A 67414-nucleotide genomic window follows, 5' to 3' on the forward strand; every position below is an offset into this window, starting at 1 on the left:
CTTAATGTTGTTGTGTTGTCCTTTTTGTATTCGTGTTTCCTTAATGTTGTTGTGTTGTCCTTTTTGTATTCGTGTTTTCTTAATGTTGTTGTGTTGTCCTTTTTGTATTCGTGTTTCCTTAATTTCGTTGTGTTGTCCTTTTTGTATTCGTGTTTCCTTAATGGTGTTGTGTTGTCCTTTTTGTATTCGTGTTTCCTTAATGTTGTTGTGTTGTCCTTTTTGTATTCGTGTTTCCTTAATGTTGTTGTGTTGTCCTTTTTGTATTCGTGTTTCTTTAATGTTGTTGTGTTGTCCTTTTTTGTATTCGCGTTTTTCCTTAATGTTGTTGTGTTGTCCTTTTTTATTCGCGTTTTTCCTTAATGTTGTTGTGTTGTCCTTTTTTATTCGCGTTTTTCCTTAATGTTGTTGTGTTGTCCTTTTTTATTCGCGTTTTTCCTTAATGTTGTTGTGTTGTCCTTTTTTGTATTCGCGTTTTTCCTTAATGTTGTTGTGTTGTCCTTTTTTATTTGCGTTTTTCCTTAATGTTGTTGTGTTGTCCTTTTTTGTATTCGCGTTTTTCCTTAATGTTGTTGTGTTGTCCTTTTTTATTCGCGTTTTTCCTTAATGTTGTTGTGTTGTCCTTTTTTATTCGCGTTTTTCCTTAATGTTGTTGTGTTGTCCTTTTTGTATTCGCGTTTTCCCTTAATGTTGTTGTGTTGTCAGCTTTTGTTTGTTGTGTAAATGTTATTGTGTTTTGACTCAGCGGGCCACCGTAGCATCCAGTTAGAAGAGCATTACAATAATCTAACCGAGAAGTTATAAACGCATGGATCAGTTTTTCAGCGTCATTAACAGATAGTATATTTCTTATTTTAGAAATATTATGCAAATTATAGAAAGCCACTCTAGTAATATTATTAACGTGTGTATCAAAGGAAAGATCTGAATCTATTGTGACACCCAAGTTTTTTTACATCTGGGCTGGGAGTAACAGAGAAAGTGTTTAGGTTTAGCACCAGGTTAGGCAACTTGTCTCTTGCAGCTTTAGAGCCAACAAGTAAAAGCTCTGTTTTATCTGAGTTAAGTAAAAGAAAATCACCTGACATCCAGTTTTTTATGTTGTTTACACAATCTTCTATCTTACTGATTGTGTCAGTATCATTTGGTTTGGCTGATATATACAGCTGTGTGTCATTTGCATAGCAGTGAAAGTTTATGCCATGTTTATGAATAATTTCACCTAGTGGAAGCATATAGAGTGTAAATAATAGTGGTCCCAGTACCGACCCCTGTGGAACACCACACTTTACTTTTGTAGTTTCCAAGCATTTATTATTTACATAAACAAATTGAGAGCGGTCAGTCAAATATAATTTAAACCAAGAGAGTGCGAGTCCTTTAACACCTACTGTATTTTCTAACCTATCCTAAGACAAATTTCAGATCTCTGATCTGACAATAAAGTATTATCTATCTATCTATCTATCTATCTATCTATCTATCTATCTATCTATCTATCTATCTATCTATCTATCTACCTACCTGTCTGTCTGTCTGTCTGTCTGTCTGTCTGTCTGTCTGTCTGTCTGTCTGTCTCTCTGTCTATCTATCCATCTATCAAACAATTTGAGAAAATGCGTCGTCAGAAGATCTTGGACTTGGAAACCAAGCTTGCTATGCTTGAGAGATCCAATCAGTATTCTCTCTCAACTGATAAAATAGAAGAGATAGAATAGGATTGAGCTTAACAAACATTTAAGAGAAAAGGCAGAATTTCTTATGAAGAGAGTTAGGCAGAATTATTATTTTACCGGAAGTAGACCGAGTCATCTTTTAGCGTTAAAACTTTGCAGCAATGCAATGCAATTAGATCCCCTGATGGAACGGTTCTTACTAATCAGGAACAAATTAATCTTACTTTTCATCGTTTTTACTCAGAGCTATATAAATCAGACATTCATAGTACATCTACAGATTACTTGCCCTTCTTTTAAACCTTGGATTTACCATGACTCTCAGTTGAGGAGGTATCCCATTTAAACCAAGATATTACTCTTACAGAGCTGCAAGACGCACTCTGTAGCATGAAAAAAAGAAAATCACCAAGTTGGGATGGGATTCCAATGGAAGTTTATCAACATTTTTGGACTGAGCTTGGGCGCCTATTGTTAGACATGATTAACTTTGAGATAAGTAAAGGCGAATTCCATCGGGACGTTAACATGGCGATAATATCATTGTTACTTAAAAAGGACACAGACCCAACTTCCTGCAGCAACTAGCGCCCAATTTCACTTATAAATGTGGACATTAAAGTATTGGTGAAAGTGTTAGCTAGACAGCTAGAACTAATACTGCCAACAATCATTCACTGTGGCCAAACAGGTTTCATTAAATCACGATCAGCGGCTGATAAAATTAGACGGCTTCTACATATTATTCATTCAGCAGATACTTCCAAGTCCCATTGGGCTATACTGTCGCTAGATGCCATGAAAGCCTTTGATCGACTTCAGTGACATTACCTATGGGCCACTCTAGAACAATTTGGTTTTAGTGACCAATTTATTGATATGATAAAAATGCTGTATGCAAACTATGAAAAAATAGTTCACCCCTCACCTACTCCCCTTCCCGTCTCCTACAAACCCTTTAAATCCTGTCTCGTCATATTGAAATGAACCCTTCAGTTTGATCCTTTCATATTACCCCCACTCCCTGAATCCTACACACACACCCACACTACCCACACCTAATTGTGTCATTAAGCCCAAAGCCCTATTGTTCACCCTTGTCCTATATCTCCTGTATTACCCACCATTAAACCAACACCCTTCAAGTACCCCCCTCCCTGATCGCCCTTCTTCGATCCTTGTCTCCTGTATTACCTACAATAAAACCAACACCCTTCCAGTACCCCCCTCCCTGATTGCCCTTTTTTGATCCTTGTCTCCTGTATTACCCAAACCAACAACCTTACAGTAACCCCCCCCCCCCCCCCGATCACCCCTTTTTATCTTCTTTTTGATCCTTGTAAATCATTTCTAGCATATATGAAGTCTCCCCAGAATATGCCTAGTTGGATTCTGTTGGTCTTCCAAGCTGTGCCCATACGTCTGTATGTGTTAATAAACTACTCTACTCCTGAAGACTGAGGGTCTCCTGGCTCCTGAATATGCCGAATTTCTAACAAAACCCATCTGCAATTGTCCTCACTGGTAATAGATGTTCAGAGTCTTTTCCGGTAGGTCAAGGTACGTGCCAAGGCTGTCCTTTATCAGTTCTCCTGTTCGCTTTATCTTTAGAGCCCCTTGCCCAAGCTGTTCGCAAATTGACTCCTAACCTACCTATTAGAGTATTAGAGATGTAGGAGTCCCAACATCATATTTCTCTATACGCAGACAATATTCTGCTGTTTTTAGACAGCCCAGTAATTTTGGCGCCTCACCTGTTTAGTCTATTTGATAATTTTGGTACATTTTCTGGGTTATAAGATAAACTGGGATACATCTGCGTTTCTCCCACTAAGTTTTCAATCAGACCATGGCTCCCTTTTAATACCGGTACCGGTGGTTGGTCATTTTAAGTACCTTGGGGTAGAGATATAGCCATCATTAAATAATATAATCAACAAAACTTTAATACTATACTGAAGCAAATTAAGGATGATGCTCTTTACAAGCTAGGATTGCGGTTGTGAAAATGAATATTTTACCTCAAATTATTTTTTGAGGATTCCTTTACCTCCCCCAGTAGAATATTGGGCTACACTTTCTCAAACTCTGTCCTCATATATTTGGAATGGCAAACGTCCCCAGATAAAATTATCTACCCTACAAAGATGCAAGTCTGATGTCTCGCATTCCCAAATTTCAAGCTATATGCTCAAGCCTTTACTCTGTGAACCCTGTTAGTCTGGTTAAATCCAAATATATCAATCTCTTGGCGTTCAATGGAAGAATCTCTCATAGCTCCTCATAGGTTACAAGATCTTGTATTCTGTGATGTTTCTATTAGATACTGCAGACTGTACTTTGGACCTATAATATCACATCTCATATTAACATGGTGAGTGAGCACTGAGCAATCAGGGTTGAAGGTAAAGTGGCACTACAGTTACATCCAATGCTTAAAGTAGTGAACCCTAATAAGAAGTCGTGTTTAGTTTCTAACATCTACACCTTCTTACTTAAGGCTTTGTGCTCCCTGCTGGGAGTGAGCTTGGTCGGTCTAAAGATATTGTAGTGGAGGATCTGGAGATTTTTGTGGATAGTGCATGGGAAACCATCTACTTATCTTTAAGAAACCCAGATCACCAAGTAATACTATGAGAATTCCTGCATAGATTTTATTTTACACCAGTAAGAAGATTTCATATGTGTCTTACTCCGTCACTGAACTGCGATCTATGTTCTTCAGGGGAGCTAGGTACATTTTTACATTACTTTTGGTTCTGTCCTAAGGTCCTCAGTTTCTGGCGCTAAATTGCCACTGATCTCTCAGTCTTATGATGTTCCATGCTCGGTATCTGTTTTTCTTTTAAATGATTTTTACTCGATCAATCTCTCAGTCCTGCAGAAGTGACTGGTGCTCTGTACCTTGACAGCTTCTTCTTTGTTTCGTATGTGTTCTTGATTGCATGTACAGTACCAGTCAAAAGTTTGGACACACTTTCTCATTCCTGTAGTTTTTCTTGATTTTTTTTTTTTTAATTTTCTACATTGTAGATTAATACTAAAGACGTCCAAACTATGAAGGAACACATATGGAATTATGTAGTAAACAAAAAAGTGTTAAACAAACCAGAATATGTTTTATATTTTTATATTCTTTAAAGTAGCGTAGTAAAGTATCTTTTGCTTTGATGACAGCTTTGCACACTTTTTGGCATTTTCTCATCAACTTACCATCAACTTCATGAGGTAGCCACCTGGAATGGTTTTCAATTAATGTTTGTGCCTTGTCAAGAGTTAATTTCTGAAATTTCTTGCTTTTTTAATGTGTTTGAAACCATCAGTTGTGCTGTGCAGAGGTAGAGTTGGTAAAATATAAAACATATAAAACACAACGGTTCAGCGACAATAACCTGCTGTAGGTTTCGCCAATGGGCCGAATCGGTAAGGGGCCAGAGCACCTTAGACTGCCATAAACGAACATCATTAGTGCCAACGTGGATAACAATCTTAGAAAATGTACGATTAGCATTAGCCAGCACTTTCAGATTTGCTCTGATGTCAGGCGCCCTGGCCCCCAGAATACAAGTGACTATGGTTGCTGGTGTCTCTATGGGGGTTGCAATACGCACGTGTCAGAGCTGAGAATCTCCTATAACCAAAGCACTTTCTTTAACAGGCTTCTCAGTGGGTGGCTCACTGAGCGGGGAAAACCTGTTGGACACGTGCAACTGAGATGGTCGGTGCTTTGCCCTACGACTATGTCACCAAGACGTCACCCAGTCGCCCCGCTGTGAGGGCTCTAATGTCGGAGTCTGGGGTTCTATACCTGAACTGCTGGCATTTTGGACTGCTACAGTTAAATCTAAGCACTTGCTACTAGTATTCTGTTTCTAAAGCCCAAATGCACCCTTCTAATACTGATATCTTCTCTGTCAGGCTAACAACTAATCTACACAATTTAGGGCTAGAAATGAGGTAAAAAAAAAATGAAATAATGATGTGATTCCAAACAGGTGATTGTAATCATGGTTTGGTACAAAAGCAGCATCCAGAAAAGGCTGAGAGTCTCTGATGAGCAAAGATGATCAGAGGATCCAGTTTGTCCACAACACAAGCTTAAGCTGAATGCTCGTGATCTTCCATCCCTCAGATGTCATCAAGAACCTCCACTCAACAATAGCTGATGTAACCAGATGGCTCTACAATACAGTTACTGCACAAATGATACTTAAAAAAATTACTGTGCAAAAAAAGAAGCCTTATGTTAACCATGTCCAGAAGTGACGTAGACTTCTCTGGGCTCGGGGGCATCTAGGATGGACCATCACACAGTGGAAACGTGTATTGTGGTCAGCATTGCAGCTCTTTTTTTTTTTTTTTTAGAAAATATGGAAGCCATGTGCATGGTATGTGGGTGTGTCAGTACCAGGGTCTGTCATGGTGTGGGGGTGTGTCAGTGCCCTTGGTAAAGGTCATTTACACTTCTGTGATGCAGCATTAATGCAGAAAAGTACATTGAGATCTTACAGCAACATGTGCTGCATTCAAGACGTCGTCTTTTCCAGGGACGTTCAGCATTTTTCAACAAGATGATGCAAAACCACCTGCTGCACATATTACAAAGACGTGGCTGCAGAAGAAGAGGGTACGAGTACTGGACTGTCCTGCCTGCAGTCCTGATCTGTCCTCAGTAGAGAATATGTGGAGGATTTTAAAAGGAAAAATGCAACGACGACCCCCCGTACAGTTGCACATCTTAAGACGTGTTTGCAGTTAGAACAAGACAAAATAAAAGCTGAAACACTAAACCACTTGGTCTCCTTGGTGCCGAAACTTTCTTTAAGTGGTGAAAATGAATGACAACATTACCAAGTGGTAAATGCTTTACTGTTGCTTTTTTTTGGAATGTGTTGCAGACCTGAAATGCAGGAATGGATGTTTATTAAGAAATGAAATGAAGTTGAGCAGATAAATTATGAAATATATCAGCTTCATCCTGTCTGTAAATGTAAGAAACTCTGTGTTTTTTTATCATTTGCATCTTCCATGCAGTCGCAACTTTTTGTTGCCACACAAATTGGTCTGATTCTGATTTTTAATTAATTTTTAAAAACCTTAGAAGATGTTTTCACTTTGTGGTATTGAGTGATTAAGTGTACAATATGGGTACAAAGCAATTCTATCCATTCAAAATTAAATCCTCAACACAAAAAAGTCAAGAGGTCTAAATCTACTGTATGTGGGCATAAATATTGATAACACTATAAACATAAAGTCTTACGTCTTGTTATGATGTTTTGTTTATAAAGCAAAAGCTTTCCCATGGTGCACTTCCAATTTAGGTCAATACCTGCATTTTGACATTAACAGTAGTAAAAACTACCTGAAGATGCTGTGATAATCTGTTAGGGTTCTTGGAGATGTTTATAGCATTTTACGGTGTGCTCTTGGGTTACATTTGCTGGGATGGGAATAATATAAAACCAGAAGGTTTTTGGATTGTACCCGTTTTTAAACTTTTTACAGATGCTTTTATGATTGGGTTTAGTTAAGTTTAGTCATTAACCACAATTAACGGTAACCTTGACAAAAGGGGACAAAAGGATGGGCCAATGTTAGCAAAAAAACTGTGTCAGGGATCAGTCCAATAGTTTTAGTGCATACATCTGAGAAAGACTTGATGAATGTTACTCTCACAGTCCATAAAATTATTAGATTTGGAGAATTCAGAGTAATCACTATGTGTGATCTTCAATACCTCGGGACTGCATTAAAAACTGCAAAGCACATGCCAAACATCCTTCATTTTTAAATGATTACAAAACATTTTAATTAAAGGAAATACGCAATGATGCTTGCACTATAAAGGATTAAATAAAACTAAAAATAACTAAAAACTGCAGCTTGTTGTTGTAAACTGCTATGCTAATGCATATGTTAATCCATAATATGTGTATACTATCTTACAATTTGTATTGTTATTCTTTTAATTTTTTCAGTTTTACTCTTTTACTACTTTCTTATCTGCACAGTTTTTTGATTGATGTGAATAAATTCATCTTTCGACTTCATGTTAATGTTACATGAATTCCAGTCTGTCTTTTTCACTGCAGCTACATTTCTGCAATTCAGTTACAAGTTTTAGTGTGACATCAAAGTGGCCCGAACTAGAGTAAAAAAATTTATTTGAGTTGATTTTTGCTGGTCACACTATAATTACAAAAGACAAATGTGTGTTAAATGTAAAGGAAAAAGCTGATTGAAGTCACTTTTTCTTGCGGTGTAACACAACCTGAAAGCTTTTTTACTGTTGAGGATTATATAGCTTATTAAGTGAATATTGGCTCTGGTTTTGCTCTGGATCATTTCTTCTCCACTCACTTATGGTTTCCTCAAAGTAAGCTTGGATTCTTCGCTTTATCTCTGACTGATTAAATGCACCATTTATGATAATGGTCTGGTTTGACACTTTGCGTTCTGCATGGAGGAGTTTGCTTATTGCCTCTGTTTCAGCACAGTTACCTGGAAGATTTTTATATTTAGTATGACCAGGCAGTGAAAAAAGCTCGTGGCAGCGCAGACAAGGCTTCTTCAGAGCCTTCATCTTCAAACAAAAGGCCTTACAATTTGCTCGACATCGAATTTTTATGCTCTTTTTTTCTTCGTCTTGTTCTTTGTGTATTTATGCTTCCCATTACAACAAATGAGACATAACGATGCCAAACATGTGCACAGGACACAGCAGTCATAATTCTCCCTTCAGTTTTACTTCTGCAAGACAGAGACGTGCCACAGTATCAAGATCTACCAAACTTACAGATGCATATGACTGATGAAATAAGTGGTTTTCTCTTTTTATCTGAACAACATCTTCTATACACTTCATACAGTTTAGTCTTCACCCTCTCTTCATCAGGTGAAAAGCAAGTCCAGACCTGAAAAAATATAAATGGAAACAATAAAAAACAATACAAATATATCTAAAACGTCTGAAAAAAAAAAACAATATTACATCATTTACTTGATTTTTTGTGCAGCCAGCAAAAGTCATTAAAGTACACTGGAAATTTTCATCTATTCATTTTAGAACAATGCACCAGTGGGAGATAAAATGTAAAATTAAAAATTGGTTTTACTAACCAATTCCAGAAAGAAGGAGAACGGTGTCCTTTTAGGCAAATGTGTTTCGTAAGATTCAAATGGTCCAGGGAAAAGTTCTTTTGTGGCATCATGAAGCTGTGAATCTGAGAAGATGTCTTCTGGGTAGTATTTTGAGTGATGAATGTTGCCTATAAACAGGATGCTGTGGAGCATCTAAGGATTAAACAAAAGTTATTTATAGCATATTAAGTCTAAAACTGTGAATCATGACTGTGTTTAGTTTATAAATTGCTTAAAATTGAAGTTTTATGGTCAATTAGTATAAAACTAGTATTTTGTACTAAATTTAAAAAACATCAAATTAAAGTAATATAACCACCAGGGTCAGCCATTGTATGGCGCCCAAAACAAACGATGCTTGTATTAAAGCATCAGACCTTAGTAACTTCAGGTAAGTAACGAAAGTTGCAGAGAAATGTTAATCATAGACTTTTTAAAACTGTAATTACAAAGTGTTTGCAACAAAGAACCAACATTATTCATGATTTCTCAATCTTCCAAATCAGTGCATACACACAACACATGTCTAGTACAAAGTCAAAATAATTATGTTCACTGGAAATATATGAAATAAAAAAAAAATTCTCTTACTGTTTATCTTCACATTAATGTTTTGGTTTACATAGTGGAAAACAATAACAGTGTGGATGGATTAAAAAGTAATCCCAATTATATGACAACACAGGATTGGGTATTTCAAGTTTGCCTCAACACTGGATTAAAGCTTAATTAAATAATAATGAGGTGGTTTCCCGGACATGGTTTAACTTAAGCCAGGAGTAGCCCTTAGTGTGGAATAGTAAATCATGTCTTTAAAAAGGATTTTCTGAAACACAGATTAACTACTGATTACTAACACCTGGACTATGGAGTCCCAAACTAGCTTAATTTAAAACCACCTGTGCTAGTCCGAATTAGCAAAGCTGCCTACAAAACATGGAATGGATCCAGAAACGCTTAATATCGATTGAAGTGGAGAAGCAAATACAAGTATGACCACGGCAGCAGAGAAGAGACTGTGATCAAAAACTTCAGAAAAAGTTGGGACAGTATGGAAAATGCAAATAAAATAAAAACTTTAACTTACAACTTACATTTACTTTGACTTTTATTTAATTGCAGACAGTTTGAACTCAATTTCATGTTTTATCTGCTTAACTGCTTAACAACACATTCCAAAAATGTTGGGATGGGGGCAATTTAAGGCTAGTATTTTGTTTATTAGGATTGTAACATCATGTTTTACACTTTGGTTACATTCATGACAGGAACGGTAGTTACTCACCACACAAGATTCATCACTTCACAAGGTTATATCAAACAATTATGGACAATTTAGTGTCTCCAATTCACCTCACTTGCATGTCTTTGGACTGTGGGAGGAAACCGGAGCTCCCGGAGGAAACATGCAAACTCCACACAGAAAGGACCCGGACCGCGATCGAACCCAGGACCTTCTTGCTGTGAGGCGACAGTGCTGCCCACTTAGCCACCGTGCCGCTCTTTAGGGCTAGTAATGAGGTGAAAAAACGAAATAATGATGTGATTCCAAACAGGTGATGTAAACAGATGATTGCAGCATCCAGGAAAGGCTGAGAGTCTCTGATGAGTAAAGATGATCAGAGGATCCAGTTTGTCCACAAATGTGTGAGAAAATGATTGAAATGTTTAAAAACAATGAACCTCAAAGAAAGATTGTAAGGGATTTGCATGTTCTCCCTCTACAGTGCAGAATATCATTAAACCATTCAAGGAATCAGGAGGAATTTCATTGCGTAAAGGCCAAGGGTGCAAACTTAAGCTGAACGCTCGTGATCTTCCATCCCTCAGACCGAGCTGCATCAAGAACCAGCACTCAACACTAGCTGATATAACCCCATGGGTGAGGGATTAGTTTATCAAACCTTTGAGCTGCCGTGATCCCTCCGCCGTCCCAAAGCACGGGCGGTCAGTAGAACAGTCAGTGTTGCCAGATTGGGCAGTTTTCCCCAAAATGGATGGATTTTGTTGGAAATTGGCAGGGAAAAACACACTTTGGCAGGTAAACAAATCATTTTGGGGGCTTAAAAAGTAAATAAAAAAACTATTGTTTTCTAAAGCAAGTGGAATATAAATAGGTCTACCTTCTCCCACCACATCCAACCCGCTGTCAAAAGTTTGATTGACAGGTTATTCTTTTCAGTCCAAGACACTGTTGCCACGTCCATCAATACACTGATTTATATCAGAGCCGTAGATAGAGATCTCCTTGATCTCGCCGCTACGCGGTCACGTGGTTCATGTAACCCTCCAATAGCTCCAAACAAACCCGGCGCTGTCATGTTCTCATATGGGACAGGCAGCAGTGAATGAAATATTAAACGGCAAATAATAAACATTTGTACAATTTCTGGGTATTTTAAACTGCGTTTACATTTACTGCATCTGCTTTAATGTCAATCTGGTATATGAAGTGGAAGATTGATGTTTATAATGACTTGTTAATAGGTCGTTCTTGTTAACACACAGTACATTATATTAGCATACATTACATAATGTGATATCATTAAGTAGTAGAGACAATATACAGTACAGAGATTAAAGTTTTTTTATGTTTTGTTTTTTACATAAACTAATCTCCCTTCACTTTCCCGAGGATTCATAATAATAATCATTTTGGCTAAACACTAAGTCATGTGCTGGATTCATAAGGTTTACCTGCACTGAATGAACAGATTCATAAACACACTACCGTACCTTTAACATTATAGTGCAGGTACAGGAAATAGCATTCATTCATGTCTTTTTCATGAGTGATTAATAATTTATTCCTACATGTAATACATTAATGAATTCATTATAAATATGCACTAGTTCATTTTGTCTAATGTAAGTGGTGGACAAGGTACACAAACCATGTAGTTGAGTTAAAGTAGAGATATCCAAGGTAACATATTACTCCAGTAAATGTAGTAGTAAAAGTAAAAAATACTCTTTACCTCCACTAAAGTACTAAACTACATTTACCTTCAAATGTACTTAAGTATGAAAGTAAAAGTATAATGATTTATTGTGGTTCTAATGTTTTATGATCATTTCTGTAACAAGACTCTTGATTAATCAACTCAATTTAGGTGAAAAGACTCTAGTGTCATTAATTAAGCTTAACTGACTAAGCTAAATTCAGTTATACCTATTAATTAAGATAAACATGTAACATTTAGTGCTGAGCAAATGCTAAACAATAACAGTATTAAGTATATTAATGACATTAAATTCATTATTTTGTTAAAACAAAGCAACATAGAGCTGAAAATGCTTGATAAGTAGTGGAAATGAATGGGGCTCTATGGGATGTTTGGAACTAAACAAAGCTCCACAACCCGGAAGCTGCGCAGAAAAAATGTCCCGCCCCCTTTCCAACGGTTCCCTATGGGAGTGTCGCCACTCTGTTCTCTCTACCGCTCTGATTTATATGTTACACAAGTGATTTGAGTTGAATATGAAGGTAAGCAAGTCTCGTACATATTACCTCTCATATGTACGAGAGGTTAAACTTTCATTGCTTGCAAGTTTATTTTTATTTACTTGCAAAGGTTTGTGTGTCCTATCATCAATAACGCATCAATAAGCAAAAATAATTTGTTCTTTATAATGTATAATTGCTGATCTGTACATTTTAAGATATTAATTTGTACGTCATGATGGTTCAACAGGTTTATTATTTGTGAAATGCTAAACATCATCTGCTTATCCTGTGTTTTGGGCATTTTTTCATGCATTTTGGCTGAAAATTACTGGCGCAATCTGGCAACCCTGCCCCGAGTAGCTCAGTGTTGTCTTAAAAAACAAAAACAAACCACGAATCAACAGAAGAACCTTTATTTGTAGTTCTAAACATATTTAGGGTGTTGTTATAATATAAATTATTATTGGGTATTACAATATTGGTCTAAAACATTTTGGTATTCAAGGAATGTGATTGGAGTTGGGCCAAACCGCCACGTGGCATAAAACCGGTTAGAACTGGCTGAGCGAAAGCCTGGAACAAAAGGCATACCTTATATGGAGTAGTACTACACCTGGCCACTAGGGGGGGGTGGTAAACTATAAATAACAACTGCGCGCTCTACTCGTGGTCTGTTGCATTGTTCACTTAGACGGAGAGGCTTCAGAACGCAGCTGCTTGTGACCTGGAAGACGAACCAACCTTTTCTGAATAAAACTTTTAAAGAACGTCGCCTTGCCTCCTGATAAATTCGGATCGATTCTAACAAAAGATCCACAATCTAATAAATGGTAGCAGAGGATGGTTTAAAATCGATTAATTAATGTTCATTGGAGAAATCAGGAGGACTGCAGAGGTCGACAGGATCAGATTGGATCCAGGATCGAGAGAATTCGAAATCTGCCAGACTCAAAAGGGTACCCGACTAAAAAGGTAAGGGCGATTTAAGTCCTCATTTAGATGCAATCAAATATTTAGTTCTGAGTCTGGTATGTTGAGAATTCTCTCGTAGATAATTAGAAATAATTACTGATAAATGCTAAGGCGTGGTTCCTCTTTCACTAGCAAAGGTATGGTGGGCATGCCCTGACTCCAGGTGAGTCTAAAGGATCCGGTGTGGTTAGAGTCCATGCCCGTTTGGTTAGAGTCCAAACGCAAAGCCTGGTACCAGGTCAGTTGGTTCGAGTCCAACTGTGAAAGCCTGGATGGGTCCAGGTCGGTTGCTTAAAGTCCAACCGTTTGTGTGGTAAGCTTTTATCTGCTTTTATTGAATTAAAACAGCAACTGACCTTAGCCAGTGACCTACAACAACCGAAATACTCTGACCCTTTCTATTTAGATGTTTCTGAAAAGAATGGCATTATAAATGCAGTTCTTTTTCAGAAAAGGGGGAGTGGTGTCAGAGCTGTACTCTTGTACCATAGCTCAAGATTGGACCCTGTGGTAACAAGTCAATCAGGTTGTGTCAGATACCTAGCAGCATTGTCCACAGCAATTACCAAAAACAGCACATTTGGTCATGTGTCATCCTCTTATTGTCAATACAAGTCATGGTGTGACTGCATTTTTGATTTCCACAGCCTTTACCCTGTCAAGAGCGAGAAAAGACAGAATCAATAGTATTCTCACTCAACCTCATATCTCATACACTACAGGGAAAATGGTGAACATGACTGAAGGTCTGAATTCCGACCCTGATGCAGAACCACATTGCTGTGAGCAAATTACACAAAAACTGTTGAAGTGTAGGGAAGATTTGGAAGACACTCCTTTAGAGGACCCTGACTTGACTCTATTCTGTGATGGATGCTGTTACAAAGGGGACAAGGGACTTGTAGCCTCATATGCAGTAGTCAAGCAGACTAAAGAGGGTTTCATCCCTGTGGACTCAGGAATCATTGAACAACCAGCGTCTGCCCAATTGGCTGAGTTAGTAGCAATCACCAAAGCATTGGAGAAAGCTGCTGATCAAACAGTTAACATCTACACAGACTCAGCTTATGCCCATTCTACGTTGCATCTAGATGGGCCACAGTGGATAAGGAGAGGACTAGTGATTGCACAAGGGACACTCATCAAGCATGCAACACAGATTTTTCAGCTGTTGAAAGCAGTAAATAAACCAAAGAGAGTGGCTGTGATTAAGTGTAAGGGTCATTCAAAAGAGCCTGGACTAGTGACACTAGGTAATGATGCAGCAGATCAGGCAGCAAAGAAAGCGGGAGGATACATTAGCCAAATGGTGGTGTTGGCATCAGAAAACTTGCCTGAACTAAAAGAAGAGCAGGTAAGGGAAATGCAGGAAAAGGCAGGAGCATATGAGAAGAACAGCTGGTTAGATAAGGGAGCTAGTGTAGTGGAAGGACTGTGGAAGTAAGGAAGGATTGATTGTGGCACCATCACATTTGCTCACACTGTTGTTGAAAGAAGCACATGGTCCAACACATGTAGGTACGTCCAACATGCTTGACAGTCTGATGCAAAATTGGTGTCATCCACACATTAGGGATATGGTGAAGAGGTTCGTGGTTGACTGTGAGGTGTGTCAGAGCTACAATCCAAAACCAGGGTATAGAGTGACTGCAGGACGGTTTCCTGTCCCTGAAGGACCCTTTAAAGAAATTTGCATCGATTTCACTGATATGGGGGTGGAACACCGAGTGAATGGCTATCGTTACATCCTAGTCATGGTAGATAGATTCACTAGGTGGGTTGAAGCAATCCCAGCCAAAAAGGAAGACTCTAAAACGGTGGTGAAATGGTTCAAAACAGAACTAATACCCAGATATGGAGTTCCCACTTTGATTCGTTCAGATAATGGGGTTCATTTTAATAATGCCAAATTGCAGGAGGTGGAAAAAGCTTTGGGGATAACACACAGATTTGGAGCTGTGTACCATCCCCAGTCCCAAGGGCTGGTGGAAAGGGCCAATAACACCATCAAGACTAAACTGGCCAAAACTTGTCAAGGCTCCAAATTAAATTGGGTTGAGGCTTTGCCCCTGGTGTTGATGTCCATGAGAGCATCGCCCAGGAGTGACACTCACTTCTCCCCACACCAATTGTTAACTGGCAGACCCATGCCAGGGCCATCTAGAGACAGGGTGGTGAACAAGGCACTGGATTTGTGGGATGAAGAATTGGACAGCTACATGAAAGCCTTAACCAAGCTTATTTCCAGCATTAATCAACAGGTTAGGCCCAAGGACAAGAAGAAGGAGCCAGAACCAGAACCAAAGGTAAAGGTTGGACAGTTGGTAAGAACCAAGGTTCACAAAAGGAAGTGGGACAGCCCAAGGTGGACCGGTCCGTGGCAAGTGACAGAGGTCACCTCACATGCTGTGAAAGTCAAGGGTAAGAAAGGAAATCTGTGGCACCACAGCACACATTGTACCCCTGCAGATCCACCAAGCAGAACCTGTGAAGAGACCAGAGAAGACCTGAGCAAGAATCTGCCCCTTTTCTGGCACGAGACAGAATTACCAGAGAAACACTCAGGCTGGTGGGAAGAGAGATCAGGTAATGTAGTCACTGAAGGAGGTAAGTATGTTGCCCATTGTATTGGTACTGATCTTGTTCCAGAAGCCGAAGTTGCAAAACAGATAGGAGAGCAACTTGGAGTGAAGAACTTGACAACAGCTCCTGTGGGTAAATGCACAATACACAGTGAAAAGGGAGTGACAGTGTTTAATTTGGTGACAAAAACTCACTCAAAGGACAAACCAACATTGCAGAACTTCATCTTAGCTGTGCAACACCTGGCTGACTTACTTAAAACCTTAGAAGTACCTGAATTAGGCATTCCTAAATTGGGAGGTGACCTGGACGGACTTGATTGGCGTACAGTCCGACCAATTTTGCAGGCTTTACTAAAGGACACAGGCACTAAGGGTACTATTTTCTATAGAGAATAGAGAACTCACTGCCTGACTAACACAATGCCTTTTTATCCACTAACTGATCCGTTTAATCAGGCTTTGAAACTATCAGGATGTGGATGCATTACCATGACCATTTTGGCAATATTGACCATATTATTGGTGGGTTCCATATTCCCACTCAGTACAAAGGGGGATCAAGCACTAAAAGTCAGGAGAGTCAGGAGAGCCCGACAGGTACCACCCATAAGGCAAGATGGGAACAACAAGGTAGCAACCATTCCATATGGGAATTCCAGCACTGCAAATATACAGGTGAAAGATGATGGGGAAAAGGTAGTTGTGGTGGCAAGAGCAGAGTTGACTTGGAGGGACCAGCTGGCTATTGAAACAGGTTATGAAGAGACCAATACTTGGCTGGAGTGGATAAGGTACACAATAGGGGAACTGGGAGTGAAAAACTGTTTTGTATGTGCGGCAGCAAAACCCACATTAGCTACTCGCCCTGTTAAATCGGAGAACCTGACGTGTCTGACTTCTCTATTCACCGATGAGCCCAGGAATGACACAAATTGTAGAGAACAGGGTAAACTATTCTCAATCACGGAGCAACCAACTCGTAAAGGCGTAAAGGCATACAAAGGTGAGTATATTTGCTTTAAATCAGACAAAACTGGTGAAATAATTAACAGAGGCAATTTCCCTAGGGGTTGGTGCAATGAAACAATTCCCCTAGGGGATGACGGCATATATAATGATTACAAACTGTTCAATCAAACATCTGCAAGAGCTGACCTTTTGTGATTATGTGGGGACATGAAGGTCAAAAAAAGGCTGTCTGGTGTCTGGAGAGGGGAGTGCGCTTTGGTGTATTTGATTATGCCTTTCAGAATCTATCATCAAGAAGGCGTGGAGGACCCTGCAGATGTGATGAGACATCACTGCCAGACCAGAGAGGTGAAGCCTGGAGGATCTTTTGACAAAACTGTCTGGATAGATGGAATTGGAGTGCCGAGAGGAGTTCCTGATGAGTTCAAGGCTAGAGACCAGATTGCTGCAGGCTTTTGAAACACCTGTCATTTTAGTGTGGGAGGTTTCATGGCTAAATTGGACCAGTCTGGTGGCCAATCTTCATTAATTGCACATTGCACCAGTAAGAGCAGAGTGTGAAGGTTCAATTAGCAGGGTAAGAGCACAGTTTTGCTCAAAATATTGCAATGCACACAACATTATGGGTGACATACCAGAGTTCAAAAGAGGACAAATTGTTGGTGCACGTCTTGCTGGCGCATCTGTGACCAAGACAGCAAGTCTTTGTGATGTATCAAGAGCCACGGTATCCAGGGTAATGTCAGCATACCACCAAGAGGGACAAACCACATCACTTTTGTCAGCAAGAACATGTCTAGCTGGTGGTACTCGCTGATCTTCACTGACATAGTGCAAGTAATCCATTTGTTTTCTTTGACAAACAACATTAATCTGAAGTTAAACCTGCCTCATCTGAGGTTCTGAAGTTAAACCTGCCTCCTCTGAGGTTCTGTAATAGCTCTAATCTTCCTTAAAGAAATCAAATTAGATCATTCAGAATTAGGCTTAATCTAGGCCTATGTTAAGCCACAACTGAGAAAGAAGATTTTTGTTAATCTAAATTAAAAGGCTGTTTTAGTCTAGGACTAGGCTTAATCTCTGTCTGGGAAACCAGATGTAACATGTATTAAAACAGGAGAAGGTTTTACTTACCTGTTCAATGACCTGATACATTTTCTCAATTTGATCCTCATTGCCAAATTCTTTCACAAAATCAGAGGCTTCTATGTAGAGCCGATACACATTCGTTGGAAAATAATACTTGGACTTAAACTTGGCTGCACTGTTGAAAATACACATTAAACAATACAAGTTCATACAACTGTCTTCTCCATGACAAGGTACCTAACAACCTAGCCTATAAACACAGACACAGAAAATAAATAAATAAATAAATAAATAAAAGAAAAAATATGTATATATAAAATGTACCTTACATTTCTTTAGCCATCTCTACAAACAATGAGTGGTTGCTTCAGGAATTGAAACAGTTAAAAGATAGGAGTGTCTTGTTCAGTACATGCTTTTGCTCAGACAAAATGTAAATGTTCAGTATGACTGCTGCACTCAGTAGGTCTTAATTCTTCAAAAACCAATAAAAAGCCTTAAGAATTAGGTGAATTTCTCTGGACAATTGCTTTCTCTGTTATTGCATGTGATTTTGGTTTTTAAAACATGATATAAAGAGAATTAGCAGGCTTTAATACTTTTTTTTATTACATTAACAAATCCTAAATAAATTAAATATAGGATTCAATTCAGGGGATTGGTTTCGTCGTTCAGTGTCTCTTGTCAAGCGACAGTGCTTGCTATGACTTTGTAGCCCTTTTCATACAACTGTTGGTGAGAATTTTATGAAGGTCCTTCTTTACTCATCATCCACATTAATGTCTTTTTAATAATAACAGACACAAGTTATTTGTGTACTTCTTTGGGTGGGGGTGCGATCCAAAACCTGTATCCAACTCGGGGTGTCATCAAGGGGCTGGACGTAGATGTAGAGTTGGAAATTTTAAAAAAATGGAAGTGAATGGGGCCAAAAAAACGGAATAAAAGCGGACGTGGCAGGCAAACGGGTGGGCGGATCCAAAAGCTGTATAAGCCTTCCAATTCCTCAATGGGCTGGATGATTTCAATTTGGAACGGAGTCGATATCTCGTCAAGTCAAGTCAGGTCAACTTTATTTATATAGCACTTTTTACAATAGACATTGTCTCACAGCAACTTTACAGAATCCAGAACCAACAGATACAAAAACCCGTTGAGCAAGCCGAGGGCGACTGTGGCAAGGAAAAACTCCCTGAAAATTACAGGAAGAAACCTTGAGAGGAACCAGACTCAGCAGGGCCCATCCTTCTTGGGTGGTCTGGAGGAAACTTTAAATAAATAGGATTTACACAAATCATACAAACACAGAATTAAATGAACTAAAAGTTTAACTGGCAATAAATAAAGAATTAAATAAATAATAATAATAGCGTTATTATTCGGTCTAGTCTTTAATAAAGATTGTAGTTATTGTAATTCTTGTTGCAATTACTCCAGACTCGTCACATCCGGCAGGAGCAGCATCGTTGGCACTGCAGTCTTGACTTTAATCCTTAACCTAGGCGGGTAAACAGGTTTCCATCAGAATGCCCTTGGGGTAAAACAATAGAGAATGTAGTTAATAATGTACAATGCTAGTTGAGTAAAACAGTTTTACAGAGAGTCCGGCAGCCCTAATTATTACAGCATAACTAAAAGGGAGAGCGAGCAGGTAACAAGGTCATGAAGGCTTTCACAGGACATCAGCGCCCACCTCTCCTACCCAAACCTGAGTGATCGGACAAGAGAGGCAGAACGACAGAAACCCAACATCCCTGATCACCACAAGTTTCTATCACCTACAACCCCCAAGCTCTGCGCCTTTGTCTATACTAATCAAAAGCCTGAGAAAATAAATATGTTTTCAGTCTAGACTTAAACATTGAGACTGTGTCCGAATCCTGAACAGAGGCAGGAAGATTATTCCAAAGTTGTGGAGCTTTGTAAGAAAATGCTCTTCCACCAGCCGTGATCTTTTTAATTCTAGGAACTATAAGTAACCCTGCATCTTGTGAGTAAAGTGGACGCGTTGGGTTGTAGTGATCAATAAGCTCACTCAGATACTGTGGTACAGACCATTTAGCGCTTTATAGGTTAGTAAAAGTATTTTGTAATCAAAGCGGAATTTAACTGGCAGCCAGTGAAGAGATGATAGAACTGGACTAATATGATCACATTTTTTAGTTCTAGTTAGCACTCGAGCTGCTGCATTTTGAACTAACTGGAGTTTGTTTATGGATCTACCAGGTTTAGCACCAGGTTAGACAACTTGTCTCTTGCAGCTTTAGAGCCAACAAGTAGAACCTCTGTTTTATCTGAATTAAGTAAAGGAAAATTACCTGACATCCAGTTTTTTATGTCGTTTACACAATCTTCAATCTTACTGATTGTGCCAGTATCATTTGGTTTGGCTGATATATACAGCTGTGTGTCATCTGCATAGCAGTGAAAGTTTATGCCATGTTTATGAATAATTTCACCTAGTGGAAGCATATAGAGCGTAAATAATAGCGGTCCCAGTACCGACCACCGTGGAACACCACACTTTACTTTTGTAGTTTCCGAGCATTTATTATTTACATAAACAAATTGAGAGCAGTCAGTCAAATATGATTTGAACCGAGAGAGTGTGCGAGTCCTTTAACACCTACCGTATTTTCTAGCCTATCCTGTAAAATGTTATGATCGACCGTATCAAACGCTGCGCTAAGATCTAATAGAACAAGAAAAGAGACGCATCCATTATCAGAAGACATTAACAACTCGTTAACTACTCTAATTAATACGGTTTCGGTACTATGATTGGGTCTAAATCCAGATTGAAATTTTTCATGAATACAATTTTCATTTAAATAAGAGCATAGCTGTTTGGAAACTACTTTTTCTAATATATTAGAGACAAAAGGAAGGTTTGAAATGGGCCTATAATTAGATAAAACATGTGGATAAAGATTAGGTTTTTTAATCAGGGGTTTAATAACAGCGCTTTTAAACAATTTAGGTACGTACCCAAGATTAAGGGATGCATTGATTAATGTAAGCAGGGGCTCTACAATAGCTGGGAGTAAATCTTTAAGTATTGTGGTGGAAAAATAACCCTTTTAATAAATATCTTGAAGACTGGATTATGAGTAGAAAAAGAGGTTTAATCTTGTCTGCAGAGAAGGAACACACTGACAAGTCTCACATAGTAAACTGGGCAGTGTGCTCCGGAACAAAGGTACAGTATCTCTTATATACATGGTGACAAAAGGTTATGGTGTGCAGGAAAGATCAGATAAGACTTAGGTGGGGAGTAGTAACTGTTTGAAGTCAGCGGGAACAGGATTCGTAAACCTCTTGATTGCAGGCGACAGTCTTTTGTTGTGTATGGCAATTGGTGCAAGATAGGATCTGGGTGTGATCACAGGATAGCAAACCATGTACCTTTTGAAATGTATAAATTTACATTTATTAGTTCTTTTACAATCCCTCCTTTTTGTAATTTTATGACAATCAAATTAAATTAATAAGGTTGGCAAACACTAGCAGATAAAACTAAGTATTAACGTAACAATAAAAAGAAAAGTTACATTGAATACATCCGTAATAGTTTAAGGTTTAAGCTATTGCTTCATTAATATGTCATGTAACATCACAACTTGTTCACACCCATGTTGAAAAATGTCATCTTGCGTCTCTGGTTTCTAGTCGTGATCTTTCCAGGATGTTGTTGATGCAGTCGTCTGTAGGCCAGAGCACTAACAGTTTTTATGGATCTAAAAATGAACTCAAATTTCACTCAAGCTTGAAGCTGGATCTTAAATATCTTGATATTTGATGCGGGTTCTTTTGTCTGTGACTGTTGTTCATGTGGCACTGGAATTCTCCTACAGTGGCTAGCGTGTATCCACGTGTCTCTGCTCGTCACTTTCACCACTGTGTAGGTTGTCAGCTGTACTTGTGATGATCTGGTCCACCTCTGCTTATTCCATTACGTCCTTTCAAAGGTTCTAAGTGTTGCCGAGTCTCCTGGTTTTACGTCTTGTAGTGGCTCCGTTGCTGGTGTTGGAAAGGCTTCTTTTACCTGCCTATGGATCATATTTAGAGCAGAAGACAGATTTGCACAATAATCGAGCATTTTGACATTACACTGGGAAGTGTCTGATGGTGTGGGTTTACTTTATTTCTAGATTTGAAGGTCTCTCGTACAGAATTTTATATGGGCTTGATCTATGTTTTGATCTTCCCTCATTCCCATTTGCATGAGCATCAGGGGCAACACCATAGTCCAGGACAAGTTTGTTCCAGCACAGCACTTAGTGAGCTTGTTTATCTGGGTGCCATTTTCTCTTTTCACAGCTCCACTGCTGGCTAGAATCCCCCGTCAATAGATGATTTCCTTCACCAGTGTTTTTGCTTAAGTCCCTGAATATTGGCTGTTGATAATGGTTTAATCCATTTGGAGAACATGTCTAAATTCACCAAGCAGTATTTTGTCTTCACTGAGTGATAATTAAATGAAATTCATCTACAGGTGATTTGGAGCAGGGTATGCAGCCTGTCCCATCACTTGGCCTTTGACAGTGTTGTTACAAAACTGTAGACAAAATTTTTGTGCATAAGAAATAAAGGCTCTAGTGAACCCATGTTTTCTAAGAAATGCACTAATCCCCCCTTTTTTACACATGATGCTTTCCATGGGTCAATTTTAAACAAATATTTTGGGAGATACTGTTTACCATCAGCGCTAGACCACACACCACCAGAGACAACACCACCTGCTTTTCATCTCTCCGCTCCTCATCAGAAATAGCCCGTTATTGAATTTTAGGAACCTGAAAAATAGTTTGGTGTTAGAATCATGTACAACAGACAAAACATTCTTATGGTATTTTAGCAGCAGCTTTCACTTTTCCTCTACCCTGTGAAACAGAATCAAACATGTTAGTATAAGCTCCACACTCATGAACAGCAACCTGTTTTGGAAATAGATAGCATCACGCAACTGTGAAGCCAAAGAGTTGTGGGCAGTGTGGTTATCAGAACTAATAATAAATAAAACATTTGTGTCTCCAAATTCCCTACTGTCTATGTAAATGGTTAAGGTTTTGCCTTCCACAAAATTTACAAACTTCAATTAGAATAATATAATATTAAGGAACCACATCATGAATGTAACAACATCATGAACAATGTCCACTATAATGCCCACTTGTCTCTTGCCAGTTTCAGGGTTGTGAGAAGCTGATCCAGCAACAAACAATTCCAGTTCAGGATTAAGGGGTGAGGTTTCTAGTAGACCTGGCCTGGAGGAGGAAAGCTTGTTAGTTATTGTGACACAGTCATGTGGTTCATCATCCTCTTCTGTGTATAACCGAGTAGCTGGAGTCAAGACAGTGTACCAAGTTATGGTAATGTTAGGCATTTCATGCAAAACATTAATTGCAACAAAATAAAATAAAATAGTCCACAGGTCTTCGTCTGCCACCATACTTCTGGAGCAAATCTGAAACCATACAGTCATGTTTCCCGTCCACAGTCTGGGTAAAGGGTCTAAATTAGTCAAGCAGTCCAAGTGTAGTTGTAGCCTGCAAGCATAATTTAAAGTCAACAAAAGCTTGCTCAGTCCATCTTCTGTCCACTTGGCTTACTGTGTGCAGTGAGGCCTTGTCCATGAGCAATTTTCCTCAGTGGTGCCTCTAACATCTAATAATTGGGGATAAAGGTTCTACAGTATGAGCACATGCCCAAAAAGATAGCGCTTGCTTGTTAGTAACATGTTTAGGAATATGCATGTTTAGGAATCTTCTTAATGGTAGTAATGTGATCAGGTAAAATAGTCTTATCTGATGCTGAAATATCATGCCAATATCCCATGACCATTACCTGTTTTATTTTTTTTACTAATTCTAATTTAGACAAACTAGCTTTGTGGCCCTCTTTAACGAGGTGCTTCAGCTATACCACTTTGTCATGTTAGCACTTTTTTTTTTTAAGGGTCGCAAATCATGAGATATTCAACATACTGCAGTAAGGCTGACCCTGGTGTAAAATTTAATGAGCTCAAAGTATTCTTCTACACTTGATTGTAGATGGTTGGAGATTTACCAAAAACCCTGGCCTGGCCTGGAGGATGTGTAAGTGACACCGTGAATAGAAGATGCAAACCAGAATTGGCTGTCTTTATGCATCAGAATACTAAGAAATAAATTAGCCAGTACTAGCCTGTGGTACTTGACTCAAAATTGTGTATAGCTTTAGGTACCACTGCATTATTAACCGCCTAAAGGTTTAGGACAAATCTCCAGTCATCTGGTTGTGGCGGATGTCTCGCCTTTTCCACCAAAAAACTAAAAATAAATAGGGGTCCGGACCGATGAATTGAGACAAGGCACAATGACACTTGTCTATACAAGAAACTTAAACCTTGGCATTATCCCTTTGAATACTTTAGTCTTCAATAGGTACTGTATTTGAAAAGAACAATAATCAGGCTAATTCAGAGGTTTAATTCTCACAGCCTCCGCCCCCTATATCAATTCAACAACATTTTTCCCTTAGCCCACAAATGGCTTGGCACCTCTGCCAACCTTGGTTGTAGGTGTGTATACAACAGACCTAGCGAGGCGGTGCAAGTGAGAATCCCCACAGTCCTTAACTTAAATTGTTCTAATTGCATGCACAGTATTTAAAAGCCTTTTTCCCAACTCTTGTTGGATTTTTACCCACTCTGATTAATACATTTAAACAAATGTAGGATAAGTGGTTAATTCCCACTTGTTTGACTTGTTGGCCCTACAAAACTCATGGCCCAATTCTTGCCATTTACCATGCCCAGACCTTGCTAATTAAACATGCGATATGAAACCTAGTGTATCAAACAAATGACCAGGACAGAGCAAAAAACATTGGACAAGCTACATTAGTTTTAGATCAATAGATATTTTCTAGAAAGAAAAGAAATTCTGTTAAAACATTTCTTTTCTGTACCATATTGCCTCGAAATCTATATATGATCCATATGAATGTGCTTTAAAATGTAGCTCATCTGGTGATATGAAAGACTACTTCCTCACTCCTGACTTGTTCTTTAGCCAAACCTATAAGATATGCAGTGACCTTGGTTACTGCATCAGGGCTGATTTTCCATTTATCACATGAGAAATCAGACACAGATGCAGTAAGTGTCGTACTCTCAATATTATACATAGCCTATAAGCAATGTTCTATATTTCGGTCTATAAGTGAATGAAATAAAAAAAATAGAATATTAAACACACTTATGCGATAGTTTTAGGTGGTGTGTGTGTAGAACTCTACTCATCTGCTCAATCAGACGGCTGCTTCCCCAGACTCCACCCTCCAGTCTGCCTTTAGGACCTTCAGCTGGTTGGTCTCTTCATCACCGCTGGAACAGTTCTTGGCTGTGTGTCCCTTCTTCTCACAGTTATAGCATGTGACTGATATTATTTGGGCAGTTCTTTGAAAAGTGTCCAGTCTTCCCGCGTTGTAACACACTGTATCTAGACAGGCAGTGGATCCACTGTCAGTATGTCCACCATGACCCCATCCTAATCCATGGTAACGCCCACTAGCTGCATGCAGGTCTCTGCTCCTCTTTCTTTTCCTCTCTTCTCTCTTCTTCTTCTTTTTATTCATTTTTTTTAACACAGTCTTTTTAGCATAGACTGTATGTGCAAAATCCCAGGTAATGCAAGTGTTTTTACCGTGTTTCAAATCTCAGGTCTCAGTTCATTTTAGATGTGTCTTCTATTAGTGCAACTGTCTCTTGGTGTCAAGCTTGGGTGGAGTCATCGTTGTCTGGTGGCTTTGTCTGTTGACACCTCTTGTGTGAGCAGATGACATGAGGCCTTTTGGTTGCTGTGGCCAGTGGTGGAGGTGTTGGAAGATCTGGGTGTAGTCTTTGTGCACTGGAAGTGTCTGCCTCTCCTTTGTCTTTTGCTGCTCCTCCCTCTTTGATGTGGTTGTCTGAATCCATGTCTTGTACTTCCTGTTGCTGGTGATGCTGTTGAGCAAAACATCTCTGTTGCATGCGTGTTGGGGTGGAGTCCAGGTCAGCATTGGCCTGCATTTTGAGAGTTTTTTGACAAACTGAGAGACAGATTAATTTTTCCCTGCCTGCACTACCTTCTTTTCCTTTCCCTACCTGCAAATTCTCTTTCCCTACCTGCAAATTCTCTTTCCCTACCTGCAAATTCTCTTTCCCTACCTGCAAATTCTCTTTCCCTAAAATGCTTTTTAATTCAGCATTACTTTTTCTTTTTACATACAATTGTCACTTTAACATTTCTAACTTTCACCAAAACTTCCCTTGTTCAACCCAATAACTTATTTGTCTTACACTGTCTGATCAATATTTAACATGCATTAATTATATGTTAGGGTAATCATAAGTGTTATCACATAGAATGTTTTTGCTCATGTTCTGGCCCTTATTTTAGTGGAAAAGTGTCAAATTTCAACAAGAAAAATCTATAATTATTTAGTTTTTACATACCTACTTACATAGATACTACAGCTTTGTAGTAGTGGCTCAGACGTTTTAATGAGATTAAAACAAATGATAATATACCACTAGAAATAATGTACGAAATAATATATCCAAGAATGGCATATGGCAAGTCACAAAAGTTACAAAACACATACAGTACAACTACACAATACACGTAACAAGACACACATACAACATTTAAATCCTCAAATCTACTAAGAATCCAGTCTTTTAGTTTGTGCAAGTGCTGTGTATACGCCCCGAGCTAAAGCGCGCGCCTGCAGTCACAACACGTCACGAATACTACTTGCCAACCCGTTCACAAGTTGCAGGTCCCAGACCATGCATTCAATTAAACACCCGGTGTTTAACTTATTCGCCGTTGCCCTGCTAAGTTACATTCGTCAATGTAAATCCAAGTTTTATCGAAAAACTTTGGTCAAAAATCCCATTTAGTCGAGAGACGGGAGGTCTCGACCCCGAAAACCCAGGACAACGTATACACACAGTTCCACAAAACTAATTGAATCACTATTCCATTACAGAATTACTACTTAAAACAAAGAAGGGTTCTTTCTCACCTGTATGAGTACGGACAGTAGCGCAGGGCAGACCATTGACGATCAGAAAATACTTCCTTTTGTCTCTAAAAAACGAGGTAAAAAGGATGAAGTGTAAGATCTCCACGAGCGTCCTCAAGTATGTCTGTCCGTCAGGTCAAACCCAAACGAACTGGCCATCTGGGGTGCCAAATTGTGGTGGAAAAATAACCGTTTTAATAAATACCTTGAAGAGGGCGGCACGGTGGCTTAGTGGGTAGCACTGTCGCCTCACAACAAGAAGGTCCTGGGTTCGATCCCCAGGTGGGGCGGTCCGGGTCCTTTCTGTGCGGAGTTTGCATGTTCTCCCCGTGTCCGCGTGGGTTTCCCCCGGGTACTCCGGTTTCCTCCCACAGTCCAAAAACATGCCACCAGGTTAATTGGAAACACTGAATTGTCCTATAGATACCTAGATGCACTAGTGCATTGTAGTGCCGGTCCCAAGCCCAGATAAATTAGGGAGGCTTGTGTCAGGAAGGGCATCCGGCGTAAAAACTGTGCCAAATCAATGAGCGATCATGAGGATGACTCGCTGTGGCGACCCCTGAAAAAGGGAAAAAGCCGAAAGAAGAAGAAGAAGAAGAAATACCTTGAAGACTGGATTATGAGTAGAAAAAGAGGTTTAATCTTGTCTGCAGAGAAGGAACACACTGACAAGTCTCACATAGTAAACTGGGCAGTGTGCTCCGGAACAAAGGTACAGTATCTCTTATATACATGGTGACAAAAGGTTATGGTGTGCGGGAAAGATCAGATAAGCCTTAGGTGGGGAGTAGTAACTGTTTAAAGTCAGCGGGAACAGGATTCGTAAACCTCTTGATTGCAGGCGACAGTCTTTTGTTGTGTATGGCAATTGGTGCAAGATAGGATCTGGGTGTGATCACAGGATAGCAAACCATGTACCTTTTGAAATGTATAAATTTACATTTATTTGTTCTTTTACAGTATATGGATTAAAGGAATTCAGTTGGATTAACTCGTTTCTATTATCATCACTGTTCTCACCAATGCTGCTCAGAGAGTTCATACTTAACACTGGCAGGTGACACAATTTGACTCTGAAGTCATATTTTCTCTATCTTATCGTTAAAGAATTTTTAAAAAATCATCACTAGTACAGTCGGGTGGTATATTAGATTCAGTTTCATTGACGTTTTAGTTAGTTTGGACACTGTCTCGAAAAGGAATCTAGGATTTTTCTTATTTTTCTCTATTAGGGACGAATAAGAAGAAGATTTAGCTTTTATAAGGGCTTGTTTATAGTCAGTTAGAGCATCTTTCCAAGCAATCTTATACACTTCCAGTGTAGTGTGTAAGATTGTAGTGTAGGTGTGTAGGTGTAGGTTCTGATGCTGATATATTTGGTAATTCCGGTAGGGTTTATGAACGCTGCTGCAGTTGCAGAAGTAATAGTGCGCTTACATTTAGAACGATGCGGTTGCTGTATATTATTGGATAGAGACACTTCATAAATTAGTAAGGAGTGGTCAGAGATTACGTCATTCTGTGGTACGATTACCAGGTTGTGACACACGCTCAACACGCTCTGCTCTCCTTCTCCTCCTCTACTCACACACACATCCGCTCTCACTCACTCAAGCTCCTCCCTCTTCCATATTAAAACACTAATAATAACTTTACTTAATACAGTGGAACCTTGACTTACGAGTTTAATTCGTTCTGTGACCAAGCTAGTAACTCAATTTGCTCGTATATCAAATCAAATTTTCCCATTAAAATGAATTGAAACGCTATTAATCCGTTCCAGCCCCCCAAAAACCACACCATAATAAAAGAGAATGTAAAGAAATAAACTGCTTTTATTAAGTGTATTTACCTTAAAAATCAGACGAAGATGCTGGCAGAGGTGGAGATTGGCGGAGGAAGATGGGGGAGTGTTTATTTTCGTGCTCCATCACTTAACTTACTCGCTACACACTTAATGCTACAATATACAGTGGCACCTCGGTATACGTCTGCTTTGGTATGAGTCCAACTTGGTATACGTCCTGTTTGGATGTGAAAAATTTAGCTTGGTGTACGACCTTGATTTGGAATACGACTCGGATGCTAGAACTTGTATGGGTCAAAATCAGTCACGACACTGCATGCGACTCTTGTTTACCTATCGCGAGACCAAGCCACGAGCGTCATTACGCCAGTTGCTACCATTCAGTAAACAACCCGCGCTGTAACTATAGCTATAACGCGCCATATATTTTTTTTACTTCACTTAATCTTATTCTTCACTGACTTTTGGCTTTTTTGTCACACTTTCCTCGCTTTCACTTGCTTGTACGGCAAGATAAGCAGGTGAACTGAACTCAGCTGAGCTCGTAACTCAGATCTCGGCTCGTATCACAAAGCAAAAAATCGACCAAGTGACGGCTCGTATCTCAAAAAAATCGTAAGTTGGGTCACTCGTAAGTCAAGGTTCCACTGTAATTCTAGACTATACTAATAACTGTATATAAAATAACATTTTACATTCCATTAACAACCTTTAATTATTGCTCTTACAATACCATAAGTAAGTATTAAATCTAAGGTATGTTTACAGCGGTGAGTGGGTCCTGTTACATTTTGGGTGATGCCTAAAGATTCTAAAATAGAATCAAACGCAATTTTGAGTGGATTACACTTATCCTCATAATGAATATTAAAGTCACCAACAATTAAAGCTTTCTTAGTTGATAAAACTAATTTAGAAAGAAAATCGGCAAATTCGTTAAGAAATTCTGAGTAAGGACCAGGGGGTCGATAAACAGTAACCAGCTTAAACATACTAGTTTTATCAGATGAACCTCTATTGGTTATGTCAGAGATAAGAACCTCAAACGAGTTTGTTAAGGGAGATGATTTTACAGTAAGACCTATGTCTTTATCATAAATTGTGGCTATTCCTCCACCACAACCGCTAAGACGTGGCTTATGTTCATAACTGTAACCCGGAGGAGATGCTTCATTTAAACCTAGATACTCATCAGGTCTAGCCCAGGTCTCGGTTAAACAAAGTGCACTAAGACAATTATCTGTAATTATTTCATTTACAATTACTGTTTTGCATGCAAGTGACCTGATGTTTAGAAGTCCTAACTTTAGTTTAGCCTTACTAGTGTTTTCATGATGCTCATTTAGATTAATTTTAATTAAGTTATTAGAACATACTTTTTGATTTTGTTTTGGCTTATACCTGCCACGGTAAACAGACACAGTCTCAATGGTTTGTGACCTAAGGATTCTGGGTGACGTCCGATGGCGACTCGCAGACAGTTGGTTAGGCCTGTTTGTCTGCTGCCTGGTCTTGGCTCTGGATAGTCATTTACCACTATCTGCCGCTACACTAACGCGGTGGTAAAGCCTGTCGCCTATGCTGCAAGAAATGCGAGCAGCACCCTCCCACGAGGGGTGGACACCATCCCGCTTCAAAAGACCAGGCCTTCCCTCAAAAGTGGACCAGTTATCTACAAAATCAATGCAGTTTTCTGAGCACCATTTAGACATCCAGCGGTTCAGCGACAACAACCTGCTGTAGGTTTCGCCACTGGGTCGAATCGGTAAGGGGCCAGAGCACACTACTGCCTCAGACATCGACCTAGCTAACTCACACACCTCTTTAACATTACTCTTAGTAACCTCAGACTGCCGTAAACGAACATCATTAGTGCCGACGTGGATAACAATCTTCGAAAATCTACGATTAGCATTAGCCAGCACTTTTAGATTTGCTCTGATGTCAGGCGCCCTGGCCCCCGGAATACAGGTGACTATGGTTGCTGGTGTCTCTATGGGGGTTGCAATACGCACGTGTCGGAGCTGAGAATCTCCTATAACCAGAGCACTTTCTTTAACAGGCAACCTCATCTACCCCCAACTGTTGCAACAGTCTCAAACAGTGGTGGTAGGTGGGGTCTGGAACTGTCAATCAGCCGTCCAAAAGGCTGACTTCATCTCAGCTTTTGCACTTTCTCACAGCCTTGACTTCCTGGCACTGACTGAGACATGGATCACCACCGAGAACTCAGCAACACCAGCAGCCTTATCCTCTGCCTACACCTTCTCTCATACATCAAGAAGATCTGGTAGGGGTGGAGTGGTAGAGGTTTGCTCTTGACCAGGAAATGGCAATTCACTACTGTGAATGTTTCTCACCTTAACATTTCATCCTTTGAATTTCATGCTATTACTGTTACTTTTCCAATAACTCTTCATATCATTGTCATCAAACCTCTTTTGGAATTCAGGGGGCCCTTCTCAGCTCTTTTTATGACTCGGTGGTGGCATCAGCCATTTTCTATGGTGTTGTCTGCTGGGGCAGCAGCATGACAACAGCAGACAGGAAGAAACTGGACAAACTTATCAGAAAGGCGAGTTCTGTCCTGGGCTGCACCCTGGACTCGGTGGAGGCAGTGGGAGAGAGAAGGATGATGACCAAGCTGTCATCCTTAATGGAGAACACCGATCCCCCACTGCATGAAACTGTGGCTGCACTGCGCAGCTCCTTTAGCAACAGGCTTCTTCACCCACGTTGCTTAAAGGAGAGATACCACAGCTCCTTTCTTCCTTCTGCTGTCAGGTTATACAACCAGCACCGCCCCAAACGTAGACAATTACCATCACAATAATTCACTTGATTTTTAGAACTTCTCTGGGTAATTACTTTTAAATTATGTGCAATACCTGCTGTACTTTGTGCAATACTTTCTAATCACTGTGCAATATTTGGTTAACTCCTCTATAAATACTGTTTATATTTTTGTAATTTTTTACATTACTTTGTACTTTACTGCTGTAGTTTGTAATATTTTAATAACTGTGCAATTTTTGGTTAACTTCCTCTATTAATACTGTTTATATTTTTGTAATTTTTACATATTCTTACTTCTTAACATGTGTACATACACTGTACAATGTAAACACTTTGTCTTTTTCTATTTTTTGTATTCTTGAAAGCTGCTGTAACACTGCAAATTTCCCCCTGTGGGATAATAAAAGGCTATTTTATCTTATCATCTTATCTTATCTGATCTGATCTGATCTGATCTACAGACCACCTGGCTCACTGGGAGACTTCATAGAAGAGCTGGATGTTCTTCTGATTTTTTTTCCCTTCAGGTGGAACTCCTCTGACTCTTTTTGGTGACTTTAATCTCCCTACAGACAAACTTCAGTCCTCCTGCCTTCTTCCTTTTCTTTCATCTTTCGACCTTCTCTTTAATCACAGCCCTCCAACACACAAAGGAGGCAATCTTCTGGACCTGGTCTTCAGCCGTCCAGCTTCTGCTCTGGACCTCACCGTCACTTCTCAGACCATCACTTTGTGTCCTTCTCTCTCTATCTCCCAACTCTTTCTACCTCCAACCACACATACACCCTTAAAACACACCCTAATCTTCACTCTCTATCTTCCTCCTTGCTGATCTCCAACATTCTAACTTCACTACCTAACCATGACATGCTTGCTGCCCTTCCACTTAACTCCGCAACTAATACTCTACTCTCTTCTCTTTCAACATCCCTCGATCAGCTCTGTCCTCAGGACCTAGTCATTTCTCTTGATGACTCCCAGATCAGACCATCTGATAAGGTAAGAAGCCTTGGTGTCGTCCTGGATAACCAGCTGACCTTCTCTCTTCATATAGCCAACATGACAAGATCGTGCCAGTTTCTCCTCTACAACATCAGGAAGATTCGGCCATTTTTCTCCAGGGAAGCTACTCAGATTCTGGTCCAATCACTTGTAATCTCACGGTAGGACTACTGCAACTCCCTTCTGGCAGGAGCTCCCATGTCCACTATTAAACCCTTACAGCTCATTCAAAATGCAGCTGCCCATCTGGTTTTTAACCAGCTCAAACACTGCCACATCACCCCACTGCTGCCACATCACCCCACTGCTGCGTTCTCTTCACTGGCTTCCCGTAGCTGCACACATTCAGTTTAAAACACTGATGCTCGCCTACAAATCCAAAAATTGACCAGCCCCAAGCTACCTTCGTGGTCTAATCAAACCTCGCTCTGTAACACACAACCTCCGAGCCATTGGTCTCGCTTTGAGCCTCCAAAAAAAAAAAAAAAAAAAAAAACTTTGGTTGTAACAGGTTTCAGCAGATTTGTGTTCTTTGACTGTTGTTTACTAACACTTGAGAAATGAAATGTTTACTATGGAAGCACTTCTGTAAGTCGCTCTGGATAAGAGCGTCTGCTAAATGCAGAAAATGTAAATGTGATCCGCATTATTGATTTGGCACAGTTTTTACACTGGATGCCCTTCCTGACACAACCCTCCCTATTTATCCTCCCTATTTATCCAATGCACTGGTTTATGCATCCTAGTGTCTGGTACCTATAGAACAATTCAGTGTCTCCAATTAGCCTGGCTGCATGTTTTTGGACTGTGGGATGAAACCGGAGGTCCTTGGTTTGATTCCTAGGTGGAACGATCCGGGTCCTTTCTGTGTAGAGTTTGCATGTTCTCCCTGTGTCTGTGTGGGTTTCATAGGGGTGCTTCAGTTTCCTCCCACAGTCCAAAAACATGCAAGTGAGGTGAATTGGAGACACTAAATTGTCCATGGTGTGTTTGATATAAACTTGTGAACTGATGAATCTTGTGTAATGAGTAACTACCGTTCCTGTCATGAATGTAACCAAAGTGTAAAACATGACGTTAAAATCCTAATAAACAAACAAACAAAACAATATCCCACATCCATTTTTTATTTATATAGCACATAGATACACAAGGCCATTTAAGGTGCTTTACAGTAATAATAAAACATGAACAACAAATAATATAAACAGAACATATATTTATTACAACTAAAAACAAGTTTAAATGAAAAACAAATTCTCTAAACAATCTAAAACTCCTGAGCACAAGTGGATACATTTATTATGTAGTTTCAGTTTCTCATGCAGTTCTGAAGACTCATGGACAAACACATTCAACAGTTTTATTTTAAATGTGTTTATATGTTCAAACTATAATGAAGTTTTCACTGATCCTTGTATACTATAAATAAATACACAAATAAAATGTGTTGACTGCAACACACTATAAAAACAAATCAAATAAACTAACTAAACATACTCTAAACATTCTCTAAATAACATTGCATTTTCTAAGGCTACATACAACTGATTTCAGTAAGACAAATACAACATTTTTACTTTCCTTGACAATATTTTGTCTGATAATAGTTTTAAATAACATATAACAATAGTTGCTAATTGAATTAACAATAATGGTAGGTTCTGTAATTCAGAAGCATGTTTTTGTCTAAAATCTAAAGGTGTGAATTTATTTACCATTGAGCTGTCCACATGTGCCAATTCTTCTGTAATTTTTTTGTGAAGCATTTCATTTAGACTAGAATTTGTATCTCCAAATTTTAAAAACTGTGTAAATTGTTCTATTTAGAAATTTCACAAAATTTTCCTGTGGTTTTGCAAGTCTGTGTACAGCAGTAAAGAGCTCCTGCAGTACTGTGTTTAAAGTAACTTCACCAAATTACCACATTCATTCCTCAACTTGGTAGACATGTTGGATATGGAATATGTTCGTCAACTTTAATCAGGATAAACTCTTTCAATGCTATAATCGTCTTGGTTTCCCGTTCCCCTTTTTTCCATCACACTGTTTATACATTCATTAAAGTAACTTCTCATTCTTCGCCTATCACGTTTTGTGGTACTTATAAGCACAATCTTTTCATTCTTAAGTAAGTTGCTTATTGCTTCTGTCTCAGCACAGTTACCAGCACGATGAGGAACATCGTTAATTGGCAGATCAGAAACAAAAGGCAGAGAGTAAAGCTGATTGCAGCGCCAACAAGGCCCTTTTTTCTCATGTTCACTGCATAAGAAGTTTACTGCATAAGCCATACATGTCACAGAACGTGGAAGTCTCATACTACGAGGTTCTCCAGTGTCTTCAGGAAAGACAGAAGTTACAGCAGATGAAACACGGCAATGCCAAGCATGTACACAAGACACAGCAGTCATGATCTTTTTCCCCATTTCACTTCCACATGCCAAAGATGCTCCAAAGTAGCTTTTCTTAGAATTTTCATTAATGCAAATGCATATGGTTGTTGAAATCAGTGAGTTTTTCCTTAGATTCTTTAATGGTGGCTTTAATGTTTCAGACAGTATCATTTTCACATTAGTTTCACCACAGCATCTCCAAATCTAAAAATAAGTTTAAATATGATAAAAAAAAATTAAAACGGCATTTAATTATTAAATGAAACTTAAACTGTACTAACCAGTTCCAGAAAGTAGGAGAATGGTGTCCGTTTAGGTACATGTGTTCGATACTGGGCAAATGGTCCTGGGTATCTACTCTTACTATCAGCATATAACTCATCAGTGAGAATTTTTTCTGGGCTGTATTGTGACGGATGAATGTTTCCAAAAAAAAGGATGCTGTGGAGCATCTGTGAAGATAAAAAAAACTACTATATAAGACTAAGTTTTAATTTCCCAAAGAGAATCAACTGGCTGTATGGCTGTTTCATACCAAGCTGAAAATCTGTGTTTAGTAAAGCAATCAGCTACAAAATTATTAACATCCCCAAACAGAGATGGGTAAAATATATTTAAGGTGAATTGCTCAATCCTACAATAAAAAAGTTTTCAAATTAAAAATTTCAATTCCAAATATAAAAAAAAAACTGTACAATAAAATAAAAGATATTGAATGTTCCAACTAATTGACTACTGATTGTTGTATATATACATTTATCGTAAATATGATGGCTCCAACACAGTTTGAACGTTTTCCCTTCCCCTTCTGACATCCACGAATCGTGTGATTGTGTAGGCGCCCAGGTATGGCTGAACAGTCTGATCTGTTGTCGTATATTGTGTTTTACAATGGTTTAGATGTTTTCAATGAAAGACAGGTTTGGACTGCAGAAAGACCAGTGTAGCACATGCACTTTTACCATCAGTATTCTTGTACTAAAACAGTCTAAATAGCAGTATACATACTCTCAGCATTACCCGTGCTTTTACAGATGTGATCCCTATGCCATTAGCACTACCACACAATAGCAGGATGAACTTGGCCCAAAAAAGATGAAAAGATGTAATTTTTTTTTACAAAAACAATTTGAAAGGTGAACTTGTCAAACCACAACACATGGTTTCACTTTTCATCAGTCCATCTCACAGGAGCTCAAGCCCAGATACATTGGCAGCATTTCTAAGCGTTCTTAAAATGCAGTACAGTGAAAAAGTATTTGCACCCTTCCTAAAAGTTTATTCTACTTTTTTTTTTAAGTTGCCACACTTTGTTTCATATCATTCAACTATTTTCAACATTAGACAAAGATAAGAGAAGTACATACACACTGACTTTTAAATGATTATTTTATTTATTGATAGAAATATGCTGCCTAACCCTACATGAAAAAGTAAGTGCCCCCTTAATAACTAAATTAACCAGGTTAAGGTTTTGGAGTAGCTGAGTCAAATTCCTGATTTATAACCTTTTAAGATGCTGTAACAAGACCTTAAACCGGCAGTTCACACTGGAAAAAAACCTAATGTAGCTGAAATAAAATAACTTAGCAAAAAAGAGGAACACAATTCCTTCAAAGTGATGTAAAAGCAAGTATCACAAACATTTGATAGCAGTTACTGCCGAGTGTGGCACAACCAGTTTTTAGATTGGGGGGGGGGGGGGGGCAACTACTTTACTCATGCTGTATTTAGCTTATATTAAAGCTTGTTGTAAGATTTGAAACATTTTAATGTGACAAATTAGCCATTGGCTATTTCTTTTTCAGTTTTCATTTTCTCATCCAGTATCTTCTGCTTTGTGTCATAATGTTTATTATGTCACATGGTTTCATTAAAAGTGACTTAAACTTGGGACTATACAAGCAATTGAGTCTAAGTGACCTTGTAGCAGCAGCAGTATGAGAGGTTTCAGTTTACACCATTAATCTGGATTTTAAGTAACAGCTTAAGTTTCAGACTTCATCTGAATAACTGATTTGATGTAGACGAGGCATATACAATAGTAATCAAGCAACATCAAGTGGAAGCTTGAGTAAAGAATTTACTTTAAATTTAGATTTGCTTTGGAATATACACTAATAACTGATTTTCTGCAAATGAGCATAAAACCCCTATTAGCTGTGGTCCTCATCTGAATGTCAAGCACTGTAATAATTACATTCTACCTAATCAGAACTTAAACAGAACAAAGTTTACATTTAGTTTAGTTTACTGAAATGGTAAATTTACACATACCTTCTTCTGTAGCTGTTTAAGTTCATCCCGGCCAGTTTGTGTTATACTGATAAGTTGATCTGCACCTTTAAAAAGAAACTGTGCTTCTGTAGAAACATTTTCTATACATAATCTTGTCTTTTTTCTGTTGATATTACACAAAAAGAAAAAGAAAATCTGAAAGTAAGTGATCTCTTTGCTGCAATGCACCATGAAAACAGCAAAAACGTGTATATTGAATGAAGCTTACCTTTCTTCTTTTGTTCTTCTTTCTCTGTTCCTCTGTTTAAGAAATTAACATTAAGCATGTTACTCAAATGCATCATAAATAACTAGCTAAAAAGAAAAACAGAGCGTTGTTACCTTAGCCATGTTAGAAGAAAATAACTGAGTGCTTAGCAATGCCTGATTGTTTTACTATGAAAAGGTGTGGCCTGTTGTGAACTGACTCAGAAAGGACCAATACACACAATTCACATTTACACTACAGCTGATGATGTGGAATGTGTTTAGTACTAACAATGAAGGTATTTCGTAATTGGAAGGTTACTGGTTAAAGCCTCAGCAGTGCCACACAGCCACTGTTGGGCCCTCAACCGTCAAGACCCCTAACTGTCAACTGCTTGTATTATATTTTGTCACAGTTTTAAATAGTTTTGTATTAGAAAATGCTAATTGTAATAAATGTAAATGATCTGTTTAGACCACATTAAAATATAAACATATTAAATGTGAAGTATCTAACAATTAACCCCTGCTTTCATTTGCCAAAAAATTGTCTTTGGACAGAGGTAGATCATGGGTAAAAGCCTCCCATTACAGTAGGATAGTTTTGTGAGTGGTATATTTCAAGGTATTTTTTCCCATAAGGATGTTTGATAAACCTGCATATATTTTAGGTTAATGTAAAATAATGAGGTTGTTTTTGACGCTTATACACTGAAAATAACACAAATATGATATAAAAAAAACATCATGGAGATCCTCAATCTTGGAATATTGTATTCCGCTCAGTACCGGCGCATTCACATGAGAAGTGACAAAACCGCTTTTGTGCCGTTATTTCCTACAAAACCTAACGTGACGTACATGTGAAAAATCTATACTTTAATGTAAATTACTTTTAACTACCAGAATATTCAAACACCCTACTACACAAACTCTTTACTTTACAATAAAAAAGAATATTATGGGGCACCCAGGTAATGCAATAGTAAAAAAAATATACTACCCCCGCTGAGCTGAGATCTTGAGCTCTCGTGAGCAGTATTGTGGTCAGTGAGACCCCGTCCTTAGCAGGTAAAAAGAAAGTGATTGGCAGCTGAAAATGTGTCAGAGGGGGCATGCAGCAGCCTCAACTCTGTTTTATCTGGGATAGGGTTAGCCACAGCAACAAGGGCAAGATAAACACAAGTTGGCCCTGACTGGGAAAAAATCTTATAATACCTGCAAAGAGGCAGCATCAGGATGTTAAGTCACAAAAGTGGATCGTCATATTCTCCCTTGGGGATCATCTAGGTATTTTTGTGGTATTTGAGAGAAGTCATTATGTTGTGTTAGCAGTGGCTTGTGCCTTGCAATTCTCTTTTTGATGTTGTAATCATAAATAATGACTTTTCCTGTGACTCGTAGAAAACCAAAAACCATAGAAATTACTGCAAACCTTTCCAGAATGCTATATTTCTATAACTTTTTTTCACTTTATTGCAGAATTTAATTTGACTGAATGGTTTTCTTCTTGTTGAGATCTTTTAGCCGCTTCACAATGATACAAGTATGTTGACAAACAAGGAGTTAGACACACGATTTCATTGAATACAGAAAAAGATTTAGCCAAAACCTATATCACCCATGTGAAAAAGTAATTGCCCCCTTTGCTAAATTGGTCAGTTAACCAAATTCAGCTGTCAACTAGGTTTAACTTCACTTGCCTCAGCGCACCAGTGGCAGTGGTAGCTCCAATGGTGTATAAAGTACCTGAAGGCCATACCTGAGTAAAAGTACCTTACCAGACATTTACTTTGATAGAAGTAAAAGTCACCTCTTAGAATATTACTTGAGTAAAAGTCTTAAGTATCTGATGTTTAATGTACTTAATTAAATGTATTTAAGTATCAAAAGTAATTTTCTGATATGTAAAAGTAAATGTTGTTAGTATAAACAGAAGCAGTCAGAATATTGAAAAATATGAAGATAAAACCACCTTAACAATGGAGCCGACCCTAAACCTACAAAAAAGAATTAGGTCTTTACAACAAACATACTTATAATTTAATGGGACAATCATTGACATCGTAGTCATGACAACTAACTTTGAACTTTGCTAAGAACTCGTTAGTGCTATTTTACATTTGGTTTGATTTTGTATTGTACTGGATGTAACACTCAACTTCAGCTGTGTGCTTGTAATTTATTAATTTAATTTATTGTAAGTTCTTTCTTGTTTTTATTTTCTAGTTTTACTCCATTCTGATGCACACAGTGTATCACACAGTTGGGAAGCAAATAAAACTGACCTAACTGTATTTTGGAGGGAGTTTCTATCTGTCTGTCTAACTGAGAAAGAGGGAAAAATTAGCGAAGGCAGAACAATTGTCTTAAAATACACTGTAAAATCTTACATAAACATCATCTCCCACGATGCTGGCTGATTTTGTAACCTGCAAAGTGACCCCATCCCACTGATGTTGAGAAATATTTACAAATAATCCCAAAATGTAAAAGAAAATGTAAACAAAATGAAGAAAATTTAATGACAGATGTGAAAGTGAATAAAAGTTTGTGCTTTATTTTTGTCTGTTCACATTATTTGGCAAAAGGCTCAGGCCATATAGTATACACGTCATAGAAAAAAAAAACTACTGGGAAGACACATACTGTGGTTGCATGGCATTAAGTTTCAGAAAAATCCTCTTGTGCAGAGATGTACCTGTGTTTGTTTCTGCTTTAAAACATGAGCACCATTAAAATCAGATTTAACATTAAATTCCTTAATTATTTGTCATTATACTACTAGCACTGCTTCTTTTCTGCATGTTCTCTCTGTAGCTCGGTTACGGCTCTCTCTCTCTCTCTCAAGACTCAAGAATCAAAGTACCTTTAAATACATATGTGTGTGTGTGTGTGTATATATATATATATATATATATATATATATATATATATATATATACAGTGGGGCCAAAAAGTATTTAGTCAGCCACTGATTGTGCAAGTTCTCCTGCTTAGAAAGATGAGAGAGGTCTGTAATTTTCATCATAAGTATTGACCAAATATTTATTTTCCACCATAATTTACAAAAAAATTCTTTAAAAATCCTACAATGTGATTTCCTGGATTTTTTTTCTCATTTTGTCTCTCATAGTTGAAGTGTAACTATGATGAAAATTACAGACCTCTCTCATCTTTCTAAGTAGGAGAACCTGCACAATCAGTGGCTGACTAAATACTTTTTGACCCCACTGTGTATATATATATATATATATATATATATATATATATATATATATATATATATATACAGTGTATCACGAAAGTGAGTACACCCCTCACATTTCTGCAAATATTTCATTATATCTTTTCATGGGACAACACTATAGACATGAAACTTGGATATAACTTAGAGTAGTCAGTGTACAGCTTGTATAGCAGTGTAGATTTACTGTCTTCTGAAAAGAACTCAACACACAGCCATTAATGTCTAAATAGCTGGCAACATAAGTGAGTACACCCCACAGTGAACATGTCCAAATTGTGCCTAAAGTGTCAATATTTTGTGTGACCACCATTATTATCACTGCCTTAACCCTCCTGGGCATGGAATTCACCAGAGCTGCACAGGTTGCTACTGGAATCCTCTTCCACTCCTCCATGATGACATCACGGAGCTGGTGGATGTTAGACACCTTGAACTCCTCCACCTTCCACTTGAGGATGCGCCACAGGTGCTCAATTGGGTTTAGTCCATCACCTTTACCTTCAGCTTCCTCAGCAAGGCAGTTGTCATCTTGGAGGTTGTGTTTGGGGTCGTTATCCTGTTGGAAAACTGCCATGAGGCCCAGTTTTCGAAGGGAGGGGATCATGCTCTGTTTCAGAATGTCACAGTACATGTTGGAATTCATGTTTCCCTCAATGAACTGCAGCTCCCCAGTGCCAGCAACACTCATGCAGCCCAAGACCATGATGCTACCACCACCATGCTTGACTGTAGGCAAGATACAGTTGTCTTGGTACTTCTCACCAGGGCGCCGCCACACATGCTGGACACCATCTGAGCCAAACAAGTTTATCTTGGTCTCGTCAGACCACAGGGCATTCCAGTAATCCATGTTCTTGGACTGCTTGTCTTCAGCAAACTGTTTGCTGGCTTTCTTGTGCGTCAGCTTCCTTCTGGGATGACGACCATGCAGACCGAGTTGATGCAGTGTGCGGCGTATGGTCTGAGCACTGACAGGCTGACCTCCCACGTCTTCAACCTCTGCAGCAATGCTGGCAGCACTCATGTGTCTATTTTTTAAAGCCAACCTCTGGATATGACGCCGAACACGTGGACTCAACTTCTTTGGTCGACCCTGGCGAAGCCTGTTCCGAGTGGAACCTGTCCTGGAAAACCGCTGTATGACCTTGGCCACCATGCTGTAGCTCAGTTTCAGGGTGTTAGCAATCTTCTTATAGCCCAGGCCATCACTGTATATACAGTGTATCACAAAAGTGAGCACACCCCTCACATTTCTGCAGATATTTCAGTATATCTTTTCATGGGACAACACTGACAAAATAACACTTTGACACAATGAAAAGTAGTCTGTGTGCAGCTTATATAACAGTGTAAATTTATTCTTCCCTCAAAATAACTCAATATACAGCCATTAATGTCTAAACCACCGGCAACAAAAGTGAGTACACCCCTTAGTGAAAGTTCCTGAAGTGTCAATATTTTGTGTGGCCACCATTATTTCCCAGAACTGCCTTAACTCTCCTGGGCATGGCGTTTACCAGAGCTTCACAGGTTGCCACTGGAAGGCTTTTCCACTCCTCCATGACGACATCACGGAGCTGGCGGATATTCGAGACTTTGCGCTCCTCCACCTTCCGCTTGAGGATGCCCCAAAGATGTTCTATTGGGTTTAGGTCTGGAGACATGCTTGGCCAGTCCATCACCTTTACCTTCAGCCTCTTCAATAAAGCAGTGGTCGTCTTAGAGGTGTGTTTGGGGTCATTATCATGCTGGAACACTGCCCTGCGACCCAGTTTCCGGAGGGAGGGGATCATGCTCTGCTTCAGTATTTCACAGTACATACTGGAGTTCATGTGTCCCTCAATGAAATGTAACTCCCCAACACCGGCTGCACTCATGCAGCCCCAGACCATGGCATTCCCACCACCATGCTTGACTGTAGGCATGACACACTTATCTTTGTACTCCTCACCTGATTGCCGCCACACATGCTTGAGACCATCTGAACCAAACAAATTAATCTTGGTCTCATCAGACCATAGGACATGGTTCCAGTAATCCATGTCCTTTGTTGACATGTCTTCAGCAAACTGTTTGCGGGCTTTCTTGTGTAGAGACTTCAGAAGAGGCTTCCTTCTGGGGTGACAGCCATGCAGACCAATTTGATGTAGTGTGCGGCGTATGGTCTGAGCACTGACAGGCTGACCCCCCACCTTTTCAATCTCTGCAGCAATGCTGACAGCACTCCTGCGCCTATCTTTCAAAGACAGCAGTTGGATGTGATGCTGAGCACGTGCACTCAGCTTCTTTGGACGACCAACGCGAGGTCTGTTCTGAGTGGACCCTGCTCTTTTAAAACGCTGGATGATCTTGGCCACTGTGCTGCAGCTCAGTTTCAGGGTGTTGGCAATCTTCTTGTAGCCTTGGCCATCTTCATGTAGCGCAACAATTCGTCTTTTAAGATCCTCAGAGAGTTCTTTGCCATGAGGTGCCATGTTGGAACTTTCAGTGACCAGTATGAAAGAGTGTGAGAGCTGTACTACTAAATTGAACACACCTGCTCCCTATGCACACCTGAGACCTAGTAACACTAACAAATCACATGACATTTTGGAGGGAAAATGACAAGCAGTGCTCGATTTGGACATTTAGGGGTGTAGTCTCTTAGGGGTGTACTCACTTTTGTTGCCGGTGGTTTAGACATTAATGGCTGTATATTGAGTTATTTTGAGGGAAGAATAAATTTACACTGTTATATAAGCTGCACACAGACTACTTTTCATTGTGTCAAAGTGTCATTTTGTCAGTGTTGTCCCATGAAAAGATATACTTAAATATCTGCAGAAATGTGAGGGGTGTACTCACTTTTGTGATACACTGTATATACACCACATACATACATATACATACATATACTGTCTCTCAGGTGGTGAAGCTAACAAGAAGAACATGTCATTTTGCGCTTCCCCAAGATTGCATGACTGCAGTTCCTTGCAGCAGACTTGCAGGATTTCTTGTTTTTTCTCTGTGGAGGTTTCACCGGATCCTTTTTTACTGGTACACAGCTGCTACCTGGCTGCTGCATATAAACAAAACAAGACAACAAAAGTAAATACAATTAAAAAACCACATGTGATTAGTTCAGTGGTTCTCAAACTTTTTCGGTCACGCCCCCCTTTGGAAAATGAAAATCTGTCATGCCCCCCCCCCCCCCCCCCCCCCTGTGTTGAAATAACTTCAAACCACGTTTGACATATCACTGAACTGCTCCTTCAATCAGTCTGCTATTTCAAAAATAAAATAAAATTTGCAAACACTTTACAAAAAAAGATAACAAAGTTGAATATGTGAAAATGAACTAATTTGTGAGAGTTTAAGTCTAATCACTGTATTAGTGGCTGTTTTTCTTTTTATCCCTGTCAATTACCTCTCTGTTCTGTACATCTAGATCAGGGGTTTACACACTTTCATGGCTTGAGATCTACTATTTCAGTCTACAGGTCACCACCATCTACATTTTAAGGTCGGACTCATTATTTGAAAAAAAAAAAAAAAAGCTTTGAAGCTTTTTAAATGCGCTTCAGTTCCTGTATTGATATTCAGCTTTACAGAGCTTTACAAACATATAAAAATGTTTTTTATAAATATATATATATTTTTCTTATGTATGGAAACGTATGACCCACCCTGTAGATTAGCGCTGCTTTAGGTGGGCTGAGGCGTAGTCATGGTAACAAACCGCAAACAAAATAAACAGTGTGCACATGTCATGTGAGTCCCGCTGAGCTGTGTGTATGAGCAGCGCTGTACTGTACTGTACTGTACTGTACTGTACCAGAGTGTACTGAGTGTGATCGAGCGCTCCTGATCTAGACTCTCTGTTAGAATCAATACTGACACACCTGAAAACACGGTTTGTCTATAGTCCACCGTAAAAAATATTCCGACGTTAGAACATTGGTTCCGCACTTAATTTCAGTCGGGCGCGCCTCCTCAGCCATGCCTCTGCGCCCCCCAGGGGGGGCGCGCCCCACACTTTGAGAAACGCTGGATTAGTTAGTGGGCATGTTCTAGCAGTTAAATATGTTTTTAGCTTAATGTGACAAAAAAATACCACTCACCTCTTTCTGCAGCCCTTGAGTAACAATGGTCAAATTATTCAGGAGGACCTTCAGCATTTGCTGTTTTTCCTTGTTTGCCTGAGTCACTTCTTTTGAATTCTTCACTTTATCCCATTCTTCATCTGTCTGAAGTGAGAGTATTACACATCATTATTATAGTTTAGTGCAAAAATAGCATATATATACTGTATATATATGACCACACAGGCCAGCCTTCGCTCCCCACGTGCATCAATGAGCCTCGGCGGCACACGACCCTGTCGCCAGTTTACCACTGTTCCTTCCTTGAACTTCTGATAGATACTGACCACTGCAGACCGGGACACACCCCACAAGGTTTTGGAGATGCTTTGACCCAGTCGTCTAGCCATCACATATTGGCCCTCGTCAAACTGGATCAAATCCTCACGTTTGATCATTTTTTCTAACATCAACTTTGAGGATAAAATGTTCACTTGCTGCCTAATATACCCCCCCCCCCCCCCCACTAACAGGTGCCATGACGAAGAGATAATCAGTGTTATTCACTTCACCTGTCAGTGGTTATAATGTTATGCCTGGTCTGAATAAATATTGATATTAGTATACTCAAACAACAGTGGATAAAATGGATCTGTTTCAGCTACAACAACAGTCCTGAACTTCGGCTGCTTTGTACAAAACCTTTTGTATTTCAGTTCCTTCATACATACGTTTATTGTGGGTTTTCAAAAAACATATAATCAGAAAAAACATACATAAAGCAAGACGTGCAAGTAACAACCTAAAGCTGGCGACTTTACTGTGTTTATATTAATAGAGCAAGAGGAACTGTATTTATAAAAAATAAAAACTTCAGGACCCAAGATCATTTGCACAAACAACTGTCTACAACTACAAACTACACTGAAGAGTTATTACTGCCAAAAACAGAAAGAAAACTGAATGTCACTCACTGAAAGTAAACTTTAATTTTCTTTCTGACCCTGGTGAAGCGATGACTGTTCCAGATTCTTTTTAATGAGCATAGTCATACACATATGCACATATGCTGACCAGAAGTTACAGTTTCAAAAAGCTCCACAATTAACCCAACTTTGAAAACTTCAGATTTGTACTGATTTGTTTTATTTATTTAGCTACAAACAAGTTGCATAAGTAATTTAATTTTCAAGAACGCCATGACATACAGTACAGGCCAAAAGTTTGGACACACCTTCTCATTCCTGTGGTTTTTCTTAATTTTTTTAAATTTTCTACATTGTAGATTAATACTAAAGACATCCAAACTATGAAGGAACACATATGGAATTATGTAGTAAACAAAAAAGTGTTAAACAAACCAGAATATGTTTTATATTTTAGATTCTTCAAAGTAGCATCTTTTGCTTTAATGACAGATTTGCACACTCTTTGAAATTTTCTCAACCAGCTTTATTAGGTATCCACCTGGAATGGTTTTCAATGAATGTTTGCGCCTTGTCTAGAGTGAATTTTTGGAATTTGTTGCTTTTTTAATGTGTTTGAGACCATCAGTTGGGTTGTGCAGAGGTAGAGTTGGTAAAATATAAAACATATTCTGGTTTGTTTAACACTTTTTGGTTCACTACATAATTCTTCATAGTTTGGATGTCTTCAGTATTAATCTACAATGTAGAAAATAAAAATAATCAAGAAAAAACATTGAAGAGAAGGTGTGTCCAAACTTTTGACTGGTGTGTCCAAACTTTTGGCCTGTACTGTACATGTTTGCGACACGTTTTTTCGGAGTTTTTAACCTACACTGTCATTATTAACAAATGCTTTTAGATTTCACATATGCAAACTTTAAAGCCCAGTCAAACATGACTTGATTCTTAATTAGTTTTACCAAATGCTTTAAGTTCTTCAGGACTTTTACGGTTATTCCTAAGTACTTACCATGTCCTCAAATGCTTGGCCAGAGTAGTATTGTTTGATTCCCGGAAACTGGACCTTACAGTCAAAGAGATCTTTTAGGCTTTTAGCGACTAGATGCAGGTATTCGTCTTCATAAGCGTAAACTTTTCCATCCTCACACACCATCAACACCAATTCCCGACTGGTCTCATTGTAGAAGTTTTCCAGTACACCAATCACCTCCATAAACATGTGATCAGGTAGATAGAACTGCTCCCACTCCTCCAGTATGTCAGGTTCATCTTTGTACCATGTGTCATTGAAAGACCCAACTCTGAAAGTGAATTTTTCAACTTTCCCTAGTCTCAGCTTTGACCCACGGTGTTTTGAGACAATCTGGCTGATCTCTTCAAGATAATCTTCTGTAACATTCAAACAAGTCAAATGAATATCAAGTCATGATAGATCCAGACAAATTATTTAGTTTTTTTGTCTTTGTGCTTTAAAATCTTACCATTTTTACAGTCAGGAATGAGGAAGTCCTCCTTAATTTCAGCAGACTTCTTACTAATGGTGAACAGTAAAAAAGCAATAACATCAGAGACATTTAAGATAGATAGACAGACAGATAGACAGACAAACAGATAGATCCCCCTGACCACTAAAACATTTTAGTGCAGTGAATTTGTGCAGTTTTATCTACGTATGTTCTATTTTTATATTATTCTTTATTATTGTTTGATTTACTTTTATCTGTGTATATATTCTATCTATTGTTTAATATTGTTTATAATATTTTACTTTATATATTGTTCATTATTGTTTGTATAACATACCTTCAACATTCATGCCAATAAAGTACGTTTAAACTTGAACTTGAGAGAGGGAGATTAAATTGAAAATAAAAATTAATATTTAGTGCAGGGGTTACCAACCTGGTGCTATTACACGGAGCAAGATGCAGGTTTTACCATGAAAAAATTATAATAAAAAAAGCAAAAAAAAACTTAATATTTTCACAATGATTGGGAGGACCGTGGAGAGAGGCTTCAGTATGTGTTACTAAAACTTCCATGTTTAACACAGCTTTTTTCGTACATAATTGATCATTTGTACAAACATGAAACAGAGTTCATGATTTGTTCTAAAATGTTACAAAGGAAGTGATAAGTACAAACTGGACATGATTTGAATATATTACTGTTAATGATTTTCTAAAAGAAAATGCTACAGAAGTGATCATTTGTGAAAAAAAGGTGTGATTTTGATCAAAATGCTAAAAATGTGCTCATTCATACAAAACTGTCAAGAAAGATATTTACAACAATATCAGAGATGTGATAGCTCTAACTTTCTAATATTGAAACAGATTTAGATTAATAGAGATAAATAATGTTACATGTTGAAATATATCTCTGTTTCCTACCACACTCTAAAAAATGATTCAGCACATTAGTAAATTAAACATAATATAATAAGTTAGTTCAACATAAAAAAATAAGTTTGTTACATTTGTTAAAATTTTTGAGTTTGGGCAACTTAAAAATGCATTATTTTAGACAACTTAAAATTGTAAACTTTTTCAACGCATTATTTTTGCTTTAGTACAACATCATACCAATTTTGAGTTGAGCCAACTAAAATATCTGAGTTATCTGAACGAAGCAAAGAAGAGAAGAGCATCAGAAGCTCGAAGTACGTTCTGTCACCGCGCATGCGCACTTCTCCAAGTTGACTTGTAACGGACGAGGACTCTGAGGACGACGCTGAGAACGCGCTGAAGTTTTGGATTTTGCCCTGACCTGCCCTGAAGTGGGTATTCAGCTATTCAACATAATACTAGTTATGTTTAAAACTTAACAAATGCATAAACTATAAACTGACTGAATAACGAGGGGAATTACTAGCATTTTAGTCTCACGTATTTTATCAAGATTGCAAATGGGTGAAAGACGAATAGGGTGTTCCAAGTACCAAAAAAAATAAAATGGTTAAATTGTATAATTTTTTCATTTAATATTGTGCACAAATGTGTCACCTATGTAAATATGTATTTTTTTTTTTGCTTATTTGATAATTTTAGTGATGTTGACACACAACAAGGGCACAAAAATGTCATTCAGTGCAACGTCTAATTTATGACAAAATACACACACAAGGAACAATCTTAGCCATTTCAAATGTATAAGTTTAGTATATCTCTTACAAAAGATTTAAAACCTCAGAAGAAACTGTACGTACTCTGTTTTGAATTTTCTGTGCATTGTTTGTACTCTAATGCGTCTTGGGATTTTGTTTATTTGTATACAAGATGTTTTTGCTACACATTCTATTCTATTTGAAACCCAATCAAACTCTGTTATCTATGAAGCAGGCCTGGATTCTCTTACATTCACATGAAAAAATATATATGATAATTACTTATTACAGTTATTTTAAGCAAATGTTTTTGTTGCACTGTATGATGATTTTATGTTGCACTGAATGACATACTCCAAATTATCCTGTTACATCAGAATATTCATGACTTAATTTGTTTTTAAGTTCTTTATTGATTAAAGTAGCAGTAGTAGAATGAAAATATGCCACACCAGCAACATGCAATTTTTAGCGCAAAATCAGCAGTAAATAATAAGGTAACCAAACAATTATTTTTTTCACCCACAGGAGACAGATTTTATCAGTCTAACTGACCACACACACACGCAGGTTTAATGTTATCCAGTTTAGTCTGAAAAAAACTTAAAAAGAGCCTCACAGTGAAGATAAACCCAAAGCAAGTGTATGTTTCTTTAAAAAAACGCTTTGTTCACAGTGTCGCTTTAAATGATTCTGATTCAGGAGTCGAATGTGACGCGTAAGTTTTTCTCTCCGTGTTTACTGTTATTAATAAATGCTGTGGTTTTAAATAAACACCAGCTAATACACAACATTTTGTGTGACTTTCTTACATTAAAAAGCTTAATTAAACCGCTATTATCACAGAGCGGTCACCGAGTCTGTGGAGCTAAAAGTTTTCTGATTATCCTAAAAGTTCAGCAGATGATCCTGAACTAACGAATTTGGTAATGAATAAACTTTTGCCTCTGATTGTCCCTGTAACGTTTTCTGTTCTCATCTACATCACAAGCAAGAACCGCTCACGATTTACCAAAGTGAACCAGGAGTTTATATAACGTGCTGATAGAATCGACTCAGATGTGACCGGTTTGAATTATTAAGTAAATATTTCAATCAGCAAAATTGCATCGTATGTATGATGCACAACGTTAATGATGTTATTTTAGGTCGTGAAGAGCTTTCACTGTGGTTTCTGTACGATGGTTGATGAATGGTGATGTGATGGTTGGTGCTTTGTAGTTTAAAGTCTGGATCAATCCACTGAGCTGTTAAGCTTAACATGATCTTTATATATCACACGATCGGATCGGCTACATTTGGGAAATATCGTCCGATCGTCGATAGCATATTTTGATTGAAAATCGGCCGATATCGATTTAAAGTCGATGATCGCCCCATCTCTAATTTCAATATATTCATAAAGCATTTTAATATTAAAACATAGCCAATGAAACCATTATAACAACTTGTAAGGCACCAGAACAGTGTGGAAGTGCGGAATTTGTGTCATAACGTGAAAAAGTTGCTGCTTTAAATCTAAATTCATTCAGCAGTGAAAACCATTTGAAGTCACATTTTATCTTTTGTTGTTAACCTTGAGGTTCTTGCTGTACATGGCTTTGGTTCTGCGATTATGATTTTGACATCAGACTTAAGGTAGTAAATTTAATCAGGTGGATTTGCCCACACAAAGGAATTTCTGTTTCAATTTTGCTTTAAAAAATAATTTTAAACTGAATGACAGAAATTTTACTTTAGCACATTTTACAGTTATCCCAGTGGTTAGCAAAAGCTAACATTGACCTTAGCTCAAAGACATTTCTACACATATTCACATTTAAATATTAATAACCTTGTTTGTTTATAAGAGTAACCATAATGTTACGTTTTCTGTGCTGAACTGAATGACACTCAGTTTTGTTCTTTAATGTACTATGTCAGTAAAAAGACATTTTTATCAAATAATGTTAAAATGTATTGACCCCGTGTGTGTGCTGAAGGGTCCCCAGGTGTCTTCTTTTGTTGTTATAATTGGTCACATGACTGCAGTAACTTGATTGCATATTAAAATAAGGCTTTTTATTAACGTTGTACTGAATGACAACTGAAGATTGGGAAAATGGGGACTGAAAGTATCCTGAATATTATTATTAAAAAACACATCTGATTGAATATTATTTAATATGTCACACATGGCATTTGTACAATTATGCCAAAGCAGTAAATTTTAAGTTTTACTTAAGATTAATTAGTTTTTTCTTAATGTTTTATTACTTAAAGAGGTAGGGGGACCGTTGCACTGAATGACATTTTGGGGGTTTCAAGGGTTATTTTTTCAAAAATCATACATTTTCTGTAAAAATTACTTTAGGTTTCAGTAAAGATGTACAAATGGAGTAGCTTGAAGGTATATCCACTTATATTAATATAATTGTACATTATTTATCAAGTGGGGACACTAAAAAGTTACGTCTCGTCTTTGACCCAAATATTGTATGGCAGACGAGTGCGAGTTATTTTCAATTTTTTTATTTATATAAAGGTGTATGAGTGTAATTTATTTGCAAATTTGGGCTTGTCGGTGACAACCCTTAATAAGCTAAACTTGTCTGTGGTACAGCACATTACAAAACAGTCTGTTACACTTAATTATGATGCAGTATTATTGTAGGTAAGCGGCTCATTTGATGTGATTTACACGGCTGTAAATCAGGTAGGGCTTTATTCATGGTATTCATAGTTAGCTATACTGTAGTTGCAAACTTTTAAACATTAATATGCTGATTTACTGTGCATGTCTTAATTGATTATTAAACGAGAGCTAAATCATATTGTTTAAATTTAAATATATTATTTAGAATTTTTTTTGTTTGTTTTTTTATTTATTTTATTTATTTTTTATTTTTTTGCAGATTGATATGCAATGCAGTCCCAGTCCAGAAGTACTACTGAAACATTACAGATTGTGTCATTACCAAGGGCGCTCCTGGCCATTGCTGTGTTTGTATCCTGACTCTGCTTACCTGGAAATCCAGTTTGTTTATTGATGCTAATTATACTTTTGCTGGCGTGGCACAGGTTTATGGCTTAAAATACTGTTGTGAAAGTCAAATAAACATTTTAATAAAATTTTCTTAAATTGTCTTAAATTTCTTTCATAGCTACTTGTTAAGAGCGTAACATATTCATTTACATTTTTGTCATTTTGCAGATGCTCTTACTCAAAGAGACTTACAATTGTGGCTGAATACAATGCAAGCAATTGAGGTTTAAGGGCCTTGCTCAGGGCCCCAACAGTGGTAAGTTAGTGGTGGTGGCGCTTGAACCAGCATCCCATTGAATACTAGACCAGTACCTTAACCACTGAGCTACCAACTGCCAGTTCAGATATGTAAAAACTTTTGCCTGTAAAAAAAAAATTTTGTAACTGCTTTTTTTTAGTAAAAAAAAAAACACAGTTCAGTAAACTTAAAGTAAAATGTTTAGTCAACCTTAAAAATCTAAAGGTTAAGCTGACTTGAAAATGTAAGGCAACTGGCTGCCTCACCTTTTTGAGTTTTCTCAACTTCTTGAGTTTTCTCAACTTCAGGAGCCCAAGCAGTTGTGCAACTTGCTTTGCTAAGTTAGGTTGTTAGTTCACTCAAATCACTATTTAAAGTTGGACAAAATTACAATTACTATTTGATTGTACTTCGAAAAAAGAAAAGTGAGGCAGCTGGTTGCTAAAGCATATGCTTTAATTTGTTGTTGCCTAACAAAACATGGAATTTCCAAAGGTGCCTTTCATTTTCTTTAACTGAACTGTCATATAATTAATACAAAAGGTTACAAATACAGTTTTAAGTAGAACAGAAATACAATTTAATGTTAGAACAACTTAAATTGTTAAGTATACTCTAAAAAATGAGGTGTTAAAATTGCTTTAAAAAAATTAAGGCAATAGTTTGCATGGATTTTTTTGAGTTGAATTAACTTTCTGTTCTATTAAGTAAATGGAACCTACTGTATCTAAGCCACTTAAAATATACTTAAATAAATTATCACAGTAAAACTAAAATCACTATGTTGAGTCAACTTAAATATTTTGAGTTGATTTTTAAGTTGAATCTACTCAGGTTTTGTAATAAATACAACTAAATAAAGTCAAAATGAAGGACTCATTGTTTAAAGTTCTCCCAACATAGAAAGATCCATGCAAACTACTGCCTTAATTTTTTTAAGTAATTTCAACACCTCATTTTTTACAGTGCATGGTAAATCATTGTTAATATTTTTTCTGAGGAATCAGTAACATTAACATATGATCAGACAGTATCTTCATATATATAAATATTGATGATAATAATAATAATAATAAAACTAATAATAATATTATTATTAAAGGTGAACCGTGCAACTTTATGTTATTCTGGAAGTTTGTATCAAACAAGTAGCCCTTGGTATAATTCAGTACCCTTGAAGCAGCTCTCTGTCTTGAAAAGGTTGGTGACCCCTGATTTAGTGTAACTGGGTATAAAATGGGCAAATGCGTAAGAGGCAGAAGCGAATGATAATAAATAATTCTAGTGTGTAGACGGAAGTTTAATGATGTTTTATGGAGATCAGCAAAGATAATACATCATAATCATATAAAAATCATATAATACTTGATATAAACATGTTATAACTAACAGCTCTTGAGGATTTTCCAGAAATATTAAATGCAACTTACCTCATTGCACAAGAGTACTGGAAGAGGAGAGTATTGATCGTGTTTACAGATACTTCAGTACAAGCAGAATGAAACATGTTCTCTGGGTGGTGACTATAAAACAGGTCTATACAGGTGAGTGTGGTTACACAGGGTTTTTTTCAGCTTTACTTTGTTGTAGTTCTATAGAATTTGGGTCAGATGACAGTGGCCAGGTGATGCTTTACATTCTCTTGTTCCTTAAAAAACATGTTTGTGACCATCTCAAAGTGATGAAGCTTCCACAAGGGACCATCAGCACTATGAGCTCTCACAGAATGGAATTTCTTTTGCTGAAAGTCATGTGCTAAGCTAATAGCACTGGTCTTTCTGTTTTTGAGTGCTGCACTAGTACCAGGGGATTTGTCAGATACTTTCTGATAACCACTGCCAAAGCTGAAATGTTTGTCTGTGTGAAGCAATATTTGATTACACACATTACATAATTGCATCCCTAATTTTCTTCAGGATTAATAAAGTATATATCCATCTATCCATCCATCCATCATCTATCTATCCATCTTTCCATCTATCATCCACCCATCCATCCATCCATCCATCATCTATCTATCCATCTTTCCATCCATCCATTCATCCATTAGAAACTGAGAAAATTCTGGTGTTAACAGCTTGTCTTGTCCAACAAACAGACAAGCAGCAATAAACAGTGTGGTCAGATTAAGTACACTATATAATAATAATAATACATTTTATTTGTTGGTGCCTTTCATGACACTCAAGGTCACCTCACATCAACTAAAACAAGAATTAAAACATACAATAAGTTATTACAACTACAACAAACAAATAAACACAACGCACAAGCATAAAAGTACAAGATATGTTAAAGTGAATAAGTCAGTTTAAAAAGATGAATTATTGCCAAAAGTATTCACTAACCCATCCAAATAATTGAATTCAGGTGCTCCAATCACTTCCATGGCCACAGGTGTATAAAACCAAGCACCTCGGCATGCAGACTGCTTCTACTAACACTTATACATACATACATACACTAACACTTAGATGCACATATACTCACTTACACCCACACACACGCACTTGCACATGTACACACATACTCACACTCGTACACACACAACCAACACGGCCTTGTTCCCTTGACTCCGACAACTTAAATACACACAGCTACTCAGTGACTATAACTTGCATCTTTGCAAAATATTGATCCTTATTCTTTTATATCTCTGCTGCTATAAAAACCCTACACTGCTAACTGTAGATCAGAATATGTGTTTTACCTCAATTAACATTTACCAGCCAACACTACATTCATCTCTAGTCTTGTCTCCATCAGTTGCTTTAGATTAGTATTTTTAGATTCAGCCTTTTGTATTTGTTGTAGATCCTTGTATTTAATGTGCTGTTATTTATCTGCACTGTGCGTATTGTATTGTTTTGCACTTGAGTTCTGTGTGGCACCCTGGTCTTGGAGGAACGTTGGTTCAATATGTACTTGTATATAGCTAAATTGCCAATACAGCCTCTCCTGAACTCTTGACCCTCAAGAAGCTGACTGACTGCCTAATAAAACGCTATGTGACGGAAACCCATAGAAAACTGAGACCTGGTAGTATGCTATAGTTCCTCTTGTATGAAAACATAAATGTATTAAAATCATTAAAAGCCAACACTTCTGAGTGTTCAAATTCTCCAAAATATCTTCTGGCTTTTTTTTCCTAAATTAATTTTGGGTTTGGCCTTTTTTTTGCCCAGGACTATAAGAAATTTCCATCATAACAGCATTCAATTTAATTAAGTCTCATTAAAGCAGCAAAAGTTAAAGAGAATTGTTTGTCTGAATTCACTTTTGTGCTAGCATAGTTTTGCTTACTCACTAGTATAAAACTGGTATAAAAACCTTTGTAGAATCTTATAAGAACCTTTGTGGATCTTTGTAGAAAGAAATACCCCTGTTCTACAGCATCAACAGCGACTAGATCTATTTAATTAAAAGATAATTTAACTACAATTAAATACGGAAACATATTGCATACTTACAGTTTCTGGATCGTTCACCACCACGTTTTCTGGATCGTATACCATTTTTGAAGTTTGACGAGTGCCTGGACTCCCTCTTTTGAAAAGTACCTAAACTTTGGTGTTGAGATGTTTCTTCACATGTTGACTTAATGTTCTGCATCGTGTCACTGCTCTGTGCTTTCTGCAAGTGAACAAAATGTTCATTTAAACAGTTAAATATTAAAATTCACTAGCTACATGGTCCAAATTTTACATTTGCAAAAATATAAACGGTTCAGGGGCAGTGGTACTTCAGCAACTAAGCAACTGTACTAGTAGTCAGAGGGTCTCTGATTTAAGGACCAACACTGCCAGGCTGTCACTGCTATGTCCTTAACTGCTTGGATTGGGTGGTTAGAGTTATAAGTTGCTTTACTTACTGCTTTTTGCAAGCCTTGCTTGATGACAGCCAGACTTTTTAGATAGGATTATTTCATGTCCTTTTGCAGTTTCTCATGTTCCATTCTCACTGCAGTTACTTCTTCTGATGCATTCACTCTGTCCCAAGCTTGTTTTCCCTAGAGTAATACAGGATGTTAATTTTAATATAACATATAAAGAGGAAGTAACCACAACCACAATGACATTCACTTGAACTCACATTACAACATTTTACAATGTTGGATTTTTTAGACACTGTACATTACTTACTAAAGGTCTAAATCATTTCTACTTTTACAGGTGGTTTACTTTATTTCCTGTCATAATGCTTTATGACTGCTTAATTATTTTTAAACAGAAATGTTTGTAATGTGTTCTATGAATTTACTCTTAACCACATTTTGCTTACCAAATTCTTGAATCTTTCACCGTTGTAGTAGTGTTCTGTGCCTGGAAACTGGACCCCCTTTTTAAAAAACTCTCCCAGTCTGTTAGCAACCAGATGCAGCTGCATGTCCTCAAAACCAAACACTTTACCATCCTCACACACCATTAGGACTAGCTCATCATTGGGCTCATTACGATAAAAGTTTTCCAGCACACCAATAACATTCATCTTCACATGGTCTGGTAAGTAGAACTGCTCCCACTCTTCTAACATGTCAGGTTTACATTTACACTTTCAGCATTTAGCAGACGCTTTTATCCAAAGCGACTTACACAGTAAGCGGAACACGATGAGCAATTGAGGGTTAAGGGCCTTGCTCAGGGACCCAACAGTGGCAACTTGGTGGTGGCGGGGCTTGAACCGGCAATTTTCTGTTTACTAGTCCAGTACCTTAACCACTGAGCTATCACTGGTTGTTCTTGGTATGCTGTGTCTTCAAAAGAGCCGACGCTGAAACTTTTTAAACAGGTTTAAAGTAACACACCTTTCATCAAAATTAGAATAAATAAAGACACAGGTGCTGGTTATGGATGGTACTTACGTTTAAAATAAACATCTAATAACTGCATATTTAGTCCAAAAGCGCCACCTAGAGTCGCATTTAACAATTTACAGTTTGCACTGCCACTGTTTTTATTGTCATTGTGTTTTATTTTATTTTACTTTATTGTTTAAGTTGGGGCAGTGTGGAAAATGCAAATAAAATAAAAACACCCTAGGTAATCGCAACCAGCACTGCATCAAAACAAATAAGAGCTAAGAAAAATAGTTAAAGTGAGCTAGTGTGTTGTAATGAAAGGAGCCATGCTGCTGGTAACAGTAGTGCTCGAGTTTCGGGGTTTGAATCTTAGGCTGTGCTCACAAATAAAAAAAGTGTATGGTGCTAAGTCAATCTAGCCAATGAGGAAAGGTATAATATCAGTGCACCCTCAGTGCAGGTCCCAAGCCTGGATAAAAAAGAGAGTTATGTCAGGAAGGGCTAAAAAAAGATTGGCCTGAATCAAAAATGCAGATGAATAATCCATTGTGGTAACCTTAACAGGAGCAGCTAAAAGAAGGAGATGACAAAAGAGATGATAAAGATGATAATCAGCACATGTCAGTGGTTACAAAGCTTTTTCTAAACCTCTGTGTCTCCAGCAAACCACAGTCAGGGTCATTATTTCAAAATAAAGAACTGTTATAAATCATCAAAAGTGGAAGAATTAGAGTAAATCTATTAAGAAGTGGTAGGAAATCATCCACAGTGATGTAAATGCAGTCTTTATTTATTGTTGGTGTTTGGTAGCAGATTGCCAAACAGTTAAAATGTTAAGGGGGCAAATATTTTCCCCATCGGTAATATAGGTGTTTTTCGTATGGGGATCTACCACTTAGAGTGACAAATGTGCAAAATATTAAATCAGAAGGAGGCAAATACTTTTCATGGCACTCAAGACTTAATGTTTACTTTATTATTATTATTTTATTAGTTTTTAGTCATTGTTTACAGGAGATTTAATACTACAGAGGCTTGAAAATGTATCGATCTGTATAAAATATAAATGTGTATTATTTATTTGTGTGTTAAGAGGGAGGATGAACATAGACAATAGCGTAATGACATGTTGCACACTCACTTGGTCTTGTACATCCTGATTAATAGCTGCAGTTCCTTTATTTCTTCTTTTTGGAGACTTTACATCTCTGTTTGAAGTGGATACTTCAGATGTACTGTAGATCTTTATTTTTTTTTTTTTAGCTTTTTGGGGGGTTGTCTCAATGCTGCTTTCCATTAAATGGTCTGATGAACTCGCACTTGTCTGCTGTATGTGAACACAAATTTTTAAAACATTTTACTTTGTAAACAATATGAAATACATAAAATAATCTTTTGTAACAGGTGGGATTTGTGTATGAAATAAAGTCAAAATAGAACACAAATGTGTCATTCCTACAATTCGGTGCCTTTTGTGTCCCCAGTACTGATTATTGTATATAATATATATTAATAATAATAATAATAATACATTTAATTTGTAATGCACTTTACATTTGTGTACAAATCTCAAAGTGCCAAACAGTTAAACAACAAAAACAGACAATACAAGATATTTACAATTAACATTGAACAATCAAGTGAATTAATTGAATGGCTAGTATGAATAAATGAGTCTTTAGATGGAGGGGAAATCAATAGTTGATTCAAAAGAAGAGTAGGCAGGAACAGATAGATATTGTGGAAACCGTACATTTCCGCCTCCTCATCCCGTGACACGAGCTTCACAGATGTAAACAAACTCGGGTGGAGCGCACTGATTCAACTGGGAGAAGTCACCAGGTTGATGCCATGTCTCCGTCAAACAAAGGAAGTCATTTCCATGATCTTTCAGGATATCATAGACCAGAGGACCCTTGCCGGATAGCGAACGGATGTTAAGTTATCCAAAGCGAAGAGAGTTCAGGTCAAGGTCCATGCTAGCCAACCCAGCCAGGCGAGATTCCAGATAGATGCAGCCTCTGCGAGGGAGGAGCACGACATCCCGATGTAAGCTCAAAGCCGAAGGTGGCCCGGGGGAGAGAAGCCGGAATCGGAGTCCAAGCAATTCCATAGCTGCACACTGCAATCAGCGTCCGCATCATTCAAAATTATCCAACACACGCCAGCCATCCAGTACCCAACAGACACCAAGACCAAGACGAAAAAAGAAACAGAGTAACAGGAGCGGCAGCGACCACAAAAAGACAAAAGCGAAAGAAAAACATGACAAAAATACAATAAAACATGACAAAATACAATAAAACATGACAAAATATAGCATATTAAGTACATTTTAAACAATACAATTTCTAAACATCTTGCTGAAATCATTTAACACTTTCAAATATTAAACAAAATAATATTATTGTATAAATACTGTTTTTATCTGTTAGATAGCAGAGGTTTTACCATGTCCAGGGATGCACATCAGTGGTGCGCAGGTGCGCATGCGTGCTCAAAATGTAACAATGCGCACCATGCATTACAACGAGAAGCGCGTTTGCGTACCAAAAGACGAAGTTGTTTTCAGTTTGCAGACCTGGGCATTGTACGGCCCGCGGGCCACATCCCCGTGAGACATCCCCAACCGGCCTGCATGAGGTTCGTGGCAATTAAAAATGAGATGTAAATAAATGTACATCAAACATGCAATATAACAGGATTGATTTTGAGGGGAGCGCTGTGTCTTTAAATATCCGCAAATTTCGATTTACGTGTGTGCGCAAGTGTACGGGGCTTCACCGTAATGCGAACAGAACTGAGTGTTTTTAACCAGACACGAACTTCTGAATTGTTTATGTACTAATGTCAGATGTAACGCTGGTGAAGTATCACAATTTAGGCTTTAAATCTATGGAGCTAATTTAGTGGCAAAACTTCGCAAATAAACAGAACGTATTCTGTAAATATGATACGATTTGTAAACAAACACAACACGATCTACAAATAAAGGTGGTGTGTTATTTAATAATATAAACGTGATATATTTTAATTACATGCAGTATTGAAATAACATAAGCTTTTAGTTTTAGCCCTGGCCCTTCACTGAGATTAACTTTTGGCCCCTTATAAGGAATTATTTGGGCACCTTTGTTCTCACAAGCCGGCTGGAGTGGCTTCTTCTCGCTCATTCACATGTTGTAACGTGTACCACAGCGCCCCCTACTGCTCAGGTGCGATGCATTTGTACGAGTCGGGATGTACAGGGGTTGGACAAAATAACTGAAACACCTGGTTTTAGACCACAATAATTTATTAGTATGGTGTAGGGCCTCCTTTTGCGGCCAATACAGCGTCAATTCGTCTTGGAAATGACATATACAAGTCCTGCACAGTGGTCAGAGGGATTTTAAGCCATTCTTCTTACAGGATAGTGGCCAGGTCACTACGTGATGCTGGTGGAGGAAAACGTTTCCTGACTCGCTTCTCCAAAACACCCCAAAGTGGCTCAATAATATTTAGATCTGGTGACTGTGCAGGCCATGGGAGATGTTCAACTTCACTTTCATGTTCATCAAACCAATCTTTCACCAGTCTTGCTGTGTGTATTGGTGCATTGTCATCCTGATACACGGCACCGCCACTGGATGCACATGGTCCTCCAGAATGGTTCGGTAGTCCTTGGCAGTGACGCGCCCATCTAGCACAAGTATTGGGCCAAGGGAATGCCATGATATGGCAACCCAAACCATCACTGATCCACCCCCATGCTTCACTCTGGGCATGCAACAGTCTGGGTGCTACGCTTCTTTGGGGCTTCTCCACACCGTAACTCTCTCGGATGTGGGGAAAACAGTAAAGGTGGACTCATCAGAGAACAATACATGTTTCACATTGTCCACAGCCCAAGATTTGCGCTCTTTGCACCACTGAAACCGACGTTTGGCATTGGCACGAGTGACCAAAGGTTTTGCTATAGCAGCCCGGCCGTGTATATTGACCCTGTGGAGCTCCCGACGGACAGTTCTGGTGGAAACAGGAGAGTTGAGGTGCACATTTAATTCTGCCGTGATTTGGGCAGCCGTGGTTTTATGTTTTTTGGATACAATCCGGGTTAGCACCCGAACATCCCTTTCAGACAGCTTCCTCTTGCGTCCACAGTTAATCCTGTTGGATGTGGTTTGTCCTTCTTGGTGGTATGCTGACATTACCCTGGATACCGTGGCTCTTGATACATCACAAAGACTTTCTGTCTTGGTCACAGATGCGCCAGCAAGACGTGCACCAACAATTTGTCCTCTTTTGAACTCTGGTATGTCACCCATAATGTCGTGTGCATTGCAATATTTTGAGCAAAACTGTGCTCTTACCCTGCTAATTGAACCTTCACACTCTGCTCTTACTGGTGCAATGTGCAATTAATGAAGATTGGCCACCAGACTGGTCCAATTTAGCCATGAAACCTCCCACACTAAAATGACAAGTGTTTCAGTTATTTTGTCCAACCCCTGTATTTATCAGTGTTCTCCTTACATGTTCATCTTCGCTGATTTGGTCATTTTGGTCATAGCTCCTCCACACCTAAAAAAAAAAAAAAAAATTTCATTAAAAAAAAAAAAGACTGACACGTTGGGGTCAGATCTCACTTTTAATAAAGTGCATTTAATGACAGTTTTGGCTTGGTGGGTAGCACTGTCTCCTCACAGCAAGAAGGTCCTTCATTCAGTAAGGTCCTAAGTGGATTGGTCTGGGTCTTTTCTGTGTGGAGTTTGCGTGTTCTCCCCGTGTCTGTGTGTGTGTTTCTTGTGGGTGCTCTAGTTTCCTTCCACAATCCAAAGACGTGCAGTCAGGCTAACTGGAGCTACTAAAATTATATATGTGTGTGTATGTGTGTGTGCCCTGTGATGGACTGGCAACATGTCCAGGGTGTTTCTTACCTTTTACCCAGTGAATTGTACCCACAGTGACACTAAATAGCATAAATCCGCATCTGATTAATTAATTAATTAATTGACAGTTTTTGCTTGCTGCCAGGCAACTAGTGGCAAAGCAACATTAATTGTCAATATTCAGTAAGTGTGTGTGTATACAGACTAATAATTTGATTAAAATCAGGCTCTGGTAGTAATCTGATTATTTAAATTGTCATATAAACAGCAAACTTTAATGATCTTAATTTGATTTAGATTAGAATTAATCTGAATAAACTACCTGGACCTTGTACCAGGTTATTTCGCTCATGTATATGGAATATACAGATACCTGTTGTAATTCTTTGTAACTGCTCATGTGTAAGAAAACAGCCACTGGCCCGAATCATACTGCGATCTAAAATAGTTTGATGAGGTTCTTAATAGAGCACTAAAAGTTTTCAGTTAAGAATCCCCGGTCCGGCTCCCACCCTGTATGAACAACAGCCAATCGTTGTTCATGTAGGTGCGCAGCATGCTGGAAGTGACAAGTTTGGTGTGCTGGCGTGTTTTACCGCTGCGCCAACTGAGCGCCCTCATTCAAGCATTTCAATTAAAGTAGGACAATGTTTTGTTTAATGATGAAGAATAAACATTTAATAACTGCATTAGATAAAAAAAATTAAGTTTTCAACTATACAACACGATGAATTATAGAATATTTACCGCTGGCTAAGTAACGTGTGTAGTGTTTATTAATGTAATTCTGATGTTGTTACGTTTTCACTGTAAACCAGTCTAATTTAGGTGTGCTAGAGTCCAAAAAAATTAATGGATGCTTTAGCTTTGCACAGTAGAGTGTAAGCTTGTGTGTGTAAATGCAGCAACTAACAGTGCTTATTATTTTGTGACAATTATTGGTTCAAGTATTTCTCAGCCCATGTGATGATATCCATCACACAAGCCTGTTACTGTCAGAGATCAAAGGTCACAGGCATCCATTAATGCTTTTTAGCCTCGTCCTTTACACACAAAATTTCTTATGAGCCTTTGTATTTGATGTTGCTTTTAAACTGTTGGATTATTTTCTGATGCAGTACAAAACCTCTACCATTTTTCTGAAAACTATTTTATACTCAAGCATAAATGCAACACTTTGAAGAGACATTTTATTAAAACTTTCACAATGTTCCAAGTTTTAAATCAGGTTTTGGACTGATAGAATTTATAAATCACTGATTTTTGCATTTATTTAAATTTTATCTCCCAACTTTTTTATGAACTAGAGTTTTTGAATTGTCAGTATAATTCTGGGTAACAAAGTGAAAGAAACATTTCATTCCTGGTCCTGGTACCTTTATCAGTGGCCTCAATTATCATTTTTGCCAGTTAATAAAAATAAACCAAGTGGAAAAACAAAGCTGACTTAATTAAACACATCTCACTGATTTAAGGGTGACATTTACATTTCATCTTTAATTATTTAACACAGTGGCAAGTCAAATAAATCTAGTAACATTAAATATAGTTGGGTGATCAATTTTAAATGTATCATGATTTGTAAAGCTTGATAATGTGTGAGGAATAAAAAGGGAGAACAGAACTCACTAACCAGTTCCAGGAAGTAGGAGAAAGGTGTTCGTCCGGCCACATGTGTTTTATAGTCTCTGAGTGGTCCAGGGAATATTTCCTGAGTGTTAGCAGTGGTTTGTTGAAAGATCTCGTCTGGACTGAATTTTGGCAGATGAATGTTTCCTAAAAAAAAGATGCTGTGAAGCATCTTCAGAGAGAGAGAGAGAGAGAGAGAGATTTTTTTTTTTTTTTAGATTTTAAAAAAGACCTTTATTACAATATTTACTATAACAAATCTTTTACAACCTCAGAGTACATACATGTTGCAAAGCATAAAAATGAGCATAATTAAAATGTAAAATGCAGTTCATGTTCAATCAATTTGCATAGGGTTTCTCTACAACACCATATTCTTTCAAAGCTATCAAGATCGTGCATTAATTTATAATAGTGGAAATCAACTAATATTCTAGATTTTATCAATTTAACAAAGAGTAAAACTGCATCTTGCCCAGACTGTTTGTCTACTTTATTTTTCCTACTAATATAAATGGCCATCTTAGCTTGACCTAAGATAAAATGTTTTGTTTTTTCTGACTATACTTAAAACCCAGGATAAAAATTTCCATTGTAAAGTCTTTATACAAATTCCTGAAAATACGTTGTAGGATTAAAAACAAAGGTTTCAGTCTGAAACACTGCATAAAAGCATGAAAGATAGTCTCTCTTTGTTCGCAGAATGGACATTTTTGATCAATTCCTGGGTTCAAGATCGATATAAACGCATTGACAGCCACAGCTCCATGTAGAATTCTCCACTGTAGGTCACCTGTTTTTTTAATTAAAGGTGGTTTATATATTGTTCTCCATTCTGGTTTTATCTTTTCGTTGAGTTTAAGAACAGTGCGCCAGGGTGTGTCGATCTTGTTCTCCAATGTTTTTTTGTTAAAAACTTTCACACAAGCTTGGTAAAGTTGTTTCCCAGTGGTTGCACTTAAAAGCATTGGTTCTACATTATCAAGGTTCAAGAACTGACCAATAGCTCCATCTAGTTTGGGTGTGAGTACTAGATTAGGGAAACTATCCGTCTCGTCCGGAGCTGTCTTTCCTGTGAAGTAGTCATTAATTAATTTGTTTTCATCATCCGATAGAACATTTCGCCACTTATCTAAAATTTTAGCAGTCACTCGACCAGACTTCATACCCAGGGCTTCAGCTGTTTCTTCAGTCTTCCTGAAATCTGGTCCAGCTATGCCACATATGTCTTTTAAAGTCACAGTTTTTGATTTAAAAAGTATGTCCTTGAGTGCAGGAAAAACACAGGAACTGATGTCTAGGCGTGCTCCGCCGATCAAAGGTTCTTGTAATATCCAGTGTAAGGAGATTTTGGATTTTCCCCTTTGCACATTAAAAAGACCCCAAACTCTAAAAATATTTTGATAGAATCGGGGTAATAGTGAAGTGTTCATTTCCTGTGGTGACATTAAAAAAAGATTTTTATCTAGTCCCATTCCACACAGTGTTTTCAAAATTCGGCAGCTTACGTCTCTCCAAGAAGTGTTCACAGGTCCAGTCAAGAGTTTTTTCACAAACTGAATTCTGAAAGCCGCAGTCCTGCTTTGTAAGTGGATGAGACCTTGTCCTCCTCCTTCTCTGGGTAAAAATAAAACTGATTGCGGTGTCCAGTGTAATTTGTCCCAGAAGAAATTAACCAGCATAGGTTGTATTTTGTTCAATAGATCTGATGGTGGGTCCATGCAAATCAGTCGATGCCATAAAGAGGATGCCACCAAGTTATTGATAATAAGGACACGCCCTCTATATGACATCTTTGGAAGTAACCATTTCCACTGTTCCAGTCGACTCTTGATTTTTTCAACTGTTTCTTCCCAATTTTTTTGGGTAAACGTATCAGTCCCTAAAAAAACACCCAAATATTTCAGTCCATCTTTTTTCCATTGCAGCCTGCCGGGGAGATTTGGTTCTCCCTCTGGCCACTGCCCAATAAGTAAAGCCTTACTTTTGAACCAATTCACTTTTGCTGAGGATATAGTTTCAAAATCTTTTAGAGTCTTTGATATTGTTTTGATGTCTTCTTTTCCACTAATAAAAACTACAATATCATCCGCGTAGGCCGATACACAGAGAGAAGATACACAATCAGGGATAGATAGACCATTTAATGTTGACCTTAACTTACATAAAAGAGGTTCTATTGCAATTGAGTACAGCATCCCGGACAAAGAGCATCCCTGTCTTACACCTCTATTTATTTTGAATGGAGCGCTCAAAACACAATTGATTTTTAGCATACTCTCTACATCATTGTACAGAACCCTGATCTTATCGATAAAACCTTCGCTAAGACCAAACGCTGCTAAAGTGTTCCATAGGTATGTGTGTTCGACTCTATCAAATGCTTTTTCTTGATCTAGTGAGATCAAACCCACATTAAGTCCTAAAAGTTTTGAAACTTCTATGACATCACGAACCAGTGAAATATTATCAAATATTGATCTGTTGGGAATGCAGTAAGTCTGGTCCGAATGGATGATACTTCCCATTACTTTATTTAGCCTGTTTGCTAACATTTTGGACAAAAGTTTATAGTCACTGCACAAGAGTGATACTGGTCTCCAGCTCTTTATGTCTGTCAAGTCCCCTTTTTTGGGGAGAAGAGTTAATACTGCTCTACAGCAGCTCATTGGCAGACATCTTGCAGTTAGACTGTTATTGAGTACTGTCAAAAGATCTTCTCTTACCTCTGACCAAAAGGCTTTATAAAATTCCATTGGGAGGCCGTCTAGCCCTGGGGCCTTACCACCTTCTGTACTCTGTAGGGCTTTCTCCAGCTCTTCCATGGTCAGCTCGGCATCCAGCTCGGCTAACAGTTCACTAGGTACTTGAGGCATATTTTCTAAAAAGACATCATGTAAAAGCTGTTCATTAACCAGTTCACTTTTATAAAGATCACTATAGAACTGAGCTGCTCGGTCTCTGATTTCATCAGGATCTGTTAATAAAACCCCAGCCTCAGAGCGCAGTGAATGTATAAACTTTTTTTGTCCATTTTTTTCTCTAGGCTAAAAAAGAATTTTGAAGGTATATCCATTTGGTCCATACTTTGAAAACGGGAACGAACTAAGGCACCTTGTGCTTTTGTTTCCAGGAGCTCATGTAAAATATCTCTCTTTTTTTTCCGCATCTCAATATAATCAACGTTTCCAGTATTATACGCCATTTTCTCAATTTCTAATAATTCCTTTTCAAGTAGTGTTATTGATTGAGTTCTGTCTCTCGTGATACTTTGAGTGTATTGTTTGCATAACTGTTGTATTTGTATTTTACCTATATCCCACCATTGTTGTACTGATTTAAAAGTTTCTCTTGTGTTCTTAAAATTATTCCAAAAGAATTTAAAAATATCTTTAAATGCCCTGTCTTGAGTCAGTGTTATATTAAAATGCCAGTATGCGCTCTTTGGTTTTACACAGTCTAAAAAAATAAGACACTGTACTAGACTATGGTCTGAAAAAGCTACAGGACTAATAAAACATTTTTTAAAAATATTGAGTTGATGCTTAAAACTGTAAAATCTGTCAAGTCTTGCTAGAGAGATTATATTTTCCCGTGTATGTGCCCATGTATATTGTCTTACTTCTTTGTGACAATTCCTCCAAATGTCACTTAGATCGTGTGTTTTTATACACTGGGACAGTTTTTTCCGGGAAGGCATATGGGGTTCGATATGATTCCTGTCTAAGTTATCTAACGTACAATTGAAATCTCCTCCTAGAAGCAAGATTTCATCATTATTACAGTTTTGTAATGTATTAGAAAGTGTGTCTATAAAAGCTAACCTTTCTGTTGTTTTTGTTGGAGCATAGACACAAATTATTACAAATATACTGTTTTCAAAGACAGCTCTGACTTTTAACATTCAACCATTTATTATCTCTTCACATAGTAAGAGTAGATGGTGTAACCCTGGACACATCATTGTTAAAAAACTGTGCTGTACAAAGGACATTGAGCTTCTAGCTGGTGGCATTCGGCCATACTATCTTTCCGAGGGAATTCTCGCATGTTATTGCGATCACTGTTTACATCCCGCCCTCTGCT

At 38.0% G+C, this 67414-nt stretch overlaps 1 protein-coding gene across 1 annotated transcript; it reads right to left on the bottom strand.

The window, feature by feature from the left end:
- Window positions 1-43578: 43578 nt before the first annotated feature.
- Window positions 43579-55545, bottom strand: LOC134302011 (uncharacterized). The gene is made up of 6 exons (XM_062986975.1): window positions 55501-55545; window positions 48328-48452; window positions 47143-47195; window positions 46671-47050; window positions 44772-44897; window positions 43579-43729 (listed from the first exon to the last, which is right to left on the bottom strand). The coding sequence occupies exons 1-6, from the start codon at window positions 55543-55545 to the stop codon at window positions 43586-43588; spliced, it is 873 nt and encodes a 290-aa protein (XP_062843045.1). The 3' UTR covers window positions 43579-43585.
- Between the last annotated feature and the right edge of the window lie 11869 nt (window positions 55546-67414).

This window comes from Trichomycterus rosablanca, chromosome 2, assembly GCF_030014385.1.
Source record: "Trichomycterus rosablanca isolate fTriRos1 chromosome 2, fTriRos1.hap1, whole genome shotgun sequence".
In the NCBI taxonomy this organism is placed as follows: domain Eukaryota; kingdom Metazoa; phylum Chordata; class Actinopteri; order Siluriformes; family Trichomycteridae; genus Trichomycterus; species Trichomycterus rosablanca.

Bases quoted from the DNA above. Each gene is read 5' to 3' on its own strand.
- LOC134302011 (XM_062986975.1), bottom strand. From the start codon at position 55,545: ATGGTATACGATCCAGAAAACGTGGTGGTGAACGATCCAGAAACT. The intron at 47,051-47,142 runs GTAAGATTTTAA...TGAATGTTACAG, and splicing joins CATTCCTGACTGTAAAAATG to AAGATTATCTTGAAGAGATC. The intron at 43,730-44,771 runs GTGAGTGGTATT...GTTTATATGCAG, and splicing joins CTCAAGGGCTGCAGAAAGAG to CAGCCAGGTAGCAGCTGTGT.